The sequence below is a fragment of the Dermacentor andersoni genome, chromosome 11 (assembly GCF_023375885.2).
Source record: "Dermacentor andersoni chromosome 11, qqDerAnde1_hic_scaffold, whole genome shotgun sequence".
NCBI classification, from domain to species: domain Eukaryota; kingdom Metazoa; phylum Arthropoda; class Arachnida; order Ixodida; family Ixodidae; genus Dermacentor; species Dermacentor andersoni.
Window position 1 is genome coordinate 34,995,463 of NC_092824.1, and position 72,089 is coordinate 35,067,551.

The following is a 72,089-nucleotide window of genomic DNA, read 5'->3' on the forward strand; positions in this document are numbered from 1 at the left end:
AACAAAATCCCAATAAAGAAAGGCGTCAGGCAGGGAGATACGATCTCTCCGATGCTATTCACAGCGTGTTTGCAGGAGGTATTCAGAGACCTGGATTGGGAAGAATTGGGAATAAGAGTTAATGGAGAATTCCTTAGTAACTTGCGATTCGCTGATGATATTGCCTTGCTTAGTAACTCAGGGGACCAACTGCAATGCGTGCTCACTGACCTGGAGAGGCAAAGCCGAAGGGTGGGTCTAAAAATTAATATGCAGAAAACTAAAGTAATATTTAACAGTCTCGGAAGGGAACAGCAGTTTACAATAGGTAGTGAGGCACTGGAAGTGGTAAGGGAATACATCTACTTAGGACAGGTAGTGACTGCGGATCCGGATCATAAGACTGAAATAATCAGAAGAATAAGAATGGGCTGGGGTGCGTTTGGCAGGCATTCCCAGATCATGAACAGCAGGTTGCCATTATCCCTCAAGAGAAAAGTTTATAACAGCTGTGTCTTACCAGTACTCACGTACGGGGCAGAAACCTGTAGGCTTACGAAAAGGGTTCTACTTAAATTGAGGACGATGCAACTAGCTATGGAAAGAAGAATGATGGGTGTAACGTTAAGGGATAAGAAAAGAGCAGATTGGGTGAGGGAACAAACGCGAGTTAATGACATGTTAGTTGAAATCAAGAAAAAGAAATGGGCATGGGCAGGGCATGTAATGAGGAAGGAAGATAACTGATGGCCATTAAGGCTTACGGACTGGATTCCAAGATAAGGGAAGCGTAGCGAGGGGGCGGCAGAAAGTTAGGTGGGCGGATGAGATTAAGAAGTTTGCAGGGACAACATGGCCACAATGACCGGGGTAGTTGGAAAAGTATGGGAGAGGCCTTTGCCCTGCAGTGGGCGTAGCCAGGCTGATGATGATGATGACTATAGGGTAACGCCAGCGATATCAATTTTCTAAAGACACTACAGCGATAGGCGACAGCGACTGGGTTCTTGTAAAGATAGTAGCTTAGTGAAGTCACAAGCAGCGGTAGTGGTCGCTGGTACTTCAAGGCTGCAGAACGGTAGCAGAAAGGAAGACAAGGTATTGAAGAATGCTATCGGATTTACTTCTTACCAAACCAGTTGATAGCCCCTCATTTTTCCTTTCAGTTTAGTTACTTCCTAATGTCTTACCTCATATAAATACTTGTTTCGAAAAACCTTTGGATGAATACAAAATATGCATTAGGCAATTATTTATTAATTTCAGTGTGAGATGTCAATCTTACGCTAGAAACAACATAACAGCGCAATATGTGCATAAATAAAGACGTTTTAAAGCTTTTAGGCTGTCGTCACCTAAAAACTTTCCAGCTTTTTTGTGCGCAACTGAACCTTCTGATTGGTCGAGAGGAATAGCGCCGCAAAAATGGAAAATTCCAAGGACCCCAAAAATATTGAGGTTGGTCCGACCTCCTAATCCACCTTAACTGGCCCGCTAATTACTCTGATCTAAATTAAGCAACACGCCAATCCGACTAATTCACGTTATCTCAACCACTAAGCTCACAAATCCACCGCAGCCTACCCGCTAATCTGCAATAATCGACTTTAATCCATGCGCCCCTTAATGTCAAGGTTGAGCAGATTCAAGATGATATGAAAATGCTGTCGCATCTACTTTAAAAGTGAAGTTAAGAATAGAGAGTTTTAGAATAGGGGCCCCAAACGTTTTGGGGCCCCAAAGAAATAGCGTCGAAGCAACTGCGCATGCGCGAGACGCAAACTGCGTTTGGGTTTTGCGTTGGGAACGCTATTTCACCGATTTAGCGGGAGCTCAAATAGCGTTCCCAAAAGCTTTGCGTCAACAAACATGGCGGAACCCATCGAAGCGACGGCTCTAATCTAGCACCAAACTGGGTGCGATTCGCGGTAATGCGAGAAGTTCGCAAGCTAGGAGAAGTGACTGCAGTTATCGCTTTCTCTCAACTAGCGTGTGTTATGAAGATTGATTCATTAGACGCCGCTGATTCCGAATTCGAGTGTGGATTTTATGGCTCGTAGGCCTAACACGGCTAAGCTTGGCTGGTGAAGGCACGTAAAGTTGGTTTTGTTGCTCCAAACTAAGCACAACTAATTGTTTGCTGCTTGAAGAATAACCTCTAAATTGTAATTAAACGCGAATACACGCAAGTCAAAATTACTATTCATATCATCAGATGGTATATTTTATTTAATTATTTTTAATCGTTTTTCTTAGACGCCGTAGTGGCGCTGTCAGCGCAAGACGCTATCTGCAAACGGAAAGCCCTATTCTAAAACTCTTCACTCCTGCGTGCCCCAACGCTAACACCCGCAAAGCTCTTTGGGGCCCCAAAATATTGGGGCTCCTATTCTAAAACTCTCTAATGTCCCAAAGTTTTTTCTTATTCAATTCTCATGCTTCCTTACAGCAGTAAACTAAGGACACAATGTCACTGCACAAGAAGTGCCGGTGACGTAGAGGACTGCGAGTGTTTGCGTCTCACTTCTGTTTGTATATATACAAACGGCTTATTCAATCAGAATAAGTGGAAGCTATGGACTTATTGTTGATGTCCCTGGAGGCCTTCACAAGGGGGCGGGGATGCATTCAACTTCACAACACATTGAAAACGTTACACGATATTAAACAGTAAGCACATAGAAACCATGAAAAATGAGCAATGATACATTGCCTCAGAATATACGTTCTAACTTATTTAAATGGAAAGGAATATTGTAGAGATGGGCCGTATCTAACGCAAACTGATAGTTTATACAGACAACTGTACATTAAATTGAGGTTAATAATAACAAGAGAACCTAATGGGTTGTGGAACTAGACTATGCATAGTACAGTAAAACCTCGTTATAACGAAGTTGAAGGGGGGGGGGGGGCGTCGTAATTACTTTGGTATAACCATTAATTCGTTATAGCCACTATCCATTTCTATTCACAATAGCAAGCAAGAGAGGATGTACTCACCACCAAATCTCACAGCAGCCCGCCATAGAAGAACACGGCCGTCGCACGGAAACAAACAAGCAAAAAAACGAACAGCAAGGCAGTAAGGATTTGCTACTTTATTCACGCCAAACGGCTCATCACTGATCGATCAACAGCACACCAGCTGGCGGCTCACTTCGCACACTTCGCTGACAAAAAGTCCTTGATAGATTTTGCCGCGTCTTCTTCAGGCGAATGATGGCTGTTTCAGCTGCAGGATTTCGAGTCCATCCTCGCCCTCATCGTGAGCGCCGAAGAAACGGCGCAGCAGGTCTGCCGCATCCAGTGCTTGTGCGGACGTCGAGTTAGGCTCCGGGCTGGCGTCGAAACATTCGTCACTGTAGTCATTAGGCACCCCCGTCACCGCGCGCACAATTCCCGCCTCTGCTAGCTCTTCCGTCGTCACCGCATCGGCATCGGTACTGACGTACGTGCAGAAGGTGTCGCAGACAGGCACAACGCCGGCGCCAAGGAGAGCGTCCCACGACGCTAGGGCTTGGTCGCCCACAGCACCCTCATTGGCGTCAGCACCGAGATCTTCGCTGTAACGGCCGCTCATCATCACCATCATCAGCCTGGTTACGCCCACTGCAGGGCAAAGGCCTCTTCCATACTTCTCCAACCACCCCGGTCATGTACTAATTGTGGCCAAGTCGTCCCTGCAAACTTCTTAATCTCATCTACCCACCTAACTTTCTGTCGCCCCCTGCTACGCTTTCCTTCCCTCGGAATCCAGTCCGTAACCCTTAATGACCATCGGTTATCTTCCCTCCTCATTACATGTCCTGCCAATGCCCATTTCTTTTTCTTGATTTCAACTAAGATGTCATTAACTCGCGTTTGTTCCCTCACCCAATCTGCTCTTTTCTTATCCCTTAACGTTACACCAATCATTCTTTTTTCCATAGCTCGTTGTGTCGTCCTCAATTTAAGTAGAACCCTTTTCGTAAGCCTCCAGGTTTCTCCCCCGTAGGTGAGTACTGGTAAGGCACAGCTATTATACACTTTTCTCTTGAGGGATACTGGCGACCTGCTGTTCATGATCTGAGAATGCCTGCCAAACGCACCCCAGCCCATTCTTATCCTTTTGATTATTTCCGTCTCATGATCCGGATCCGCCGTCACTACCTGCCCTAAGTAGATCTATTCCCTTACCACTTCCAGTGCCTCGCTACCTATTGTAAATTGCTGTTCTCTTCCGAGACTGTTAAACATTACTTTAGTTTTCTGCAGATTAATTTTTAGACCCACCCTTCTGCTTTGCCTCTCCAGGTCAGTGAGCATGCCTTGCAATTGGTCCCCTGAGTTACTAAGCAAGGCAATATCATCAGCGAATCGCAAGTTACTAAAATATTCTCCATTAATTTTTATCCTCAATTCTTCCCAATCCAGGTCTCTAAATACCTCCTGTAAACACGCTGTGAATAGCATTGGAGAGATGCCTGACGCCTTTCTTTATTGGGATTTTGTCGCTTTCTTTATGGAGGCTGTGGAGCCGCTATAGATATCTCAGTATTTTTACATACGGCTCGTCTACACCCTGATTCCGTAATGCCTCCATGACTGCTGAGGTTTCTACAGAATCAAACGCTTTCTCGTAATCAATGAAAGCTATATATAAGGGTTGGTTATATTCCGCACATTTCTCTATCACCTGATTGATAGTGTGAATATGGTCTACTGTTGAGTAGCCTTTACGGAATCATGCCTGGTCCTTTGCTTGACAGAAGTCTAAGGTGTTCCTGATTCTATTTGCGATTACCATATTAAATACATTGTAGGCTACAGACAGTAAGCTGATCGGTCTATAATATTTCAAGTCTTTGGCGTCCCCTTCCTTATGGATTAGGATTATGTTAGCGTTCTTCCGAGATTCCGGTACGCTCGAGGTCACGAGGCATTGGGTATACAGGGGTGGCCAGTTTCTCTAGAACAATCTGCCCACTATCCTTCAACAAATCTGCCGTTACCTGGTCCTCCCCAGCTGCGTTCCCCCTTTGCATAGCTCCCAAGGCTTTCTTTACTTCTTCCGGCGTTACCTGTGGGATTTCGAATTCCTCTAGACTATTCTCTCTTCCATTATTGTCGTGGGTGCCACTGGTACCGTATACATCTCTATAGAACTCCCCAGCCACTTGGACTAACGGCCGCTGCTGGCGCCAAATGAGGCATGCCAAGAGCAATCGGCGATCGTGCTTGCCGGTACAGCCATCCAAGCAGCCTGTAGCATCTCGATTGCCATGTACAAGTCGATTATGGACTCGCGCTTCATGATCATACTGAGCAGAATCCGGTCGATCACACGCTTGTGGAAGCCCGACTCGAAGTTCATTATAACTCCTTGGTCGAGGGCAGTGGCGTAGCTAGGTCGTCTGGCACCCGGGGCCCATTGGTCTTCTGTCACCCCCCCCCCCCCTGATGTAGTCGAGGAAGGCGAGGATATCGACAATTTCCGCTTTCAGCACCAGTACAGCCGCCTTGGATACCGCGCACGTTCCCCGGGTCCCCCTCTCCTTCGCTTTCTTTCCCCGAGATCGCGAATGCAGCAAATATAGACGCTGTTTTTCCTGCGCCAAATAACACAGGGTGCTGCACTGATAACGTGTGATAAGCCCATGTGTACATCTTCTGTCAGACTGTAAGGCTTGGCAGCCAATACAAATGCGGCATCGTGAAAAATATGGCTCACGTCACAAGTAACAAAAAATATCTTTATATTAAAGTTTTAATTACGAATTTTAGCGGTAATATTGCATTTGCAAAATTGAAGCCCGACATTCATATCTCGCCCAACAACAACTTCACAAAAATCGTCGTAGGTACTATGGCACGCAGTATTTTGTCTGTGGGCAGCCCTGAACGAAAACGAAAATTAAATTGTTTGTCAGTGACGCTGATCTCCCCACCCTATTAGACAATGCTACCGGCTTCCCCGCTGCGGGGGTGCCAATGCTATGCCAATTACGAGTTCTCTTCATTCTGATCAATAAAGCCTTGTTTTCATTTGCTGCTATATGGACAAACGTGATTATACCAGCTGCGGTACCACCGCAAGATTGGGAACAGAATAGAGCACGCTTCGCGTCGATTCTTGGCGTCACCATCAAAAAAAAAGAAAGAAAAGGCCGCGATGAAGCGCGCCCTAGCGAAAGCTTGCACTACTGTTGGTCTACACTCGCAATGGAGAGGACTAATGGACCAACGTCACTGGCGATCCGGAGCGAAGAACTCGCTCCCCAACTCTGGGCCGTCCAGCAGGTCCACGACGCCGCCAGGAAACTCAACCTCCCGGTTCCGTCGTGGGAAACGCCCACTCCATGAGAGCCCAAAGCTCTCGTGGCCTGCAGGACCTGAATAAAGTTGATTTCCTTCCTTCCTTCCTTCATATTTCTTTCGCTGCTGCCATATACTGGGCGCCGCCCGCAGTGCCAAAGTACTGTAGGTTGTAGCACCCAAAACGATTTTGTTTAAGAAGTTTTTGTTGAATTAATAATATGACTTTGAGTCCTCAATTCTCGAATCGAAGTGTTTCCTCTATAAGTACTAATTACGGGATTATTAAGGATATAGTTATTACTTACTGCCATATTTTTCGTGCTACCGAGTTCCTAGTAATCACAAAAACTTCATAGAATCTCGATCGGGAAATATCCTTACAAAATTCACCTTTTTTTGTTATAAAATTCTGTGCAGCTGATACAGACACTGTACTTGTGACATGAAGACCCACAACAACAACAGTTTTCTAAACTTCCGAGGGTAAGAAGGAAAGCGTGAAACATAACGGCAGGTTTTGCAGCGGCTTCTCGGAGCGAGCGGGAGAGGGGAAGCAAAAGCGAGCCGGACATCGCGGCGGGCCCGCGACTACAGCCTGTCGAGTCATACGCCACCAAACTCTTCGGCCGAACGGAGTCTGAAGACGATCCAGAGAATCCCATTCGCGACGTTTGACGGCCCCACTTATGCAACGTCGCTCTCATCGAACGCTTCACCGCTGGTTGAACGCCCTCTTGCTGATGTCTTTGTTCGTCTTCGCTGCGCGTTCTGAATGGAAGTGGGACCCAAGAGCCCCAACGCCTTACAACGCCTCACTGTATGTTTAGCGACTGCTGCTCCCAGCATGAACTCATAGCACGAGCGCACCCCACATGAAACGTTCCGCTAAGGCGCCTAGTTTAGCGACCATTTCGCGAATTAAATATTTAGCCCGCACATTCGTGCAATTATTTCGTGGGCTGTTGCTAGAGTTGCAGCCGACAATTCTGCGGCGCAACGCATCGAGAGCATGAGCTCAGGCTACTGGATACCGGAGCATTCTTTGCAATTTGCGCCCAGTCAAGCCGGCGGAAAGAAGGGTGTCTTCAGGCGTATATGACACCCCCCCCCCGCTGGCCCCTTGCACCCGGGGCCCACGGCCCCCCGGCCCCCCCTGTTGCTACGCCACTGGTCGAGGGGTTGCACAACTGCAGTGCAGTTTGGCGGCAAGAAGCATAGCTCGATGTTCTTGAGCACAGCGGCAGTGTGGTGGGCCACACAGTTGTCCTGTAGGAGGCATATCTTCCGGTTTTGCTTGCCCAGCCGCTCGTCCCACTCCCGCAGCCATAAGGCGAAAATTTATCTCGTCATCCAAGCCTTACGGTTGGACACACAACTCGCTTGGAGCTTTCGTTCGCCTTTAAAGCATCGCGGTGATGCACTTTTGCCGACCACGAGGGCCGGCATCTTTTCTGACCCATCCATGTTGGCACAAAGCAACACGGTCACGTGGACCCTGCTCTGCTCACCGCCCTGGCAGCGTTCACCTTTGAGGGCCAAGGTTTTTTGCGGCAGCATCTGGTAGAAGAGGGCGGTCTCATCCGCGTTGAACAAATCCTTGGCACTGTATTTTTCTAGCAGCTGTCCAACGTTTGTCTCCACCCATGCCACTGCAGCTTCGCGGTCGACAGACTGCGCTTCCCCGCTGACAGCGCTGCCGACGATGTCGTGGCGCTCCTTGAAACGCTGCAGCCAGCCAACACTCGCCACAAAGTTGTCGTGCCCCATGATGCACGCGAAGTCTCTCACATTGCGCTGCAACAGTGCCCCACTCACAGGAGTGCCGCTTGCTCTTGCGTCCAAATGACCTGAAAACTACCTTTTCTACAGCTTCGAAAGCGGGGGCTCGCAGCTTCTTTCTGTCGCCTTTTACGCCATGTGCGACAGCACCAGTGACAGGTTCTTTACTGCTCAGAATCGTCGACAGTGTGCTCAACGTTATTCCTAAATCTTCGGCACCTTTTTTCTTCTTCACGCCGGCCTCGACGGCTTTCAGCATAGCCACCTTGTTCTCGATTGATATTCTTTTATGCTTCCATTTGCCGTTGCCGTCGTCCATCTCCTCTCTGGCGGCAGCAATTCGCACGAACGAACCGATAGAAACACTGATATCCTTGATGCGCCCGCAGGCAACGACAAGCAAAACCGCAGTCGGGGCTGCCCCACACGCATAGCGGATGAGCCGGCGGGTCCACCAGTTCAACGGGAAGGGCAGGCCGGGAGACGCGCACGTCGCGCTCTATGAGACATTGGCCTGACGGGTACCAAAAGGGCCAGTAAATGCTCGTTGTGGAAGAAAAAAGGTTCGTTCTATCCACTGCGATGTAATTTTAGCTTCGTTAAAACGAGGCTTTCAATACATGGGCATCTATTGCAATTTCAAGGGGAATTACGATTGCTTTGTTATATCCAATAGTTCGTTATATCCCGTTTCGTTATAACGAGGTTTTACTGTATTTGGTGGTGCTGTCGAGCGAGTGGTAAAAATATCTTCAGACACAAGGTACAGCACAATAATAAACTAGGCATTCGTTTTGAAGAGCCTCTAACTGCTTACCTAAGCACAAGAATAAAGCAGCTGGGAAACCTGGGATATAAAAGCAAACGGCGCAATTCAGTATTGACACTCGTGCTGCATTTTATCCATATTCAGCGATCTTAAAGCTCTCTTAGGGAGAGTAAACTACCCCAGTTAGCCAAATGGAAGGGCTTCAACAAAATGTATTCGTATGCTCACTGAGTGCTTTAGCTTTATCATTTGTGTGCATTTCTTCTACTTCAAGTGGGCATGTTGCATATCTTTTGCATATTTTAATGGGTATTTCTTGCAGTAGAAATTTCCTGCAGAATTTTATCGGATGTGCGGCATAATTATCTTGCGGGTATTGCCGTATTTGCCCGAATGTAACGCGACCCCAGTTGTAACGCTAGGGTCGACTTTGCGAGGGCGAAACCGGGAAAAAAAAAGAACACGACTGTAACGAGAGGGTCGACTTTGCGAACGCGCAAGATCAAAGACGCAAAAACGCATACGTAACGCGAGAAACCGAAACTACAGAACACGAATGTAACGCAGGAAACAAACTATGGGAAAAGTCGAGAGCAGCTTTATTGAAGTACCTGCAAACTATGCCTAATCTTCATCCTCGCCACTGATGTCGCCGTCGCTGGACACCTCTTTGTCACTAGTTTCCCACAGCAGATCGTCCTCACTTCCGTCGAGGGCATTTGAAATAGAACATTTCTTAAATGCGCGGTAGGCTGTTTCATGGGACAGCCCGTACCTATAAGGCGCGTCCATTTTGCGCGCCAAGGGGTGCTCGTCGGTCCCTCCAAGGCGACTCGTCGCTGGCGCGCTCTCGTTGGTGTCGTTTGCTCTACCTTTTTCGCGTTTGCACCGCATTCGCGACTCGCCCTGGCCGTGGTTCGCGTATTGGTTGACCGCTGAATTTGAAGCGCGCGACTTTGAAGGTGCAGGTCAATCGACACGCACGTAAATGCGGCACATTAAGCGAGCTTAATAAAGAGTTTGGTGCCTTTCTTAGCATCTTTATACCTAGTATTCGAATGTAACGCGGGGGGGTGACTTATCACTTCTAGTTATGGTAAAAAAAAAGCTCGCGTTACGTTCGGGTAAATGCGGTAGCTTTTTCAGTTTTATTCTGTACCGATATTTTCAAGCTCTAAGAACAATCTTCCAATGCATCTTCTCCCATGACGACTCTTAAATTAGAGTGCAGTTTAATTGTATGATTACCAGTAAGCTATAATGTGACACCCTTTCCACTTCCAAACGTTTTTTTATGTGCTCAGTCAATGCTGCACATTTTATTTGGCAGAATAAAAAGCGCAGGAAGAGTACATCGTGAAGGGTTCTTGGATTCAACCTCGTGCGATGGCTAGGCAGGATGTGCTTAAGCCCTGAAAATGCCCTCTGAACGCTAACTTGTGTGGCCTGCCGCGCTTGCGGTGCTGGTTCTATCAGGATGTGCAGAGTGTGGACGGACGGTGCTGCCGCATTATCTCCCGGCAGCGTCTCCCGTTTTTCTTACCAATGCTTCGAGCAAATAAAGTTCTCTCTTTACCAGACCACTCTGCTCGAAACCTCCATCCCCGGAACTGGTTTGGAATGGTTCCTTCAATTCGTTCTGGTTTCCAAAATGGCGGAAGTATACATGGGTTCGGTTCTGGTTCGACACCCTGATTCGTGGTGCATACTATTCTTGGGTACCGCAACTGGTTCTTAGAATTAATGACATCGTAAATTAATTACACCTCTCCGACACGTGTCAGCATCTTTCTAGGGCTTAAGGGTGAAATAAGCAGACAAATGTCAGTACTCCTCTAACACAATGACACTGCGTCTTGACCTTCTGTATTTGCTCATTGGCAGGCCATGCTGACATTTTTCACAAAGTGAGCCAAGAAGAGCTACAGAAACTGATAGTCAAGTCATGGACTAAAGGAGTCCGATTCTCACAATGCAGGATGTTTTATTTTTTGACGACACTATGAATGCACTTCCACCAAGGTGATGCCACATGTACACAATGGGTCGTCTATGGTGACGAGTACCATCTCAAAGGTGAGGTCACAAAAATAAACAGAAGGCAAAAAGGCAGCCCTTTTGAAATGGTTTGCAGTGGCCAAGTTCTCGGAATGCAAGATGTTTTATGCTTCTATGCTATGAATGCCTTTCAATGGGGTGATACCATGTGGATAATGGGTTGTCTACCCATTATGCACAATGAATCTACGGTGCTACATACCAGTGGTGCCGCAAACACAGTCAACTTCCATAATTTGACATTGACGGTATCAGCGAAAGTGACTCAATTCTCCACCGGCTCAAGTTAAAAGCAGAATGTTCAATCATACCACTGCTCCATTTCGCAGTACATTATTTACCTAACTCTATTGTCCTTCCTAATGTAATGTGCACAAGCTATTATAATGGACACACAAACTAGCTGCATGCCTCCAGTTCTGGCAACTAGAATAGGGACAAAACCTGTAACGTTAACCTCCACAGACCAAAAATTCGTATACACGTAATCACCATCGTTGTCAATCTCACATTCTTTCATCACTGCCTACGGGCCACAACATGCTGTCCTCATTCTGGTGCATTGCATTTGATATTTCAATTTTTTTTAATGACTCCACTACAATCGCAAATGCAATGGTAGATGGCCAATGCCTTGACTAATATTGCCAGTTTGTCCAGCGAAACTTTCAAGTGTCTGGAGTGCCAAAAACGGGACACAACTGTCGATACCAGCTCAGCACATAAAAAGACTTATCTTCTGAATGAGTTTTCATATAGAAAGCCTGCGAGTGACAAGCCATCGTCACCATTCTTTGCAAAAAAACTCCTTCTGTCGCCATGTTCTGATGACAATGACGATGATGGTACACTGCTGCTGACACTGAAACACAGTTCCGTATGGGATTGTAACGTGCAGGCTATTTCCAGGCCAATCGGAAAAAAGGCACGCATTAGAATTGGGTAAATATGATAACTCCCTGGTGAGCTGCATTAACACGTCAAAATCTCCCGAAGGCAGGCAGAAAGTCGACGATTTCCCCTGGTGATAATTTCCCTTCAATGCATTCACTGTCCCCTAGCACCGGCAAGACAGACGATGCACCCACTGCGGTCATGAATGAAGCCGCTAATGAGTTCAGGTGCATGCTTGATGGCCAGACAAATGAAAATTATCCACTGCAGGTCAATTTCAGGATCAATGTAACGAAACAGATATGTATGTGCGCCAGCTGAAACTTTAAATTGGGATCGACTTAACCACCGCTAGAACCATGTTAGTCACACAAGAATGTAAATGTATAAACAAAACACACAAAAGCAGATGTCCAGATGATATCAATCGTCACTGCCCTAGGGCTTCGGCACACTGCAATTCAATGAAATCTTGTCAATAAGGACAAATGCCAACAAACGGCATCACACAGTCTGTAAATGAGACACTGAATGGCATAAAGCATCATAAAGACATGTTGATGGGTGCCAATACATCCACCACACTCTACTTGACTGGTGTTGATGTCAAACTCTCAACGCAGTCAGTCTATCACGGCCCACCAGTGACCGGGTTATCCCATACATTGCAGCGCCCTTCGTGAGATACAGCGCCATCGTCACAGATACTGGCACGGCGCTGTGTCCAGGAACGGCACACAGAACAAAGTCCAACGTCCTGCGTGCCTTTATAGTTCGTCAAAAATGAACTCCACACACGCACGTTTCCCTACCACCGCACAAAAACCCAATGTCCACAGATATTCAGCACTTCTACACAGATCACACGACTGTCCAATGCATCTTTCAATGTTCACTGATACAAGACCCCAGCAAATGCTTGGGCCCTCATGCTAGCCGTCCAATTCAGTGTTCCGAGTCACTGGGAGATCCGCCACATGATCCAGCACTTGCACATTGGGCACTGCCTCCATGGTACAAAGAATGTTTATTGAAAAAAGGTGACTTCCGTGGAGATTTCAAGGTGCTGAGCCACATCTCCGTGAGAACAGAATGTCATGAAAATTTGCTTTGGTGAACAGGTTTTAATGATCGCCAAGGTTCTAGCTTGACCGCACTACTTTATTATGACTGTTACCCTGCACAGAGACATGACAAGAGATTTGCTCTCGCATCGACCTCAAGTCATGAATGAGACGACTTAAATGTTGCCAGATGAAGGACCCACTGCAATACTTTAACATGAAGGGCTGTACACAGAAAAAAAAAAAAAAAGCATCGGTAAGTGCTGTCATCGCACTCACATGTCGGCAAGTAATGATGCGAGAAAGCCTTCATAGAGACACTAGAAAAAAAAAAATAGGCTAGCTCATCTGGCTATGTTACGCTCGATTTGTATAGAGGCTTTTGACAATTGCAGTACTTTACCAATGCTTGCATACTATGGTGAAACTGAAACTAAGTGTGCCTGCGTGGACGCCCTCAGCCGACATGGCGTCAAACGATGAGCCGTGTGCCTTGAGGGAAAGACCCTCGAGATTTGCCGTGAATGCAATGGCAAAAGAAAAAGAGAAAGAAAATTTGCCAGTCATCTTGGCCTTCAAGTGTTTGCTGCCCATGCACCACTTTTAAAACACGGTTGCTCGCACACAATGGCAGCCAGACACCAGCTCCAAAACATACAATAAAACCCAAGCTATACTCGACAGGGGTCATGAGCTATGTAAAATGACCAAGTGTACTGTTGTACTTAGATATTTTGTCTAATGAACCCTTGCATTAAATGACCACACCATTAAAACAAACAAACAGATGGTGCTAGGAAACAGGCTGTACTTACATAGTTTCACATTGCATAACTTAGCGGTAGGCTACTTTGGTTGACAGTAGCGACCAGGCACCACTGCACATATTCTTTACACATTCGCAAGATATGCACAGACTGTTTGAATGCAACAAATGCACATGCGTTTTTTTTACGACTCATGCTTTTTGTGCTCAATTACACTTGTCTGCTGCATCTGAAATGTCCAAGAGCCTACCGTGCAATAAAAAGGAATTTCAATGTCTAAAAGTCTAAAAGCTAAATAAAATGTAAAAAATGACCACATGGTCTCTTTCCAGACAACACGCTGCTGCAGACAGCAGCTTCATCAATTGGTAAAACACAGAAGACATTGTGTGTTTGATCACACGCCCATGTGGCTTCCTCTGTGTGGCACATGACGATGATGATGGTACAACAGATCAAAGCACAATCACACGCTCGGCACACAAGTTACCATGGGTGGCCTGCAGGAGAGGCCTGCAAGAACGAACGGTCAGTTTGGCACAGCTAACCACTTCACCTCGCATTCAGCTGAAGGCTTCAGCTAAATCACTGGCATGGATGCCTTCTTCCTTGTAGAAGTCAACTGGTTTGTCGCCGCCAACGAAAAGTGACGGCGCATACCTTCTAGTGGATCACCACCTCTTCCTTGGTGTTCAAGTAAACACAAAAAAACATCTTCACCACCAGGTTCAAAGAGTGTGTTTTCTTCGGTGCATGCACTTTTGGTGTCTTTGTGCACACCAGACCACGATGAAAAGCCAACGAAACCTTGATTTTTCCAAGTGTCGTGACTGCACGTCGGTGAGTGCTACCAGGTGACAGTTGAGCCAAACACCGATTAGTAATTTGACACAAAAGGCACGTTCGCACATCCATATTCAGTGTTTGAGTTACCGGGATTCTTCACATTGGCCAGCACTTGTGCACTGAGACGCTGAGATCAGATCAGTCACTGGGCAAAAGCCTGGCCACAGTTTCAGACGCGCAGAATCTCCAGGCAACTGTTGTAGCAGATGGCGATCCAGTCGGGCTGGGTGGACGCCCACTGGATTTGGTTGATCTCGCCCTCAGCTGTGTATGCCAGGATTGGGTCCTCGATGGCCCGCGGCATCTGCTGGATGTCCCAGATCAGGGCCTGGTGGTCGTCCGCTGCAGCACACCAAGAAGCACAGTCGTCAGGCAGTCATTGTTATCATCATTGTGGTCGGATTATATTTACACAATGTTTCACAAACAGCAGGAAAACCTGTGAAGGCTTAGGTAGACTTGCCTCACTGCTTGCACTGGTGACCAGACTATAGCGTGTCGTATGAAAAGATGGAAAAGTCACGTAATTAACAGTACTAAGCTTTAGTTATGCCACGCAACATTAATTGTAATACTTCTAAGAAGTATATTATGATGTAATTATTACATAGAGGACATAGCCAATCTGAGCCTACATTTATACCAGCAAATTTCTGATACCAATGACCACGGTGCACTGCTTGAGCTTGCGACCAAAACATAGTGCGATGCATACTGGAAGCACAAAGGCACAAGAACAATATGTGACTTGACGTAACCTTACACTAACACGCTGTAGTTGTGATGCATCAAGCATTTGATTTGTAGAAGGCACTGCACATCGAACACACAAGCACTACAAAACGAGTGTTGTGAGACCTTGACCAACACGCTGCTTGCTCAACTACTGCAGCTTTGACTCTAAGCATGAGAAATGGGGTCTGCAAATCAGTGGCAACATAAGATTTAGGTATGAGCTTTGGCCACAAAACAACACTACCCCTGTCATCCATGCCCCCAATCTCCAATACATATAGTAAACCCTCATTATAACAAAGTGAATGCAACAGCGAAAAAATTCGATACTAGTGACAATTCGATAAAAGGGACTACCCCTTAAAAGCTAAGAAAGCAGTGCTAAAATAGCCCAACAACTCTGCGGAAGCCAAATACGGGTTAAATTACATCCCAGATCGGGATGTAATTTCTCGGTTACAGTTACAGCCCCTTTGCGCAGGATATGGGAGGGACACAATCACAGTCAATAATTTTGATACAAATCGTGATTGAAAGTGGTGGTGTGACACTGGTATAAGTGTGAGATATTCAATGATGCAAGCTTTTATTAAGTTGCAAAAAAGGCAGTCAGTTCGGTCTGCTCGGTGTTTCTGCCGGGCACGAGTAATGCTTGCTTCAGTTTGTTTAAACACTGGATGAGGTTGTGGTCGCCACCCACGTATTAAACTTTGTTTCACAGCAGCCAGAGGCTTTCCTGCGTCTGCTCGACTGTTGATGTATCACGAGGCTGTTCGTCCATTTGCTCTTCGTCCTCATCGGGGCCACCAAGAAGCAAGTCTACTATTTCAGCCGCTATATCTGGGACGATGACAGGAACATCACTCAGCCAGAATGAGTCAAAGTTGCCTTTCACCTCTTCGCCAACGATCCTGTGTGCGCGTCCATAGAGATTGTTCTAAACCTGGTGATCGTCGTCAGGCTCGCCTAAGTGCAGCTGGGAAAAGCCGGCATGCACAAAACACTTTGCAGTTGCCAACTCTTTCCAAACATAGTTTAACAAATGTATGGAACCAAGCAGGTCAATGTTGTAGCCCTTGTTAGCATCATATGCAATGAGTATGTGTTGAAAAAGACTCTTGCAGTGTAGATTTCACATTTTCTCAATAATGCCCTGATCCATATGCTGCAATATCGTGGTTGTATTCACTGGCAGAAACTCTAATGTGATCGCTTTGAGATTTTCAATCTTCCCATGACTGGGATAGTCGTCAATAACGAAAAGCATATGGCAGTACTCTGCCTTGAACTTGCAATCGAGGAAGCGCACATATGCCTCGTAAACAGCTGCAGTCATTCAAGCTAGTTTATTGCTTTTATATATGCAGTCTTTAGGCATCATTGTGTTAATTTATTTATTTCATTGTATCCTCAAAACTGAGGTATTACAGAGGTGAGTGGGTAAAAGCATACACATAAGTAGATAACAAAGCAGCAAAAAGTGTTTATTAATACAGCAAAATTGATTAGTTAATTGAATCTGGAAGCGATGATATCTGACCTGGCCAAACAAAACTTTGAGTTGTCATTTATTGCCACAACTGTGCCGAGAAGGTGGTTCCATTCCTGAGAGCTCCTGCGAATAAGTCATCTATGACAGGTTTTGGTGTGGCATTGAATTATTCCAACCTTATAGCTATGATCAATGCGAGAGGAAATGTATAGAGATGATATATGGTGGAATTGTGGAAATATAGTTTATGACATAAAGCAACGTTAAAGCACTTTTATTTATTCATGTTACCCCTAACGGCCCTCACGGGGAGAGTATTACACAGGGGGGGATACAATCATTAATAATGCTGTACATATCAGGAAAAGCAACAATACATACAGCAATAATAAAGAACAACAATGATAATGTAAAGCATAATACGAAAGGAAAAGATGAACAAAAGAACAATGAACAAAATATTATTACACATTTCCATCACAGCGAAGTAAATCTTGGAATTTTTTTGTCAGTTTCTGTGGCGATGTGCGATGGCAAATTGCTCCACTGAATGATCGTGCGAGGAATGAATGAGTTGGCATGAGAGCATGAATGGCACATTATGGGCTTAACTTTGAAAGAATGATCGTATCGTTGAAAGATGGCATGGGGTGACTGAAAGAAATCGTTGTGAAGAGATGGATGGTGATAAAGCTTATGGAAAAGTGTTAAATGAGCAAGTTTACGGCAATAGGATAGGTCTTACAGCTGGGCACACTTTTTTAGTTCTGAGCCGCCTGTATAGGATGAGTACTCTGAAAAAATAAAACAAAGTGCATGGCTCTGCAAGGATTCGATGTTACAGATAACGTAGCCTTGATTGAGGCCCCAAATCGACGCAGCATATTAAATTTTAGGGCATATTAGAGCAACATAAGCAAGCAAGCTTTTTTTACTTGGATAGGAGCATGTTTGAGGTTACATTTAAGAAGACCAAGGGTGCGATCTTGTATGCATTCCAAAATCGAATGGAGGCGGTTCGTTCTATACGTCACGAAATACGAAATAGGCAGACTGTTACGTTGCGTTCGTCCAATAGCAGACGACACGGAATGATTGACAGCAGCAATCACGTCACAACTGACGTCATGGCGTTCGTCACGGTTCAAATTGACCAATCGTGTGTGGCTCGGTGGAACGAACCGCCTCTGTTCTATTTTGAAATGCGTACAAGATCACACCCCGAGTGAACGGTTAGCAGATGCAAGGGTGAAGTCGATATAGTGATGCCATGTTAAGTCACACTGAAGGTGCACCCCAAGGTACTTATAAGTTGTTGTTAGTTCTACAGCACTGCTATTACGGATGTGAAACATCCGTAATGTATGTGTTTCACGATAAGTGAAACATATATGTTTTGTTTCAGAAACGTTAAGGGTCATTAACCAGGATGAGCACCATGTGCTTACTGCATCGAGGTCAGTTTGTAGGCATTGGCAGTCAGTGTCATTGGTAATGTTACGGTAAATTACACGATCATCAGCAAAGAGTTGAACTCTGGCCCCTACACAGTCAAGCAAATCGTTAAAGGGACACTAAAGGTAAATACTAAGTCGGTGTGGACTGTTTAAAGCCCTTCCAGAAACATTGCAATGCTTGTTTCGTGCCAAGAAAAGACTTAGTTTACGAAAAAATTGCATCTGAAGAGTCCGAATTCCTTTTTCGAAATTCAAATCTCCCGCCATCCAACCGGGACAGTGGTAACATTGCATACGCCATCACCACCCTTTGCTGCTGTCGATGAGTAAAACAGCGCCCGACAGATGGAGGTACCGAGCCAAGAGAGAGTGGTGGATTCACTGCTGCAGCTGCTTTTTGGTTAAGTGGCGTGGAATGTTCGAGCATCCTGCAACATCACATGGAAGTTGAATTCGACATCACATGGAAGTTTGTGCGAGTTTTGCGAGCCAGCAAAACCAGCGCAGCCCTACGTAATCAGCAAAGTAGTGAAAAGCGAAAGCCTGGGCGGCGCAGGGTCAAGTGAAAACAAAACATGTCGTCCACCTGCGTCGTTGTCAACAGTAAATTGAATGAGTTTTATTTCATCCTATAATACAATACAAGGATGCTTTTTCAACGAGTAGTTGAGTACTAGTGACAGAATTTAACTGAGGAGTACTTTCGTCATCGGACAAGTGCTTGAGTGTCCCGGGGAGTCTCTTATCATGTCCTGCATTTACCTCAATTTCTCGTTTAGTAAGGCTCCGTTCACGATAATACTGACACCTTAGAGATTCTCGAGCCCTAATCTATCACTTTAGCTTGACTTAGTATTTCCCTTTAGTGTCCCTTTAATATAGATTAGAAACAGTAGAGGACTGAGTACGCTTCCTTGGGGTACACCAGATGCCACATGAGCAGAAGACAAGTAAGAATTTTTAACAGGAGTGAATTGAGTTCTTGACGACAGAAAGTCTTTAATCCAGGCGAGCATATTAGGGTGGATGCTAAGCTGTGCTAATTTCGGTAGAAGACTCGTGTGAGGGACCTGATCAAAAGCCTTTGAAAAATCCAGAATACTGCGTCGACCTGAAAGCCTGCGTCAAGTGACAAATGCAAGTTGTTAACAAGGCCAGCAAGCTGACTGTCACATGAAAAGCCCTTGCGGAAGCTGTGCTGATATTTGAAAATAATGTTATAACCTTCGTGGTAGGTAATTACTTGGCGATGAATGACATGCTCAATAAGTTTACAAATGGTGCTGGTTAGTGAGATGGGTCAATGGTTAAGCGGGGAAGAACGCTCTCCTGACTTGAATACAGTCACCGACCAATTTTTTTTTACTCCCAAAACTCGGACATGCTCAATTATTCGGTCTGCTTAGCGGCACCGCCATTCTCCCCATAGACCATAATGCATAACAGCTGCCGAAAGTTCGGACATCTTGCAACCTCTCGTCTGATTTTTCGGACACTCCTTGAGCCAACTAGATCGAGAGCACCATGCACCGACTCTCACCGGTGCACGGTTCGACTTGCTGAACGCCATTTTTGTTTTGAACGGAGCCTCCTTGCTGACCCACGAAGTGGCGCTACTGCTAATCCCTGCTCATCATCATCATTTCTGCCTGGTTCGTGGCCACAGCAGTTCCGGTCTCAGCTTAGTAAGCCATGTCAAGACAATCCAGCAGCTAATTTGTTTCTTTCTTCGTGCACAACTCTGCGAGTAGGCCACATTTTTCGTTTATGCGACTGGTGTCAGCGTGACGGCAAGGTGGTGTTTGCTTTGTGTGATGTGTCAAGTTGCGGTGATCCAACGCGGCATATGGAAACATTGCGTCGTCTAATGGCGCCGACAGTGCCCGCACAGACTCCGCTGGGGAATGCCGGCAAGCGGGTGCCGAGAGGCCTAGGATTTGTCACCTTCCGATGTGCTCCCTACTGACGCCGAAAATTCTCTGCCGAGACCTGCGCAGTGGTTTCATTGCGATTCCTTACACCATCTCATTTGACAGTTTCACAGGTGCTGACACTGCTGTACGGACATGCGCTGAACTCGACGACAGCGAGATCATTTGTCAGGTCTCTGCTGCACCGTCGGACGATGACTCCGAGTTGGAAGATGGCACACCATGTGCTATGCTGCCGTTGCATGTACAAGCAGTGACTGTGCTTTCAGCCGCCTATAGTGACTGTACGACCCTTTCCGAGATTCAGGCTTATTTGACTGCACGTAAACGGAACAGTGTGCAACGGCGCATTCACGATTTCTTCACGCCTACTGCCGAGCCCGAATAAATGCGTGGAAATAAAGGATTTCCTTTTTTTTTCTTAATCTGCTTTTTCTGACATCTGTTTATTCGGACATTTCCACAGTATCCGTGAGGTCAGAATAAACGCTCGGCGACTGTATAGGTATTACTCTGGCTACGCGCCAGTCATTGGGAATTTGCCCATTTGATAATGATTGTGAAAACAGACAGGACACAAGACCGAAGAAATGCTTTGTGATGTACTCTTAAGGATCTTATTGTTAAAGCCAAGGTCGTCCGAACTACTAGTAATATTAACATTGTTTAAGAAAGCCAAGATACCAGCTTCATTAATACCTATTTGAGGCATGCAAATGTCATCAAATATATTTCATTCGGGAGATGAACTAATATCCTCGTTGGTAAAAACTAATGAGAAGGTTTCATTAAAAATCTGAGCACATTCTGAGCCGTTACTGTTGGTAAGCAAAATGTCAGGATGAAAGCTAGGGTTTATGATAGTCTAGCTGAAAGCGGACGAAGTAGCAAGGAGTTTTTCGTGGAAGTTATGCTTGATATGGCGGCTATAACTGAAATGCGCAGCATTCAAGTGGTTGAATAAGGGTTTTGAGGTGCAGGTCCCAGATGAATGAGGCATACTCAATTTTACTCCTAATAAATATTTTGCACAAGATTAACTTTATTGATGTTGGAGCAGAAGAAAAATTTTGGCAAATATAAGCTAGCATGCAGTTAGTATTGTTAATTACCTCATCCATGTGAAATGGCTAGGAATATGTTCAGGTTTTGTGGGTGCCTAAATATTTATAGGAGGTTACGACTTCTAGGGAAGTAGCATTAAGGTAATAGTTTGGCAGAAGAATACTGCTGCGAGTTACATGGATACATTTACATTTAGTTACGTTAGAGGGCCCCTCACCAGGCCCCACAGCAAATTTTGGTTATACACTGGAAGTTATTATGTGTCCTCTAGGGAGCATTCTGCCACAAAAATGTTCCAAGTCGGCTCATTAATAACCGAGATAGAAATATTGCAGTTCTGTGAACCCATGATTTCAGAAGGTGGGCTCCACTGCCAAGCAAGACGCTCTATCCACTCGCCCTGTCTAGCCCTCGCAAGCGAAATTCCTTCCCTGCGTTCTCCCATACCAGACCTCGAAGATCATGTGACGCATACGTCACAGGCCCTGGCAATATTTCTTTTTTGTCCTCGCTTTTTTTTATCCGGCTCTACGCATTTTTGCTGACGGCATCGCACGCGAGCTGTTGTCTCATTCACGCAGCTCACGATTTTGCGTGCTGTGGATAAGGAAACATGATTAGCAGTATAATTCAGTGCTATACGAATACTGTGGCAGAAGAAGTGGATCACGTGCTGTAGCACGGTAGAAAATGGCATAGTTTCGGTACCTACGCACGTGACCGCACGACCGTGGGAACAAGCAGACGAAGCAGAAGTAAATCTCTATTGCTTCAATGCGACGTAAAACGAAAAACACGCAAACATTCAGTTTGAGTTTTATTATTTCTCTAAACTTCAATTCATCAATTCAAGCAACAGATCACACAGATAACAGATGTCTTGAATAATTCTCGAAGTCATGTGTCACCACAAGCGATATCACACTGCGGACATGACTACGTAGCCGCAGGCACATGAGTACGTCATCCTCTGGTTTGGAGCGAGGCGGCCGCGAGGAGAAGGAAAAACGGCGTTCGGTTTGAAATTTCAGATCTTTCCGCGGTGCGCAGCGATGTACTTTGCAGACACAATCGTTATCACTCAATGTATGCTCTGTGCTTGTAAGCTCAACATGGTCAGACATGATGAGGGGCCCTTTAAGTTGCATTAAGTAAATGTCACACCAGTTAGAGATAGCGTTAATATCGTATTGTAGGAATTTGTTATCAGATTTGTCCAAGATTTCACGGAGGATAACACAGTCATCTGCGAAAAGGTAAATGTTCGAAAAAACGTCACTGGGTAAATCATTAATGTAAATTAGAAAAAGAAGAGGGCCTAGAACTTATCCATATGACACACCAGTCTATTAGGTTAAATGGGGACATATAGTTATTAGTGTTGTGGAAGCATCGATGCTTCTCCACGTTCCCCATTATCAACAAAGGAAGCATTTCCTCACCAGTCCCATTTGCACCGAGAAGCACAGTAAATGCTCCTTGCTTAATTTGCCTCTCGATGGGGGTCCACCTGGTGTACGTAAATGTATGTGTGCTTCAGTAACAATTTTTTGTAAAAGAATGCAGCCTTGTCTAAATGTCTTTCTCTTCATGGTGCTGAAGTAGTGAGCTCAGCCGATGCTTGCATCATCCCTCATCAGCGTCACGGTCTACGGTGCGAGGATGCACGACTCTCACGTGTCCCCTGATATGTTGTTTTCTCGCCTAGCTCCCGTCTCCTGTAATCCGGCTTCGCCGCACGGCTTTACTCGCAGTCAGTATGCTTGCAGGGTAGTACGAGAAATGGTGCAAGTGTTGCTCTGCTAACACCACCTAACGACGGGGTTACTTGGGCGCGAAAAGGAGAAGGCTCTTTGGCTTGGGGTTGGCAAGCGGCGCGGACGATCTTCGCGTGCGCTGATCCATGCTTCTGTGAGACCGTCACGTGAGGCCTACCCCGGGATGGACGAACACGATCGTTCGAATGCGTCACCATTCGTGTGACCGTATGCACGAACGACCAGGTGTTGGTGTCCAGCATGGGGCGAACACATTCGCTCGTTATCCAGTCGCGGTGAGTCGGACTTCTGCGATTTGTCGTGCGCCCATCGGCATGTTTTGTGGATAGCAACTCGGCTAGCAGGCATTCGTCTATGAAAGGTGCAATAAATTCCCTTGTGATTGTTTGCACTACTGTGTTGTCATTCCTTTGTCCCAAGAGCATGGATGAGAACCCCACATCTGGCTGCCCAACGTGGACTTCTTGGGGCATCAGATGATACCTTTAACAGTTTTGCTTCGTTCGAGACCTTTGTTTGAACTGAAGCGTAGGGCTAGCGTGGATTTTGATCGCTAGCGTTGGCAACGTGCTTTCTTGAGCGAGGTGACGGTGGCTTTAGTGTGTTTGAACTTTGCAATATGCTAAGCCTTTTCCCAAATGATTTTTTTTAAAATGACATTCGCCGGTACGAGAGCCACGTGTCCACATTCCTGAAAGAGCGAGGCTTAGCGCCCGCAGAGCATTGGAAAGCCTGAAGCGAGTGAATACGGAAGCCTCGTGGGTGGTCCGAATTTCTTCTGTAAATAGCTTCTTCTCGCTCCTTGACTCTGATGAAGTCACGGCTCTGGGAGCCAGGTGGCTGCAGGCCACGGGTGCCGCTACGGGCTGACTGGTATTGCGGCCTGGCACCGGCCGCTCCGACAACGTCTGGGACGGTGGGTGCCGTCAACTCGGATGCTGTGTGCACCGAGCGGAGTAGGACCACCTCACACCTAACGTTGCCTCATGGCTGCCTGTTTTGCGCCCATTTTGGGTGTTGTTTTTTGGATTCCGGTTGTTGTCAGGGTACCGACACTTTAGGCCTAAGGCTTTACGAAGCTGCCTGTCGCTGTGGAGGGACACAACCTGGTGGACCGTGGCGTTGAGGTGTTGCACTTTGCTTCCCTCATTCTGGTTAGCCTTGCACGAATTGAAATTACTCGTTCAACTCAAGGAAGCGAGCTTCGTTCATGGAAACTTAGCAATTGAGTAGCCACCTGATCTTTTGCTAGCCGAATTGACCATTGTACCACGTGGGTGATGCGCATGCAGAATTACTTTCCCCTGCACTACTATAGTGTTTGCTGAGTACGTTGAGTGTAAGCAGCGTGAGTGGAGTCGCCCCTCGTTTGCTGTCACCTGCACATCATCTGTGCTGCTGCCCCGGACTACAATCGAGCCACCCTGAGGCCACTTCGGTGGCTGCCAGTATCCAGCTCACAACCCTCGGCGGCTGAGAAAGGAGCCGGCGGTCACCAACAGCTACTGCAGCTCTCGCCAGCAGGGCGCGAGCGACGCTTGCTCGTACCGACTACTGCGTAACCATTTCCGGAGTCCTGGCCTGGAATCGTGGCGTCGACTCTGCAGAGCTGCTGTTGTGACCAGCGGACGCCAGCAGTGTACCCCAAGGACAATGTCGGCTCGCATGTTATGGGCAGCGTGTGGACATTTCCTCAGCGCGGCCACTGTTGCATGTACTTCCTTGTTCGCGAAGCACGCATTGATGTTAGACCGTGTGCCATGTTTCGCCGGAATATGTAGTGATTTAAGGTTGGGGGGATGTGGGGATGCGCGACTCTCACGCGTCCTGTGATATGTTGTTTTCTCGCAAAGCTCCCATCTCCTGTAATCTGGCTTCACCGCGTGACTTTACTAGGCCGTCGGTATGCTTACAGGGTAGTACGAGAGATGGCGGGAGTGTTGCTCTGCTAACGCCCCCTAACGGCGGGGTTACTTGGGTGCAGAAAGGAGAAGGCTCTTCCTCTTTGGCTCGGGATCGGCAAGTGGCGCGGACGTTGTGCGCGTGTGCCTATCGATGCTTCTGCGAGACCGTCTCGCAAGGCCTACCCTGGAACGGACGAACACGATTATTCAAACGCGCCAACGTTTAAGTGACCATACGCACGAACGACCAGGCGTTGGTGTCCAGCATAGGGCAAACATATTCACTCGTTATCCGGTCGCAGTGAGTCGGACTGCCGCGACTTGTCATGCGCCCATCGGCATGTTTTGTGGATAGCAATTCGGCTAGCAGGAATTAGTCTATGAAAGGTGAAATAAATGCCCTTGTGATTGTTTGCACTACTGTATTGCCGTTCCTTTGTCCCAAGAGCACGGATGAGAACCCCACACCGGCTGCAATGTTCATCAACAATTGGTCTTGAGGACTTGCCATGCCGTCAGTTGAATCGTTCAAGCAAGCTGTTGCTGCATTTAAAATCTTGCTTGCCCATTTGGAAGGCTAGAGCTTCTGCTTTTGCGGTAAGTGCAGGTCCATTCACGGGGAGGTTCGCTCTTTTGGTATTCAGTTACTCAAGAAAGCACTCTTCCCTTCAGGATACTTGGAATCACGGTTACGCTTTTGAATGACTGAGAAGCTCTTCTCGAAGCCGTCTGGTACAGCTTCCTTGTTCTTCAGCACAGTCGTCCGAGTTGAACACGGAACGCTGAATTGCTTTGAGTATTCACACTTCTGCAGGTCACCCTTTTCCATCTCACGTATCAAAGGAACTTTTCATTCTAAGGTCAGGCACTTTCATAAGGGGACTGGCGGTGCCATTTCCAACTAAAGACCACAAAAGCCCACGTGAGACAGACGTACTAAAGCAATGCAGAAACCATGCATTCACAAAGTCTGCACTGGCTGATTCCCACGCACATGCAAGCACAGAGAAAGTAAAAGTGGAAGGCAGCATGAAGTAACATTTGTCTGTTCCATTGTGCACTTTGCATACTACATTTGAACCCGGCTATATCGAACTCGCAAAATAACACCTATCAGTTCGATATAGAGAATAATTCGATATAAGCCTTCTAAAGAATTGGATGTCATAAAAGCACATACAATTTATGAAATCACTTTATTGACGAAACAGCTTAGTTTCGCATGAAATAGTCCTGTATTTTCTCCTGCTTGGGCAGTTTCGCTGCGTGCGACGCACGCACTTCTTCACATTGTTTAAGGAGTCGGAGCAGCTGACGCCGCAACCTTTCATATTCGCGCAGAAGCACCGGACTAGTGCGAGTGCACCAATCACCTCAGAGGACATGGGCAAAGAGCCGTGGTTGCTTGCCTCATTGTGCCCACTTTCATTTGTGCTTAGTACGATGTCGGCAATGTAGTCTTCATTTTCGGGCTCTCCTGTGGTCGCGACGCCATCATCTGCACTCACAAACTCGTAGACTGTCGATTCGTCAACGGCTTCTGAAAATTCTGACAGCTCGGTCCAAGCTTCAGCAACACCAGCAGAGGCTTCGTTGCACTCATCAGAATTTACAGACATCACCAGACACGTGGAAGCCAGCACGTCTGAAACAATTTCGGACGAACCAGTTGTACACGGCCATGCGTACGCGTCGGGTGCCACGGGCACCCGGTCACGAGTTTGTCCGCTTTAGCTCTAATCTCCCCTTTATTCTTCAAGATCATGCTGAGAGTGCTCCTCGGAATCTTGCATACTGTGGGGCATCCGACTTCTCACTGCGTTCAACCCAATTTATGATTTCGAGCTTCAAAGCAAAAGATGAATTCTGCTGCTTCATCACGGCAACAGTGCGGGAGAAGGCCCACAAGGCGCAAACACATGAACCCGAAAAGCAGCGAGACAACTCGCACTTGTGCCATCTTGCACGACAAGGGCCCAAGAGCCTCTGATTAGCTGCCTGAGCAAGTGCTGCGGACGGGCCAAGATCTTGTTTTGCAGGGGGTGTCGACGGCTCGCTCAATGCAGCGCAGTCAGGGTAGGAAGAGCGATTGGATAGAGCCGCGCCCCGGGTTTCCCCGCCACCACGAGGGAAAGCCAACTTCTGGGGGCATTTTCCCGCAGCTTGACGTTCGATATATCGGGAGTCACTGCTATTTTTGTTCGATGTAAGCGTAACTTTTGCTATGTATACTTATTGTAACTATACCGTGTCCAGAAATTGTTCGATATAGAAAATAATTTGATGTAAACTGGTTCAATATAGTCGGGTTTGACAGTACTTCCACAGTGCTGTAGCTGTGGCACCATGGTGCGCTCGTTGCCACTGATAACACGTGGAAAGCTTTGCTTTCTACGCCGAAGACATGTGGCTCCAAAGACATGCGTGTGCCTTTGATGCCAGTTCAAAAGTCCCCAGCAAGTGGGAAAAAACAACATAAGAAACAAAAGTTTAGTTGTCCTACTATATGTCAGATGGTGCAGCGTGTTCGTGAACAGCACTGAAGGTCTTGATAATGGCATGTGAAATCATCGTTAGGAGGCTGACGATGCCCTATGGGCATGGTAAGGTAAGACTTAGGAATGCAAGTGGATGTTGTCAAGCTTTCTTGCGGTCTATACAAGACTCTTCTGGAAACACAAGGTGTTGCAGGCACAGACATGGAAGGTCCCTCCTTCATTTACAGATTCTCAAGAAGAACAGTGCCTTCGTCACTGTAGCTGGCACAACCAGAGAAGGCGTTCAATGTCTCCTGTCTCGTTCCACGAACTACAGAGCGTAAAATCGGCATGGGCATGGTCATGGACAGAGCTTGACTGGATGCACTGGGCATTAGCAACTACAGTTGCTGACAGATAATTCGGACACTGACAATTTGGACGTGCTTGATTATTCGCACAGTGCCACGGCACTACCACTAGCCTCATCGACTTAACGTTTAAGGATGGCCAAAATTTCAGACACCTTAGAGCGTGTCATGCGATAATTTGGACTCCAACTGCATGGCCGTGTGCTAATTTGATCACCAAGTTGAGCTCAAATACTGATATTTTTGTTTTGATATGTTGCTGGCATAGTCACCAGGCATGACACTGCCACCTCAATGCCGAAACTAGCGAAGCCTACTCTATGTAGTAGTCAGTGACCGCACCCAAACCAATGGAAATGCCAAGTTGTAAAGGCTGCATTTGTGATTTTTGGAGTTGTCGGGCAAGTTCCGTTCAGTTCTTATCATCCACCGTTCATGGATGGCTGATCCCACTGATAACGCGGGCAAAGCGTTGCTCTGATCACTGATGAAGCGTGAAAAGGAATACAGGGTGTCTACCAAGTTGACATCTCCAAATTCCCTGAGTTTTCCAGGTTTTCCCTGAGTGTCATTGCAAAATTCCCTGAGTGATGAAGAAGTATGTTTTATGTCAAGATGGGATGAAACCATATCGCCTGATGCTATCACTCTCTAGTAAGCATATGAAAAAAATAATTTAAAAGAACAACCTAATGCAATCTGAATACTAAGGAGTAGTGTTTATGTTAATCAAAAAGAGAATAGATGGGGGGAAGGGGGGTGGGGGGGTTAGCAAGACGCACAGCAAATAAAATGTCTTAAAAAAAATTGCAAATGGAGTCGGACATTTTCAAATACGAATAAAAAGGAGATGCATACAGAAGCAAATATTTTCGAATATGAAATATTTATATCAAATGATAGCAAGCTCAGTGGTATGAGGCCCGAACTTTGTCACAATTGAGATTGTCCCTCAACAGCTCGTAAGGCAACCTCAACTGTCCTGACATATATGTAAGGACAGTTGAGGTATACTCTTAGCCCGCGCACACCACCTCAGTGTTGTGTTTCACTGTTTTAAAGAGCTCATTTTGGTTTGAATGAGGGACACCTGCATGTCGGCATCAGCTAACACTTTGTTTTTTGAGCTCAAGCTCCTTCAAAACGGCAGCAGCACGCTTCCTTTCCCGTTAATTCCTGAATGCGTAGGTCCTTTCTGTTCTTGTCATCCTTCCGCCCCTCGTTCGCCCCACTGACCATTTAAATCATCTTCTTGATCAGTTGCACAGCCCACGGCCAATTTTTCAAGCTCCCTAGGGGCTGTGAAAATGTTCGGAAAATCGGCCAGTTGGAAAGAATAAAGGCATGTCATATACTGCCCTTAGGGGCTCAAACCGCCACAGGCACATTGAGTCTGTGCCTGTGGTGGTTTGTCAGCACACGTATTAGGCATATCGGTGCGCGTACTGTGACAGGCAATACCGGGTGCATGCGTGTATAATTAAGGAATACATACTGTGACCCGTGCAACAGCCCCTTCCCATGCGTGTTATGCTTCACTGCAATACTCTTGCGTATGGTTCACCAAGTAACATTTCTGTACAAAGGCGAAGCTGACATTCAGGAACCGCCATTATGCAACACACCGTGCTTTCCAAGCTTCTCAGTCAATCGCGAGGACCACATAGGCGGAGTCCATGCCATTGCTGACAGTAGCGAATTCTTTTGATAAAAAACACAGCACCCAACGGGAAGGAGCTTCATAGCGAACATCGAAGCAGCCAGGCCTTGTGTTGCCACAGTGGTGGCTACGGCTGCCAGTGGATCTGTGTGCTAGAGCGCCGGTTCGAGGCGGCGAGATAATCAAAATGGCAGCAGTGGTGGCTTGATTAGTGCCGTTTCTGACCTGCGGTCATGGCAAAACGTCCGGAAAGTTGGACGGCGAAGAGCTCTTGTGTCCAAAATTTCAGACGTTCTCATACATTGACTCTATGGGGTACGTGGTGGTGCCGCGAAGCCGTCCAAATTATCGGGAATCCAGGAAGTTGGTCGTTGACTCTCCACTGGCAACTCCTCCAGCCGACGACAGGGCGTCAAAGACGATTCATTGCGATTCCTGTCTGTTACTCGAGCCAGCATTACCGCGACTTTCAACCCTTTCAATAAAATTACACCTAATTTTCCTTGATAGAGGCACAAATTCCCTGAGTTTTCCCTCAGTTTTTCCAGACTACTCAAAATCCCTGAGAATTCCCAGTTTTTTCGGTTGGTAGACACCCTGGGAATAGCATAAAAGGTATGCATCACTAGAAAATCGCAGCCACAAGGTGTCTAAGTCAAAAGCAAGCGTATGTGCACATAGCACGACACTGACAAACTTGGGCCGTATTCTTCAACAAACACTTTCAAAGATGCTTTCATTTTTGCTTAAAGGGACACTAAAGAGAAAAATGATTTCTTCTGCATCAGTAAATTACCTCTCTAAGACACCAAAAACACCACTCTTATTACAATAAGACGCTAGGTAAGCTAGAAAAAGCGCAAGAACGAAAGACGGTGGTGACGCCTCCTTGAAGTTCCCGCTCCTGGTCGCTGTGACGTCATGGATTTTGATGGCATCTTCTAGGGTCTACTTAATTATATAGCGGTACAGATTGACTAAATTGTGTTCTAAAGGAACCAAATATTAAACATGGCAAGTTTCGGGAACCTTTACTCAGCCAACGTGGCCCAAACGCGAAAACATACTTTGGGATCCCTGACGTCACACTGACGTAGCAGCGTAGGGGTTTCGGCGCGAAATTCAAATACTGATACTTCAACGTTCATTTTCTCATCTAATAATCAAAGTACTATTTTGAAATGACTGCCTGCAGTGTTCTCAAACAATGTTTTATTACTCTAAACTGATTTATTGTTTCGCTTTAGTGTCCCTTTAACTAGCACTGGATGCACCAACGGGGGCAGCTTTCCACACTGTGATAAGATAGCATACTGGACAATGTGCCAAGAATGTTGTCGCTTGTAGATAACAATGTGTTTTCTGTCAGTAACGTGAAATTGCAGGTATTCTTGAAAGTGACAATCTGGGAATAAGGCACACCATTTATGGCCACTTGTGGAATAAAGACACTTATTTTAGGCGAATTTCATATATTCGACTCCTGATTATTTGGACCTTTTGGTGGTCCTCGTTGAGTCCAAATTATGGGTTGACGACTGTAATGATACAGGCGTTTCTGTTATCATTCAAGACATTCCATCATTTTTAAGGTCGCCCTACTGGATGGTGTTGCCATGTTTTAGTTGCACACTAAAACAGTCGTAGTGTCTCCCAGCCAGCACTGGTTCCCTAAAGGCTCTCTTAGAGTAACAAACGCCAATTTCAGAGGCTATGCTTTTCTGTACTGCAAGCGCCAGAAGCTATAGTAGGAACCAGAAACGCATTATGACCACCATGTTTGGACACTACAATCGACTTCCGTTAATTCGACCCTCACAAGACCAATAAAAGTGGTCGAATGAAACGAGGCTGAAAAAATACCATAACACGTCTTCAACACATCATCGATTCAAATGCGCACTCACATTTTATGGGTTCAAAGTGGAAAACTAATGTAAGAATGACATTAGAGCTCCAAAACAAAGCAGAAATTGAACGCGCATCCAATTTCTTTAGCAAAAAAAATGTAGCCTGCCTCTGAGTCTGGTAATAAGGAAATGACGAAACCAGTAAGCTTTACCTCCACAGAATGAAAATTTATTTACTCAATGTCCATTGTAATCACTCTCAGACAGCACTTCATCGCTGTCTATGAAGAAGTACAACATATCATTTGCTGTCAAATCTGTAGCATGTTCGATAATAATTTGCATTTATCAAACGACCCTGCAACAATCGCAAACGGTATAGTGGCCCACACATAGACTAACAAATGCACTAGTTCGTCCTGTGACACATGCAATTCTCAATAACGACCCGAACATGTGACACAATACTTGCCGCTAGCGTGTAAAATATCTTATTGTTTGAATGTCTTTTTGTAATGAGAATGAAAGTGATATGTCATCGTTGTTATGCTATGTGAGAACTTACTGTATCGCCAACTGTAGTTGCCATCTTGTAATTGCAGTGGAAATGAAGTTGGCTATGGTTACTTTGATGGTAGTCTTTTGGGAACAAATTTTCGTTTTGGTTTCATAGCTGACTGCACCGCTGAAGCAATCATTAGACACATGTTTTGGGGAAAAAAAACTGTGCGTTAGAATCAGAAAATACTTCAATACATTCACTGTTAACTACCGTTGTCGCTTTAACATCTTCCTGGAGCAAGCCAGAAACAGGTGTTTTCAACAGGAGAAGAGGCGTGTTCGGTGCATTCACCGTACCGGAACTGCCACTAGGACCCACGTAGGCGCTATTGGAGTTGCCACTGTGGCCACCATTGGGCCAGCCAAGTTCGAATTATCTGGCAAAGGCTAATGTCAGGAACAAAATAACGAAAGTTTAGTCCCATAGAAATGTATGGATGCTGCCCACGACATTTGGTTGGGATAGAATTAACCGAAAAATACTTTATCTTTAGGCAGATCCTGTCCTCGTCTGATGCAGCAGCGAGGGCCCCCTTTGCTTTCAAGGAATTCATTTTCTCGAGTCAAGTTTCAGGGTTGAGTGGGGGGGAGGGCACTTCAGAAAGCAATGTGCTAACGTGCCCATGAAAATCATACCTGTTAGTTAGCGCTAACACGGTTGTGGTCTCTTTGACCACAATAGTACAGAAGAGCGTCGCACGCTTCGCAGAAGACACGGTTGTAGCACTACTCACCAGCTGTACAGATGTGGCACGACGAGTGGGGAGCCCAGGCGATTCCGTTGACGCATGCTCGGTGGTTGTTTAGCCGCGCCACAGGTGTGCACGGCACTCGCACGTCGAGGATTATCACCTGAGTGGTACGTGCAACAGTTGTATCATGCACGAGTCTGCGCAGCTGAATTAAATGTATCGGTGGACAAGAGTTGCCTAATTTTGCGGAGGTACGCTGGATTACACAGCAGGAAATGCACGACGTAAAGCTATGGCAATCTTTATCATGAAAAAAAATAAATAAATAAATAAAATTCTTAAAAGATATGTGCTAAACTGTCAGAACTAAAAAATCAGTGTCAGACGGGACACTTAGCGTCAATATTAAGCCCAGCTAAAGATAAATCAGTGCTCTAAGGTGTCATTGTTCTACCTCTTGAACTTTATACTTCTTTCTGGCCGAAGCAACATTGAAAACATAACTTTATAGCTTTCGGCATGCCCCCATGACGGATGCTGCAGTTGTAACAGCAAGACCTTTGCAAAATGATGGGATGCCATCATACTTTCTGTTTCCAGCCAACTATAATGCTTTGCTATTGTCCACAGAATCCACTAATGTTCTGCTGATAATAAAATAGTATATCAGTTGCGAAATGGTAGGTGATGGGAACCAGCCGGGTGCCGTTTTAAAAGAGCTGGTGTGCGTTTTTAAGAGGAACTTGGAGCAAGATGCGGGAAAGTGCTGGCAACAAAAATGAAGCTACTGAAAATCCGACTGTCGGACCAAAATCCAACTATCAGACCAAAGTGGTGTCGAATCACAACTCAAACGGCAACTTCAGTGCCGTCATTTTTTGCGCGACTTCAATGGTGAGTTCACATATATCAAACTACTGATACAATGACTACTTTTTGTAGAACGATCGAGTTCTTTATAAATGGGTTTGACTGCATTCATTATACACAAATACCATATTTACTCGCATAATGATCGCACTCGCGTAATGATCACACCCCTGAATTTTTTTGTCAAAATTTGATTTTATTATCGCACCCCGAACTTGCCGCAGCAATATGTCGTGTGCCAAGTCTAGCTAATATTGATTGCGCTTACTATCTGTCGAATGCTACGCGAACGACTCTTCAAGACAAATCAAGCGGTCTGCATGCACCTAACATTCTTAAGTAGATGCCTCATTTCATTACTTTCATCACTTTCTGCACTTCCATGACCAAAAAAAAAGCTGCACCCAAACTTGCCTTTATTATGTGTAGGCTTTATAATGGTTGTGGTCAACAACAAAAAAGGCGCCTTTCGATTTTTCTCATCTGCACTTGTGGCTACGCAACAAATCGCGAGCGGCAATGATAATAGCCACGTTTACACTGCTACGTTAAAGGTGCACCCTATTCATACGCCGACACTTGTAACACAGCTAAGGTATTCGCTCACCCTTAGCGGCAATGTGCCGTATTAGGATAGTAGTGAAGACAGATGCCGCAGTTTCCGCAGCATGCCGGCCATGTGTTTCTATGTCACTGGCAGCTAAGCGCGCCCATCTGTTTCTGTCCCCTCAAAGGGGACATGGCTATGTTATTGCCGCAAACTTGCCGATATTAACAATATTATTCATTACTGATACGGAAGAAACTGTTTCAATGCACGTAATGTACTCACGAGAAGAAAAAGAATATAGCGTTCGGCTTGCTCCACCGGCTGCCATTGTTGTTTTGCTGTCCCGCAGCAAACGCGGGACGAACAAATGTTTTTTCTTTTTGCGGGAAATTTAACTTGCGTAATGATCACACCTCTGATATTGCATCAATTTTTCTGACAAAAAAGTGCGATCATTATGCGAGTAAATAAGGTACAATACATTGACATCTGCTGTACAAACAATTTTAATACCTAAAAGCTTCCTTCAAGTAAGACTTTTTCGATTGATTTCAGACTGAGAATGTGCTTTAGCATTTGGTGCACTGAGCTCCAGGATCTCATAATAAGATCAGCAACACTGACCGAATAGTGCTCGAGTACAGAACACTAAATTGTTGGTTTGATAACCACTTATGGTGGTTGCATTCCATACGAGACGGAATGCAAAAATGGCTGCATACGTAGACTTAGGTGTGCATTAATGAACCCTAGATAGCCACAATCAATCCAGGTTCCAACACTAAGATGACTCTCATTGTAACAGTGTAACTTCAGGATGATAAGTTACACAAACAAATCAATCAACCCCATAACAGAGGTCCAGACTTAGAATGTGAAAACTTACACAGCTAACTACATTCCAACAGGTATGCAATCAATACAAAAGCCACCATTAACCAAGATTTCGACGAATAAAAAGCGTCCAGCAGTTCATGTTTTTCTGCAACTTTCCGTTACCCGCATTTCCTACAGCGGGAGTGCGGTTCTATAAGTAAGTCAACCAATTCACCTCACAAGCATCCATAGCAAAAGTGGCCAGGTAGTTGGGATCCTGCTTGTTCCAGGCCAGACGCAGTAATGGCTGGTGCTGTGGGTCCTCGTAGATGATGGTGGAGTGCTCCAGGTGGCGCAGGTCGAACATTCGCACCGACCCGTCTGCACCCACGCTGGCAAACATGTCGCGGCCGCCGCCCGCTCGAGAGAATGCAATGTCGTACACCTCCTTGTCGTGGGCAATCAGTTGCGTCTTGACGTGTCCTGACACAGCGCCCCCACCTGCCATCGCACGGCCCACCACCTGGCCCGTCTGCAGAAACAAAAGAAGTAGATGATGATCAGAGTTCGTCGATAATATCAGTTGCACAACTCCCTGCAGCCACCACGCTTTAAAACCAAAACAACCCTTCCTTGAGGTGTGGCTTCACGGCAGCGCGACACGAGCTGCCATGAAGCCAGACCTCAAGAAAAGGTTCTCCGCCATGGAAAGTTTCGTGATCTCCTAGAGAACCCAACCTCCTCCGCACCCCTGCTGTTGAAGCTCCCTTCTCCTCTCTTTCATGGTCGCCCGTTCTCCCCCGCTTTATGGGTCACTATTTTGCATTTAGTAGTTAGCGAATAGTGCATGCCACGCTGGCAAACTCATAAGTCACCCGTTTCCGCGGCACTTTCGCAGTCTGCGTGAAGTGCTTCCCGATACAGCGGCGAGCCATAGCACGATTGGCATTTCTGGCTCGGTCGTGTTTGCTCCGTTGTCATTGGCGATGCAAGGGCTTTTCCATTCGCGCTGTCATCTGTTGTCGTGCGTGTGCTAGCTGCGAAGTGATCCGATTTACATCCGATATCATGTGATTGATTCGTCCGAAATAACGTCCAGTGTGTGAATCCAGCTTTATCAGCATCACTGAAGAATGGGAGAACAGAGCCGCTGGCCGAAGAAACAACGCAGACGAGTCGTGCATTCACGAATGGAGACTGCTTTGCTAATATTTGGGTAGTGTTGTACGTAGTTACTTCTGCAGATTATACGCGGGAATATTTTTTTTTCCGGGCTGTTGCAGTTGGGGTGCTGATTGTACACGCAAAAATACGGTAATTCGATCTTGACCAATAGTTTCAGCCGGCACCCATGCACTTTTATAGGCCTAAACATTCCTCATTTGGATCCTAAAATTGGCCTTCGCCAGATAATTCAAACTTGACCAGTAAGCAAGCATGCGCCTGAGCCCTATGGTGACCCCATTACCAGCCACATTAGTGACAGTTTCTGTCCCAGCAGAGCTTAGTGGACGGTGAATGTGTGAAACACAAGTCATGTCTCATTGAAGACGCCTATTTTCGGCCTGCCCTAAGAATAGTTTCAAGCATTAACCGTAGGTTACCAATGTATGATTATGGTATTTACCTTATTCTGATGCGCGCCGATTGTTCTTTTGTTACAAATGGGCAGAAAATAGCGTGCACTATGCAATCAGATAAGAAATAAAAGCCGCCATTGCGGCGTTTGTATGCTTTACCGCATAACACAATTGTATTGCGGCGAAGATAACTTCAGGAAACCGGTCGCCATTATGAAATGCTTTTCTTGCTAAAGAATTGGGTGCGCGTTAGATATACTTATTTTAAGAACATTAACGTAATTCCTATGTTAGCCTTCTACTTTAGACAAATAGAAAGTGGTCGCCATTTGATTAGGGTGCGGTTGTTAAATTCGACCCACCCGATGAGTCGATCAACTTTGTTAGTGCCGTCAGGGTCGAATCAATAGAATTCGACTGTATTACGGTGTTCCAAAAAATGCTTCCATTATGTAGAATTTACTCTTCAGTATTAGCGACAATTTTAGTGACATTAGAGTAAGATTTCGAGAAAATTTAGTGACCGCTTTGTCTGAGTTCAGCGACACACTTGAAAAAGACACCTGAAAAACTTGGCAGAACTGACTGGTGCATGGTCATCAGCAAAGACTTCACTTGATATTCAAGAACAAACACAGACTCGTGACTTTCTAGGGCAATGGAAAGGAAGTGGGGATGCAATTGAAGTCTCGAAGGCCTTGCTGTTATACTTATGCCAGTCAGGACTGATAGACATTCTCTGAATTTTTGTCGGTCATCTTGACTGTTAGTTTATTCAGTTCTTTCCTTTTTTTCTTATTTATCTTGTGTAGTTAGTGTACATTCAAAATCTCGTCTGAAGAAGCAAGCCCAGTGTATAGCATGGTTGCCCCCCCCCCCCCCCCCCCATCTTAAGCTTTCATTACTCTCTCTCTCTCTCTCTCACATGAACGATGAAGTCAAAAGACGCCCAGGCACATTCTCTCCCAAAGCATTGGTGAAGTTGCAAAGGAACCCATGGTCCAAACCACGATGCTGACAGTGGCTATAGTACCTCAAGGCCCCAGATGGTACAGGTGGTGTCTATGCTGGACGTCCCGAGCAGGTTGGGGTCCACCTCGTTCCAGTCGAAGGAGGTCAGGGGTGCGCAGAAATCGGAGTTCTTGTTGTTGTTCAGCAGGCACTCCAGGCGTGTCTCGTCGCCCGCACGCCACACCCGCAAGTAGTCCCCACTCGTCGCCAGCAAGTCGGGAAACACACCCTGGAACAATCAGAGAAGACGAGGAAGGAAAAGTTAATAGTCGTCTGCTCTCTAAATCAAAGTAAAAAATGCTGTAGCAGAGTTGAATCACGTGAGAGTTGCGTCCTCCACTAGGCAGCTGTCACAAGCTGGGTTTGCCATGTGCAAGCTCATTTCCACAATATGAATTGTGAGTGTATAACTGAGATTATATTGCACTGTCTTGTGATTGCGCAAAGCCACCAACGTATTTCTGCAAACATAACCTTTTCCTTGCTCTGCCATTCAGTGAATCCTGCTAATATTCTGAAAAGTGCTCGTGAAAGAGTGTTCAGTCATGTGCCTCAACAAATGGCACATCAAGTTACCATTATTTCCTTTTTTAGAAGCAGCAACATTAAAAAATGAAAAGCAATGAAAAAACAGCCATGAAGTTAAATAAAGTTACTCAAGTCTGTCAGACCCAACTTACCTTAGTGTCAGGAATCCACATTATTTTTGTTGTCGGGTATGGATGGTCGAAGGTACTCTTGGCCAGGAACTCTGAAGTGTCTTCATCCAAGGACACCAGTTGCACCTGCAACCAGGTACAACATAATCAGCCAATGCACCAGGCCACAATTAACACAAAGGGGTCACAATACAGGTCCTTACTACTACCTACTACTTTTATCCGGAAGAGTTTCTCAATGACCTGAATAAGAAAACTAATTGTTGAAATAGTTCACCTCTGGTAATTGCCTGGCTTACCAAACCTCTGTTGGGGGTAGAAGAGATCTAGTACTACTTGCTACTTATTTTACGAAATTAATAGACCAATCCCAGCTTGGCATTATAGATACAGTGATACACATATTGGGTCTTTCTTTGTCATTTCACTAATCATTCGGTTTGAATTTAAAGTTCAATTATGGCACTGAGCTGGCACGTTTCTGGAACAATGTTAAAATACTTTGGTTTTTGGGCTGCCTACTTGCACCCCATCCTGATAACGTGCTTTGCTAAGACAGAGTTTCATAAGACACCAGCTGAGAACAGCTAGTGGTTCAACACGGTCAAGCACCGAGACATGTCCTCTATTGTGCAAATCCAGCTACCCAAATCACATTGTGCTGGGCTGGCTGGTACCTGCTGTGGTTACTTAGTGACTATGGTGTTGGGCTGCTGAGCACGACGTCGCAGGATCAAATTGCGGCCACGCCGGCTGCATTTCCATGGGGGTGAAATGCAAAAACACACGTGTACTTAGATTTAGATGCACGTTAAATAACCCCAGGTGGTCAAAATTTCCGGAGTCCCCCACTACGACATGTCTCATAACCAGATTGTGGTTTGGCACATAAAACACCAAAACTTAATTTAAAATTTCTTGGGCTGGTTGGTGATGTTCATAACGGAACATGTTCAGTGTCGATGAGACAACACAAGTTAGGACAACAGGGCACTCCAATTGGTGCTGTACACTGTCTAGAGGTAAACTTCATGCTTGCACTAGATTTCCTTGCTCTCGTGATGCCTGCCGGTGGTTGCAGCCTCTACTGCATGCTTCAGTTTCTCCATTAGCTGTCTCTCTCTTGTCTACTACCACACACAGAATGCAAATAAACATGTTATTGCTGCCTCTCCTCCTGCTCAAGCTCTGCCTTCAGTGCCATGGTGGCTTCCTCAGGAATCAAGGCACAAGGCGCAGAAGATGATGCAAGCTGTAGGTCTTCTGAAGGATAGGCTTCCAGCTGGACCAATGCTGGAACTCTATATCTAACAGTTCAGAAATTATTCTTTAGTTGGCAGTATGAAGGTGTAGCAAAATACCCCTGAATTAGAAAAAAGCACTTTATTATTGTCGACTTTAATATAGAGAACTTCTAATTATCCATCACATGTTGACTAATGTTCTCGCCTGATAAGCCAGAGGGCTATGAGAGATGCTGTAGTGGAGAGCTCCAGATTAACTTTGACCACCTTCGATTCTTTAATACGAACTTAAGTCTAAGCACATGAGCATTTTTGTTTTGTTGCTCCACTGTAATGTCACCACCACAGCCAAAATCAAACCCACGATCCTCATGTTCACCAGCAGAACGCCATAGCCACTACGCCATCGCGGCAGGTCACAAAGCAGACGTCACGCTAAAGCTCATGTCCAAAGACAACTTAAGGACCATATTGGAGCAAGGACACAAACACAAGACGGCGCACATACTTTTGTGCGCTAAATCAACTAGCCCATTCCGTCAAATTCTCCAGACATCATGGCTTTTTATGTTTACCACTCTGTTTTCAACGGCTGTAAAGCAGACGGCAGAAGTGAGCATGGTGCCAGCTTGCCTTGTTGTTGTACTCCTCGATGAAACTGCCAAGGGCGAGCCGGAAGCGCCGGTCAGGTCGTACGCTCCAGTTCATGCTGTACACCGTCCAGGGCGCCTCGTACTTGTAGATCTCCTTGCGCTTGGCACCCCCGGCGGCCGCCGCAGCTGCCACTGCGTGCACCGCCATCTTGGCGCCTTCTCCAAGTCACTGAGTACCTGCAGTACTCCTGGAGAGAAAGTAGAAGTGTTTGCTCAGTAAGTGCCTTGTTTTAGCGCTTTCATCACTGGAATGAGGCCAACAGCGATGAAATTTCACTTTGGCTAAACTGTTTATAAATGTGTAGCATGTATACTTTGAAGTAATGCTTGCAAAGCTGCAGGGCTGGTATTAGTTTTGTTACTTGTTAACAGCCTTTAAATGGTTCATAGGCAGACAATGCACACACTTGGTGGTATGAAGTGAATTTCGGCCCACTATCTCCGTTTCTCAGCATGCCACATAATCTGGGAGGTTGTACAAAATGAGCTGTGTCGATTCTCAACAATCTTGGTTGTGTGCCATTTCCGGCACGCAGTAATGATGGAATTCTTTCTCAGTATTAATATGAAAAATGTTAAATTCTGCTGGCTTTTTGTGACGTATCCACTTGTATTTCAAAAGTAAAGTACTGCATGAACGAGGTTTCATATATATGCTATGTCAAACTATGCTTCTCACGCTGTCCAAGATATTGTTGTAGTTGTTCTTCAAGGGTCCCACAGCATTTTGTGAACATCATGAGCAAACGCCCTTATTAACGAGACAATCTTTCAATGAAAATATGAGCCGAATGCCTTTTCCGGACAGTAGGCCACAAACGTTTGTAGGATACTTGTTCCAACATAAATGTGAATTTCTGTTTGTTCTGTCAAGGCATACTGCTTCTGATCTATTGGACAACTGTGTAAGTTTCGAAAACTATTGGAGAGTGCATTTGCAGGTTCGAGGCCTTGTGTTCAGGCTTTGCAAGAACTTCTATTTAGCAAATTATATGCCCTGTAAATTTTTGTGGCCAACTGTACATGCATAACAGGGTGTGCAAGTAAGCTTCGATGATAACAAGGCCCCCTTCCTTCAATTTGAAATCTCCATCACAGAGCCAGTGGCTGGATCTCATGGCTTCGAAATGCTGCAGGCAGGAGCAAAAACATATGTCAGGGGACACTAAGGCAAGAACACCGCTCCATCTTTGTGAGCGACAACTTTAACCGGTGGCTCTAAGCTGTGAATGAGTACTGGCCAACTTGCACACCTTTCACAGTGGTAGCACAGTACAAAACATAATGGATGTTGAAATTACGTCCTATCCAAGTATTTAAACAATCTATCATCTTTTGCAACTATGCCACTATCATAAAGCATGAACGCATTGGGAAATGTCTGTGCACCAGTAAAAGAAGAAGAGTAGCTACAAGTTTCGAACAACGATCACACAAGTTGTGGCTATTGATATGAAAAGGAACAATCTAGAGATGCTCACATCCGTAAGTTGCTCTAACACATGCTCCTGCCACAATAGATAGCACAGTCAATATTTTAGCAAATTTGAAAGTGGCATTATTTGCATGAAATAAAATTAGCTGACAATATGTAACTCTGTCCTTGCAACTAATTCATTAAAGGGGTCCTGAACCATCCCTCGAGCTCGGTGAAAAAACACAGTCCGCGGACAACATATGCTGCTGCGAACATCACAGCCAAATTTTGCACTCATGCACGGTGCATGGAGCTCGCAAGTGGAGCCAAGGTCACCTTTTTTTTATGGCTCTCTTTTCAACAGAAGCCTGCTCCTCACTCTTCTTGGGCTGCTTTATTTTGTAATATAGAAGATTCCCATATGTGGCTGCTATTGGCCAATAGCTGACATCAAACAAGAATGGCGTTTGGATCAGTGCACTTCTTCCCACTGTTACCATGTATATTTATTGACGCGGTTTAATAAACAGGCTGACGTAAGTGAAAATCTGTTTTTGAACTGCGATAAAATGATGTACTTTCGGAAGAAGCTGACTATTACCTGCTCATGCTTGACCATCAGCGTAGGAATTAAAACTATGGCCACCCTGCTTATCGGCATCTTAGCCGTTGGGTCCACTAATTTCGAATAGTTTTGAACACTGAACTAGCCTTGAACCACATGAAACTTAAGGTCAGACCCCATGCACCCTTGCCAGAGCATGCTCACCCCTGGCCACTTTTGGTAGACTTCCTGGACGCCTTGGCAACTTCACTTCGTATTGAGCTATTGATAGTGCTTCAAAATGCTCAAGTTGGATGTGGCTAGTACTATCCGTCAATCAGGCTGGTGGAAGACAAAGCCGGTCCATACCACGTAGCATGGCTAGGCTGGAGCATCATGAGTGTGAGCCTGCACTCAAGCCCTGTCATGACAAAGCATATGCTGTGCACACACGCTACAGTTACGTGTAGCTGCGGTCTGCTACGTAGTGTGCATACCGCGGCCGTGGCGAGTCCACTGACTGCGAGCACTGCAGCTCGTGGAGGACAACTGTGCTTGGCATGTCGCAGGTGACAAAATCTAAGTAGTGGCACCTATGTGAACATTCAAAATCAAATTTGAACTGCGTGCCACGGTGACGTTCAGTAAGTGGAGCGTCGTGGGCATGCCCCGCTCCACAGTAGCCTTTGCAGTGCAAGGCATTGAAAGAGTAGGAGCACCGCGAATGGGATCATAGATGACCTTTGGTTTTCAATAACTCTGCTTTTGCTGAATGCATTGAAGTACTTTATGCAGCAAAGTATTTCTGAAATAGTCTGTTTTAACTTCAAATGCATTTCTCGACTTCAGTAAAGAGTGGGTCAGGGCTCTTTTAAAGAAAAGTTTCACTAAGACCGACAGCTTAGTGAACTCTACAAATATCTTCTCAGGCTCCAAGTGTTCAAACACTCACGGCGACCGCTGCTTTAGTTAAATTCTTTGCCAAAAACATTAATGAAAAGCGTTAACACTGCAGGACTTGGGTAAAACTGAAATGTTGCGCTACGACTGCAAGCTTGACGAGTCAGTTGATGCCATTCCACTGAGCAATAATGAAGTCATGAGTGGGACATACAGACAAGTACAGTCAAACCACAACATAACAATAACGAGTATGACGATTACAGAATTTTTCAAACTAATAATCCACATGTAACGAACATATGCTTATAGAAAATACCGCATATGAAGAAGATATTTGTGTTAGATGCGACCTGTTTATAACGAGGTTAGAGTATTACTGCGCCATGCAGCCGAAAGCACTACTTGTACTGCACCTAACGACTGTCATGTCAGCTGAAAATTTCGACAATCTGTGCATGGCTTAGCTCTTCATTGTTTAACGTTCATGGTTGCTCTTTCCTGCGTTTCCAGACTTTTACGCCATGCTACAGTATCATGTGATTAAGACGCTGCAAACTGATCGCCAGTATATTGGTTCAGGTCATTGATGTGTTGATTACCACGTTCACAATGGATAGTGCCAGCTCTAATATTGCGAAAGAAAATAAAGCTGATCTTGCAACACGTAATGATGCGACCGATTCACTCGTCATCAGGAATGAACAACGTTGGAGCAAACTACCATCAGTCGAATGACGTTCAGATTAAAAAGAAAATACACGTCTAATTACAGTATATGCTGCTATTAGCCGCAAAAGCCAATATCACGGCTCCGAAAACTTCAACGCCGAATTGTGAATGCACGCCAATTTTACGATATGCACGTACGCCGAACGGCGTTTTTCCCACGCAGCCTGCATGTGCGAATGTCTACATCACGTCCTGCTTTCAACGACTCTTCGAATGCCGAGGATAGCAAGCAAGTCGAATCGAGAAGCCAGTTTCGTTTAGTGGTCCTCTCCAGGGGCGAGACTCGTTGCCAGGCACACTACGGAGTACCTACCGGCCAAACCTCCCGTATCGCCACCGAGTTCCCGTCTTCAGCACGCTTTCGCTGGGCCAACGGATCACAGCAGCAGCTTGGTTGAACGAAAGGGCCGCAGGCAGGCGTCGACGGGTGCCGTTGTGCCTCGGGAAGACGCGTAGTCTACTTCAACAGGAGATCGGCGGCCGGCGACGGCGCTCATCGTAGGGGGGGACGTGCCACGGCACTGCCTGGCAACACGGCGGTCGAACCCGGTGGAACAGACGACGAGCGATGCCGAGTCGCCATGGGCGACGCTACGCGCTCGCTGAGCACGGTCTCGGCCACGATCACAACGACAGATAGACACACACAGCCCTTCTCCGCGTTGCAAAATCACTCGCTCACTCCGCCACGTTGTCACAGCGTGCGCACCGAAAGACACAAAACGAGGAGACGCGACGAGTCAACGGCGGGTGGTGTAATCGACCGTCGGCACAACGGGCGCGATCCTTCGCCAGCGCTTTTGCCCGCAGCTGCCCGCGAACACTAGAGTGCACACATTGGTGTAGTGGGTCAAACGGCAAGCGCGGAGCGTGCTTTCGGATGGGGTGCACACAATGCTGTGGCGGCGCTGCGATCGAAATGGTATGATGCGCGCCGCTGATAACTTCCAGCTGTCGCCTTCAGCTGATATTATTTCGAGCTTATATTTATGATTACTGCTGTAGTGCAATACTTTGTTGTCATATATCGAATAATACATTTTGGGATTTGCCAATAAACACCGAAAAAGAGCTGCAAGAAGAGAACAGATTCTATGAATTTTTCATGACTGCAGCTTGCATGCATGCATTTTCGCTTCAGTGAACTTTTGACTTTCGTTTCTTTGAATCACTTTCATAAATCAACCTAAATTTTCTTGTCGGCACAGTGTGCATGTCTTCTCTATTCTTGAGTGCAGTTAAGCTGTTTACTGCAAAAGATAGCTAAATGTGCATGCTCTCAAATGAAAGAACACGACTGTAGCGCCAATGGCCAGAGCAGCCTGCCGAGCGCTGGCGAAACTTACTAATTCATTGGTTAAGTAAATAAAGATTTGCTATAGTTAGGATGCTATTTATACTACAAATTGAAATTACATTCTAAAGATATATCGATGTCTACAGCAGTCTAAAGTAAACATTTTTTTATTATAGACAGGTAAAAGATGGCGCAAAAATCGTTTGGTACTTAACTAAAGTGCTAAATGTTTACAATACTTTAAGAGCTTGTCACAGCAAGCGTGTAAACTATACGTTTTATAAACTCATGACGTAAATTGCCACACCACCCGTGAAACGAACACACCCACTGTTTACACGGCGCGACATCGCAGGGAGAGGGGCTTGTCTGGCAAAATTTTGTTGCTGTTAGGTGGTCAGTTTGCGCTGCGCTTCGGGCTGTAGACGCCGCGCTCGGTTATATCTCCGCGACTAGTAAGCACCGTACGCGCGCCTTTGAAACATCATGGGAGTTATTCGAAACGGAGCGAATGGGAAGGACCCCTTCAACGGGACGGCGGCCAGTTACGATGTCCTTGACGGGTGAGTAGCGTCGTTGGCCGCGCGGATACTTGCTTGGCCCGCGGAGATCGCTTTGCTACAGCTGTTACTAGGGCTCGCAGGGTGCGCGACTGGAAAGTGATTACGCTCTGAAGCACCTCCCTGCCGCTTTCGACACAAGCGCTCGTTTTCAGCCGATCGTTTACCTGCTATGGAGGTAAAGGTCAGGGGAGCCTGACTGTACGGAATGCATTTGTCGCGCACTCAAAAAGCATTAATCTACGTACATGGAACGCTGATTAAAATTACAAGGACTCTACAGAGCAGTGATGCAATGAAGCTACTGCATCTAACTTGCTGTAGGTTCGCGATATATTTTCTGCGCTGCGCTGCTGCTTTTCTGATGTGTTGTCGAGGGAATATGCATGTGCTGGGGACGTATTCTCGTATGATCACTTTCGGCGATGCTATCACTTTTTCTACACGGCGCGTCGTACGATTCGAGCGGGTTTCCTCAACTAGCCAATCAGCGCCCACTGAAACTTGCCTCCGAAAGCGACCGTCCGAGAATACGTCCCCCATGGTAACGACAGGGTTATTATTGGAGGAAAGTTTCGATCAGATAGACTCACAGTAATATCAGCTTATCGGCCCTGGTTGCTGCACAGTATTGCAAACTTAACACTGTTACCAACGGAGATGACAGGATTAATTGAATCCTCCAAGGAAAAAAAAAAATGAACTGGCTCGCGACATTGATTTTGCCAACTAGTAAGCACAGCTTATGCGGAGACTGCAGTACCCTGGAATCACTATTCCCTGATTGGTAACGAAGTTTGTAGAATGGCTACTCTTTATAACACGGCTGCTGGTTGGGAAGTCGTAGTTGCTGTTGGTGTGAGCTGTCCTGTTTAATGACTTATATTTGTGTTGCATCCTTTGCACAAGTTAACTTGAGCATTTTCCCATAAGCAGGCGCCAAGGTCTAACCTTGTTAAAACAGCTGCATCACAGTGCCATGCAATTAATGATTCAATAAGTAAACGCACATGTTGCATGCAGACTTGTGGTACAAGTACAAGAACAACGTCTGACACTTCCTTCCGAAGAGTTTCCCGTGTTTGGCTGCTCTTGATTGTCATGACATCTTCAACTCGTCTTTTTTATTCTTTTGCATTGGGTGAACAAACAAACATGCTAAACCTTAGAAAGAATACTGGCAAGGAATACCTTACATAATTTATTATAATACTTGTCTCCACAAACCAGTTTTATGTTTGATACACCGGAGATGGTTACGTCATGACGCCGCTATGCAGTTGCTTGCTTCATTTCTGTGATGGCTTCGGTTACCACACGCAAGCTCAATCGTAGGAAACATATGCAGTGCTCCTCTTTTTTTTCTCTTTTCACTACAAAATTATGCCTAGCCCTAATGCTGTTGAAGCCAGGGAATTTCACTCTGTGTTCTGACGTTACGGTAATGTCAATCACTCCCAAGTGCAGCATTTCGACACAAACTTCAGTGCAAAATTATAAGTATTTCCCAGCTTTCGTATTTGTTAAATTGTGATCCTTGGACATGTGAAAAGCTTGAGTCTCTACAACTTTTAAAATATTGGTCAGCACTCCTTTAACCTCTTCTACAGCTGGTTGTTACGATTTTGCTGCACATAACATCTGAATTTCTAAATTGGAACTAGAGGCGTCTGCATACTAGTATTTTTTGTAGTTTCCAAATGTCACTACATCATCTCAGAAAATGAAGGCCCCTGTGAACATTCCCAACTAGGTTTAACCCTTGTCTGTATCAGTTCATTCAGTCAGGTCCACAAATTGCAACTACCATGCTTCCGCTATCAGCCATTTTACAAGCTTCAGTAGGATGCGAGATTATGACATAAAGCTGATGTAAAGGTATCATTTTATGCCAAAAGCCAGTTTCAGTTTCCCGTAACAAGTTCACAAATTTCACCCTGTACCAGTGACTTTTGTGAAAGTAACATTGCACTTTCTAGACACACATAACAGACACAATTAAGTGCAGCTGAAATATTTTCAGCTGAGAAGCGCTATGTGGTACAAGGTTAAGCCAATAAAATGCAGTATTCAGGGTTCCTACACCTCTTTGACATTCTTGAAAACCCTTGAATTCGGGAAAAGAGATCCAAGGATCCTTAAAACGTTGAAAATATATGCACTCCTTGATTTCTTTGAAAGCTTTAGGTTATAAATATTCAAAGTAATAAACTGCGTTGGTGCTGTGCCATGGACACCGTCTATCTGGAAACAGTCCTGTATATTCTGTTTTGAGAATATCGTTAGGTGATTGCAGTCTGACTTGTCCATAGCCACTGACAACAGGCTCGTTTAAATGGAATTGCCATCATGGTGCTCAACAAACCCAGGTCAACGACTGAGCCGGACTATTGTTTTTTGTTTGTTTTATCATGGCTTCATCTTTAAGGCCAGGAGTGGTATTCTCGGGAGATCACTTTCAACAATATGTACTTTCTCTTTTCCGAGATTTTTGTGAGGCTAGTGCCAGATGTGTCCGCATCTACGGGCCACAGCGTTCTTGGCTGAGTGCCAAGTCGCGACCAGTTTGGAGTTTGTGTCTGGCATTTGAACACCTGACTCATGCTCCAGACTGGCCGTGGTCAAGGGCGTAGTTGCAATACAGTGGCAGGAACGCAGTCACCAAAAGACGCCGATACGCTGACACTAGTCTCACTAAAGCGAAAGTATCAATTCAAAAGTGATCGCCCAAAATACCACCTCTGGGCTCTAGAAATGCCTGCAGGAAAAAGTTTCAGCCATTTGTCTTTGATGTGAAGTGTATCTTTGGTGAAGCCACGATCACTACCAATCTTCATCTAGTGAAGTATGCCATGTGCCACAGTGTGATTGACATCATTACAATGGGAAAGTTGAGTTTGAGAAGCCAGCTGAAGAGCTTGAAGCACGTCTGCAATTGTGGCTGCTTATCTGTAAAAAATTGTGGTCTGGAAGAAGGAGATTTGAATGTTTTTTTTAGTTTGTGTGTGACCGAAGTTTGTTTCAACCTCCTTAAATTTTGGCATTCAGCAACCTGGAGATCCTTGAACTGACCTTGAATTTTGTGTCGGGTGTCCTGTACAAACCCTGAGACATGTCATCTTGCATTAATTAGAACTTTAAGAGACCCAAGATCTTCATTTGAGCTCTGCAAAGTTTGAATTATCCCATGCTAAATAAAACGGGGCCTAAAGAAGAATTATGAGGCTCTATGTGAACAACTGTATACAGATGACAGCGTGTGCAATATAATGGAAAAGTGCCTTTTCACAAGCACATCCTGAGTGATGAACGAACATTTTAAGCAGCCTGCAGGTTCTAAAGAAGCAACACAGGACGAATGCTGTCTACCAACTGAAGGTTTATTTAGAAAAACATGCTAAGGTATGATAGTTTTGATATAAAATGCTTTAAGATCGCATGAACAAACAAATTATTATAAATGCCTTTAACAAAAGCTATTTGTTCCCGCAATAGCAATACCAACCAGTAACAATACTTAATCGTTGTATAAGAATTTGTTTAAGAGAACATGCCAATTTTCTGCAAAAATGTACCAGATTCTAATTTTTCGTGTCGCTGGTCACCAGGTGGCTGCATGCTGTCCTTTGTAGTAGTATAATAATATACTATTATAAATATAATAGGCCAACCAAAATTTCGGGGTTTCTTCAAAATGGCCATAGAATTACTACCGTGAACTGACTGGCATTATCACTTTCCAATTTCATTGTAAATTAAGCGGAGGATTTAGCTCAGGGCCAATTCCTATTTCCGTATTAAGATGCTCGGGAAATGCAAAAAAGATTTGAATGGAGTTTGTAGAATTTAAGAGAGAAAGCGGGGGGGGGGGACTGTAATGGTTGTTTGAAGCAGAGTTTTGATTTTAGGCCCACATAGGTTTTACAGAAATTGGCGGAAATTGGCAGTTAAAAAAAAAAGTTGAGGCATGAAGTTTGTAACTATGCAACAAAGACAGATATTGCAGTTCTGTAAACTGTGTTGCATAACCTAAAGTGAACAATTGTGCGGTGTGTGAGTTTGCAGCTTGTACGAAACTTAATATGTTTACAAGGGCTTTGCAAAAGTCCTACTTAGAAGTTATTGGCAAACTTCAGAGCAGTGCTTAATTCTGAGTGGTACAGCAATGTTGTCCACTTTTTAAATGTCTCAGTAGATGCGGTTTATAGAACTGTGATATCGTTCTTTATTGCTGGGTTACAGTCATATGTTTGGCTCCTCAGTTTCTTGCTGAGAATATTGTGCTGCATTTTTGTCAAAGAAAACTGATGCTCTAAATAAAAGAAACTTGTTCCCGATAGCTAGTAGATATTATTTTGTTTAAATGCAACAAATCGCTCCAAATTTAGTACAGTGGTTACTGAGCAAAATACATTTTCTGTTCCCATTTTTTAGGTAGGAGCTAGTGATGTAATAGCTTCCTTTTAAGGCACATGCAACAAAGGGTCATCCCACTTCTCTGTTTGTTGCCTGACGTTTGAAGCAGGTGATACACTGAATGGACATCGCTGATGTGTGCAAAAGTAAGACTCAAGTGGGGACCACATTCTTATCATTGGCTGAAGAGTGGTGTTAGCAGGAGAGACCGTCCACTGCTGATGTGCGCTTGAAGCTCTTGCTGTCAGCAGCCAGATAAGGCAATGCAACTAGGAGGTTTCTGTTTCCTTGTTTACATGACTTGTTGGTCTCTGCCCACCTAGTACTTGTGAACCGGTGGGAATGCTTGTACCACGCGAGTTTTAACTCTGAACGTAAACAACTTTTGCTTTGTTTCTTTTTTCAACAAATACAGTAGCGAAATTTGCTCTCAAGAAGAACGACCACAGGAGCACTGACAGTGGCTTTTTCTGCACCACTGCGTAAATTCTGCATTTGAGTGCTGTATTAAAGTAATTTCTAGTTTGCATTTCTGTTTTTGAGGTGGTGAAATGATGGATCACAAGGCGCGCTGCTTGGCTTCTGAGCTGAGCTGTTTGCTTCAAAGGACTATCTCCACCTCGTGTATCGCAAAAATTATTTATCTTGTTATAATCAACGCCAGCATTCAACTAGTGCTCAGGCTTTCTTTTTTTTTTTCTTCCAAACTGGCATTTGTGTTGCTGAGGTGTTGATATAATGGCGCACATGGCTGTTTGTCACGTCAGTATCCAGTTTTCTTTTTTTTTTTTTTTTTGCTTCAGCTGACTGTTTTCACCTTTTGTGTTCTTCATAAAAATTATTTCTCTTTTCTTATAACTAACGTTGAGAAGTCGCCACATAGCTCACTGGCTGTAGAAAGCTGTTTAGCATGAGCTCATTGGATTGAATCCAGGCCACAGTGGCCACATTTTGATACGGGCAGAAAGCAAAGACTACTGTATTTCATGTATTGACTGTATTATACTTCTGTATTGTCTTTTGACCTTAGTGGTCAAAATTCACCTGCACAACTCAATGACGGAGTTCTTTGTAGTGAACTTTGTAGCTTTAAAGTATTGAAGGAAATGTTAAGTGCAGCTAAGTGACAGATTAGCTCGAAAACACCTAGAGTGTTACTTACTGAGAACAAACGAGAAGAAAGGGGGTTAACCGAGGGGCCCGATTTTTATTAGTCATATCATGAGAAGCCAACAAACACTGACACCAAGGACAGCATAGGGGAAATTACTTGTGCTTAATAAATGAAGTAAAGAAACGATACAATAATGGAAATTGAAGTGTATAAAAAAACAACTCGCCGCGGGTGGGCACCGAACCCACAATGCGAAGGTTGTGGGTTCGGTTCCCACCTGCGGCGAGTTGTTTTTTCATTCACTTCAATTTCCATTAATGTATCGTTTCTTTACTTCATTTATTAAGCACAAGTAATTTCCCCTATGCTGTCCTTGGTGTCAGTGTTTGTTGGCTTCTCATGATATTACTGAGAACAGATATTTTCTGAACAGATAATGGCAGCAAAACGAAACAGTGCTTATTAGGTCGCATATTAATATGAAAGAAATTAAAATTTGGCTCTTTCCCCTGTACTTTCCCTCACAAGAACTTGTATTGGCAGTTTCTGTTTCTGCTCTATTTTTCCTCATTCTAGGCTTTGTCTACCGAAAGTATGTGCTTATATGGTGTTTGTGTACCGGTGTAAATGAGCCCGCCTATGCCAATAACTCTTGCTGTTAGTCTGAGTCCACTTCAGCCTTCTCCTGTTCTTGTGGTTGAATTAGCCTACAATGTCAGAGAACTCACTGCTGCTGTTATTTATCACTGCTCTGTAGACATTTTCTATGCGTGCATGCATGTGTGTGTGTGTTTGTGTGTGTGGAGCCCTGTGACTCACTTCACACTGTTGTGCCCTTCAGTGTATGACCTCTAAGATTGTCAGTGCCACCACATAGGAGACCCTGTTTGTTGCAGACAGTTTGAATTGTACTAGAATTGTTTGTCTTCTTCAATTGCAATTTCCTCTGTAAGTAGTGATCTCCTTGCATAAAAGAAATGCCGCAGATTGTTTAAAGAGAATTAATTTAAGACTGATTAAATTTTTGCGGTTTGAGCTTTGGTGTATTAGTGCGATGTCACTGATTTCAAAGCACCTTCTCATATTTCTGTGTGTGTTGTCATACTTCTTGAAGCATTTCAAGATGAGTCAGTGGTTCTCTTATAATGCGGTGTAGTCCTTTCCCAAGACGCCAAGCAGACACTGTCGAAATCTATGACCTCGCAGCAAGCTGATTGTTGAAGCATCAGGCTCGTGTTGACACCTGGCTTTAGTTTTTCCTTCTTGTCTGGAATACTGAGCGACTTCTTATTGTAAGGATAGCCATTTCGATATTGCAGGAACATAGTTTACTACAAATCCCAATATGCCTCTTTTTATGTCACAGCTTTTTAAAAAGGTAGTCAATCAGTCAACCTTCGAAATTACCATGTTGGGCCTCTTGTTAACATTCCTTCCTTCATGAGCGGGTGTGATGGCTGTTACAAATGACGATTGTGTTAACCTTCCTGTAGGTTTAATAGTCATGATGAAGGCGAGGAGCCCGTGGAACTGGTTGTCCATGTTCATCACTCATCGCTTCTGGAGCCGCGACGGCGCGCTGCGCGCCGGTCAATGCCTGCCTGTGGCGACGTCTTGGGGCTGAGCTCTCGCGGGAAGCACCGTTCTACCAGAAAAGTACGGCGCCTCGACAACGGTATGCTTAGTTCACAAAATGGCTTGCAGTGCTGCTGTGTAACCATCGTCAAATCATATATTTTCGGACAAAAATTACTAGAGGAAACTCTGGTGCCCTAGTGTCTGTGGAAGCTGCAAACTTGGTAATGACTGGCAGCAGTATATTGATTTGCCTTAACTTTGAGTTTTTGCCTTTAAACAGCTTTGTGATCTTACAAGTTGATGATTTTCGATGAAATATTGCATTATAAATGCTACAAATCGCAATGATTGGACATGTGGCCAGAGACACTGTGAGTGCTTGGAAACTTGGAGTAGATAATAACAAGCAATGTCGTAAGAATGTTTGAAGCCACAGGGAAGAAGATTAGCAAATCCAAGTAATAACCATAATTTGCTTGCTAGCTGAACGATTGCAGCACCAGGCCATCCTCTAGTAATCTTTGTAGCAATCTCTGTGGGTCAGATCACCTTCTACGCTAAGCAAACCTGTTTCAGCAGTTTCGTGCAGCAGAGCCAAGGCTACGCTTGTGCTGATTCTTGTGCAGCGAGATGTAGGGCTACAGTTCAGAACCTGTTGGGCTACTCAATATCCTTGACAAAGGGGTCTTGTCGGCAGGTGTTTACTTGGAAGCTCCTGTTGGTTGCAGGGCAGTTTATTGCATGATTTTGCTTCATTCTTTAATAAAATATTTGTTGAGGCTCTGTGATACTGAAAATAGAGTTCTTCGCTTGTTCGAATGAAAACATGAAGTGAACAAAATTAATGTAGTGCTGGCATACAGACATTAATTTGCATTTTAGAAAGTGCAAACGATTTGACATTGGCTAAATTCATTCGTCTAATTGGCACATCACAAAATTGTGGAGGACCCCCTCCTGGCTAGTGCTTCATTGAACTCTTTGTGCATGACTGACCGTCATCCTGCTGTTTTGCCAACTGTAACGGGTTTGGGACCTCGTTAAGCTGCTCACGCGTTTAGTCCCGTACTCCTTCTGTCCAAAGGAAATAAAGTTGATTGATTGATTGTTTGTTCGTTTGCAAGAATTGTGTCCGCAGACTTGCTTGTGTGGTATCATTCCAAGCTGCTCTTTTAGACGAAAGGAACAAATAAGTTAGGAGCAAATAAGTTTGCATTGAAATGCTTGGAACAGTGTGGAAAGAGTGCGGTAACGTGCACAAATTCTATTTAAGAAAACAGCTGCACTTATGAATGTCAGCGAGCAGACAGTGTACAAGTGGATGTTACAAGAGGATTCATGAGACGGTGCCACCATCCTGTGTGGCATGCCTGGCTGAGTGTCCCTTCTGCACCCTCTTCTCTTGCCTTCTGCACAACCATCCTTCTCCTCTTTATCTCAAAGTATCTTGGGAAAGCAGTCCTTTCTGGTGTCAGGGCAGATATGGAACAAATTTTCTACCACTGCTATCACAACAGCTTACCTCGCTGCGCAGTTGCAGTCTTAGTAGCTGCTCCCGTCACTTGTGCTGCCGCACTTGCCGCTAGCAGACGACAGGGCACCTTTAAAGGTGTGTTCACCCCTAGATTGGTCACAGAAGCGTGTAGCTTCCACTGTGCTGCACGGAACTACTGAAGCAGAGTACTGAAGCAGAGTACTGAAGCAGGGTATATATTCTCAATCTCACCGACTATGCCTAAATTTAAGAGTAAATGTGGGATCAAGCAATGTTCTTTATCTTTTGTAATATGTTTCCAAAACAAAAACTAATAATACAGTTAAACCATGATGTAAGATATTGTCGCATATAATGAAGTGAATCTAAACTGCTTCCTGTAATTATCAGAATGTAATGAATAATGCTTAAATGAATATTGTATATAACGAAGGTAGCTTTGTGTTGGATGCAGCTTTATTATAGCAAAGCTCGAGTGTAATAATTTGGGTATATTTTCATTTTTTGTATGAAAGCTGCCTCTGGAGCTATGCCTAACTGGAGTCATGGGCATTCTGCCCGTTGGTTTACCCAATCAGCACGCTGGTTTATCCAATCACTGTTCTCTGAAAGTGAAACCTCCAAAAGGGGTCAATTCAGAGAATGGTCGCGGTTCATTGAGGGTCAAGGTCTCTGAGAAGAGCTGGAAATTTGGCAAGTTGATTTAGATTCATGGTTGGGGCCTGCACAAGAAACGGAGACAAAGGCAATACAACAATCACAGTTCAAATTTGTTTGTGATTGTGTTGTGTTTTGTCGTGTAGCATTATGAAAATGAACACAAAGTGATGCACTGAACATGGCACATTATGACAAACACAACATGACAAACAAATTTGTGCCGTGTTTTTCATGTGTTTTCTCTGTCACTGTTTCTTGTGCTTTGCCCGTCCACCAAAAGAGCCTTCTTTACTTCAATCTCACTGTCAATGCCAACATGTTTTTTTTTTTTTTGCAAGATAAGACACAGCTTTTTTGTTGAACCAGTGTAATGATGACTACTAGGACAAAGAACTTGTGTTCTTTTAGTTGGGTTCCTGTGACTGGAATGCCACCTTGGACCAGTAGATGCTTGACAGCGTTCCTACCAGGCACTGAATTGTTAAATTTGTGCCAAAGGCAGTTGCATTGGCTCCTTCGTGACGAGATGAAATGAGCGTGCATGTGAATGCAGAGCGCTTCCTGCACACCCTTGCGGAGGAAGATGAGGACGCTGCAGGACAATTGAGCATCGACGACTTCGTGCACCAGTCGGTCTCTGCCTTCTCCCGGTTGCTCGCTGACCTGGACAACCACGAGGTGTGTGCAGTCATCTGCCGCTCAGCTCTTCTCATTAGCCTGCATTGTTCCGCAACTGCAGACAGACTTTGGGCAGAAGGCAGTGATGTGGCATGCAAGACAATATGTGTGATGCTGTTGCTGCAGTGTTGTGAATATATTCGCAGTGGGAGAACCAAACGGTACTATGCGTGCCCAGTTCCTGTGCTACATGCATTCGATACTGATTGTGACACCAGCTTGGGGCTCTTGGCTCGTGCATTATGCTAATTGTTTGGCCAGTACTTTACCCTGTTTGCTCATAACTAGCATTCATCCAGAGTTGGACAGATTGTGAGCCCTCTGCCCTGGCGCTCTGCAAAAGCCATGATTCCGGCAAGTGAATGGCATCACGGTGGTTGGGTACAAATGCTGGTGGCATTTTGTATGCATCGCCCGCCGTGGTTGCTCAGTAGCTGGGTGTTTTTCTGGCGAGCACAATGCCATGAGTTCATTTTCCTGACTGCAGTGACCAGATTCACTTTGGGATAAGATTCAAAAATGCTCATGCAGCATACTTCAGGTATGCAATTAAGAACTTCGGGTCGTCAAAATTAGTCTGAAACCCTTCACTGAGGCATCTATTTTTTCCTGCTGTCTGGCTTTAGGCTGTTAATCCCCACAATTTAATTAATTTGTTTCATCCACATTTCTGCCACAAAATGGGTCTGTCACGAGTGGATGTGGGAATTCTGGATCCAGCACATTATTGAAGTGCAGTGACATCATGAAAGAAGCGATCTTCTTGTGGACTTGTCCTGAACTGTACCCATTGAGGCGCCGCTACACATCAAAAGTGGAGCTACACCCAAGACAGCGATCGGACTGCCATCTATGGATCCATAGTCCACACCATGTATCACTGCTGAGCTTCATCGGACAAAACCAATTATACATGTGTAGATAACATGCTTCACATGTCTTATGCCACAGGGAAATCTTTCAAATTAAGAAGAACCACTCTGAGTTTCAAGGGGTAAGATGAGAATCCATGTTTAGATTAGCTGGTTCATGTGTTACACTGAATTTGAAATGTGTGCAGCAGGATGAGGACATTGTAGAGGCACAGTTGGTAGAGTTGGTGCCTACAATTGGTCCACGTGTGTCAAGTTGTCCTATAATATGTGTGAGTAAGACACAATGTGCTGAAGGCCGAGTGCAGTGCTTGCAAATTAGGCCAGCAAATAGGATGCATTTGGCAGCAGTGAGGAGGACAGCCCAGAGGAGGGGGGGGGGGGGTATACCTGGTCCATCGCATGGGTAAGCAGTCAAAAAGCGTTGAGTGACAAGCCGCATGCTGCCGTTGGCAGTAAAATTAGAAAAAGAAAAATCAAACGAACAGTAGTAATAAATTGCAATTTTCACACAATGACTTGTCACTTGTAAAGGAGAGTCACAACTTCAAGGAACACTTATTAGAAAGATTAGAATAGAAAATAAAGGTCAAAGTTATTGCATGAATTTTGCACCATAACTAACCTGTGCTGGTACGTTGGTGTGATGTCACTGATTCCAAGATACTTTTTTATATTCGGGCTGTTGGGGCTTAGTAAAAGTTCAGTCTAGTCCATCTTTACCAATAAAAATTTATCTAGGCCCTTGGAGACACGGTCAAAATTGACGATGCCATGGTGAGCGGGTGCGAAAACTTTAAGCCAGCATTGACACCCGTCTTTTGTTTTTTGCATTTTTTCTAGCTTACCAGGCCTCTTCTCACAGTAAGAGCAGCTGTTCTGGTATTGTAGAATGATACATCACTAATATAGCAAAAAGTATTTTTTTCTTTAGTGTCCTTTAAAGAAACTTGTTTTCAGCTATGGCTAGGCATGGTAGGGTACAGATGGCCCAGATGTATTCATGAAGCTAAATTCTGCATTACGCCAAGTGAAGGGATTGAAAAAAAAATAAACTACAGGGTACATTTTTTTGAGCTAATAATTCAACATTTCCAATTTACCTAGTTAATGTTTGGCTACATCTACATTCTTGTGGCCGTGTCTCTGCAAGTTTAAAAGCAGGAATATATTAATGTAGTCATCACAGCTGTGCTCGATACATCAATGCTTTTGGTGCACTAGCATTCAGTGCATTAATGCATAGACATTAGTGTATTGAAGCCATATATTTTTGACTACATCCTCTGTTATTGCATTATGTGCCTGTGCTAGTATGTGCTGAAACATGCTAATGTGCAGGCATGCGCTCCTGCATAAAGAAACTGCCATTTTATTTGAAGAACTCCATTGATACATTCTTTTGGGGGACCGTGGAAAAATAATGTGTGAGCTACGAAAACCCACAACCATTAACAACTGCTCCACTGATGAGACAAAAAGGTACTCTTACACAATACATTATTTGAAGTTAAATTGGAAGCCTAAGAGAAAAGCTATTTGAAACCTGCTCAGTAATGCTTGCTATCATTCATTGCCTGACAGTTAGATTAAACATAAAAATTTTTCAAGCACTCATAGTAACTGTGAATCACCCTAATGAAGCTTGTATTTTTCATCTGGTGCTTGGGTCGAATTTTTTGGTAATACATGTAGCAGCCTTTTTAACCCTTCGAGGGTCAATTTTTTTAGCCATATGCGACCGACCAGGGTAGATTTTTTTTATTGCAGATTCCAATTCTTCTTAGGGACTTATTTCGAAAAAAATTTACCGTAACTCTAGGGTGACCGTAAAGTGAGAAAAAAATATTTTGCATTGGTATATATGTACTCTTCATTCATGAATAACGGCAATAAAAAATGTAATAAACTTATAAGAATTAAATATTTGATGTATTGTTATACACGTAGTTCAAGGCTTTGAAAATGCACACACGAGAACATTTCACAAGATTCCAATGTTCCTGCTCTTACACTAATATGTACATCCATAGCGTAATCGAACTGCATAGGTGCGTGCACTCAAGGAAACTGTGCGGTTGTGTGCCCGTCAAAAAAGCAAAATGTGTAACAAACTTCTGTTAATCTTCATCTTATCACCAAACAGAGGCAATTAGTTTTCGCAAGTCTCAAAAAAAAAGAAAACGGGAAGCATGCACGGCGGCATCCTTCCTATGCGTAGCCCTGTGAGCACTAAACAAGTGAGAAACAAGCAGTCGCCCTTTGAGCGATTGGTAACGAGATAGCCATCAGTTTCGCAACCACAAGAAGCTGAAACCGCCCGCAGAACAAAACCCAAACTGCCGCCCGCGTGCGCGAGCTGTAGTGTATAGACGTGTGGAAGCAAACTAGCTCTAATACAAACCGTGCAATGAAAACTGAGAGGCAGAGGCGCGAGAAAAAAATTCCCCGTATTCCCACATAGTGGCAGCACATGACAGAAAAGAAAAAGTTAGGAAGTAGGTGCACTTTTTAAACGTACAGACAGTGCCATAAATATATGGCATTGACCATTTTGAACTTGTTCGCGGCGCAGTATATTTACGTCATTGACCCTGAAAGGGTTAAGCACTCACATCCCCTTTTCAGTTTCCGTGAAGCCTTATAGCATGATCGAAGCGACTGCACAAGGTAGCGAAGGTCACGAGACAGCTTCTGCAAACATGGATGTGGAGTGACTCCTTGTGCTTTGGCCCACCTTCTCCTGGCTTTCATCTTCATGAGCCATGTTTAGGTTACCGACAAGTGATGATCTGGACACAGGTTTGATACTCCTTCTGTGCTACATGACAAGTTTTGTGACGTGACCGTTCTCAACGATGAGATGCGGTGGTTATAATAGGTGCCACTGCTGGACGATGCAGCCGCGGTGGTGTGCTGTAGCAGCTTTTGGACATAACCAGGGAGAAAATTCTTAGAAATGGGGAGCGAATACACATGGCCCTGTGGAAACAATATAGTATTGGTGCTTCAGAATGTAAAATCTGTGAAAATGTAACAGATAGGAATGTAACGCATCCAAGTGATTCTCCTTTATTTCGTCACCACTATTCACCTTTGCTTCTTTTTCTTTGTTTAAAGTATTGATGGAACCACACTTATGTCACGCAGGTCTGGGATGAAGTGCTCAACTCCAAAGGACAGGCGCAGCCTCTGGTTGAGGACCATGAGCCCGATAAAATTGCCGACGAAGTGACCAGTAGTCTTCCCACCTCTGGTGGCTGCTTCCAGAGGCTGGACGCAGCACTACGGAGCCTGTTGAGGAAGCAGCGCGTCCCCCTAGTGAGTACTCGCAGCAGCATTGGGTGTGACAGGCACAAGACGGTGAAGTTGCTGCCTATGCGCAATTGGTGTGGCAGTCTTCAAATGTTTTCATTTTTAGTCACCCCCGCCAGCTTTCAGCTGAAAGGAACATTTGAAAAAGTTTTGTACACTTGTCCCTCAGCATATGTGTGCAGTGAATACGCATTCATTGTACCAAACAGTCGCTCCAAGGCCGTTGCATGGGGCAGAAATGAAAATGTTGCCTTTATTAGTTGTCTGATTCCCTTCAAATGAAGCATGGTGTTATGGTATACTCTAGGTCAACCTTAAGTGACTCACTCAAGTCATTCTTAGGTTGCGCCAAAGCTAGATTGGATGCTTTCTTGTAGTATTTTATGCTATGCTAAATGAATCACTCACTCAATAAATAAATAAATAAATAAATAATAAATAAATCACGAATTGGGTTCATTATGTGATGAGACTCCTGTGACTGCAGTTCTTGGTTACAGGGGACCCCCGAGCACTCTCGTCATCTCTTTCCCGTACCTTTCTTTCACTCCCTTTCCTCGTTCAGTTTCTACAGCTGCATCACAGAAGATGGAATGTCACCAGCTGCTTCATTTCTTGAAAGCAGAAGACGCCTTGTCACGAGCACATCGGCAGAGAAAGAAAGAAAAGGTTCAGCCCGGTGATGGGTGGCTGCCCGACTTCTGTGGGCATTATGCATGGTGCACAGGGCCACTGTGTCATCCGAGCGCCAGTGCATTAACAATGATCCGAGGGACAAAGAAAAAAGCACCGCAGTGATGAAGGAAACGCACCTCCAGCGAGGGGTGTGTCAGACATCCATTTAGAAATCAGCAATCCAGCCCTTCTGCCTCAGCTGGATTCAAGCTGCTGTTACTAACACGTGTCTGTATGAGTGTTTCTTGTCAACTCTTACCCAGTCCTGCTGGTACTGATCACTTTGTGGTGGTTCCATCCCAACCTTTCTCACACGCCTGCACAAATGTGAAAGGGTTTTAACTGAGTGCTCTTAGAGACCTACTCTATTCTACATTCACTTTAAATAACTGCAGGTAGTTACTTGCCCCCCCAGTATGCCATGCCACTCATTCATAGGTCCATGTGTCGCTCCGTAGCATGTAACTGCACCAGCCAAGCAATTGGCTTGCTCTCTTGGGCATTGACACTCTTCTTTCCATGTAACAGTGTGCAGGATTTACGTTTCAAATATATGTGCAACACAAAGATCTTACCAGGGTAGAATTTATCTAACCTTGAAATGTGAAGAGGCTCTTAGCATAGGACTCAGAGTTGTGCTTACATATCTGAATCTGAGAAGTGGAGTGGAAGTTTCAGTTTTGTGGGTTGCTCCCAGTTGAGTTTAGCAGATGCACGTCGGGGCATCATCACTTAAGTGTGGAATATAGCATGGCCGTTCAATGCACTCACTTAAAACACACCATGTTTAATGACTTTGTACGCCCTTTAGAGTGTAATTTTGCCACATAATAATACGTGTCAACCTTGCTTTTGTTCCCCCTGTTTAACCCTTTGAGGGTCAATGACGTATATATACGGCGCTGCGAAGAAGTCCAAAAATGGCCGATGCTGTATATTTGCGGCGCCGTCTGTACATTTAAAAAGCGCGCCAATTTCCTAACTTTTTCTTTTCTGTCATGTGCTCCCACTATGTGGGAATGCAGGGAATTTTTTTCTCGCGCCTCCCTCTCTCGGTTTTCGTTGCACGGTTTGTATTAGAGCTAGTTTGCTTCCGCACATCTATACACTACCGCTCGCGTATTGGCGCGCGCACGGGTGCGCCACGGTTTGGGTTTTGTTCTTGTGGGCCATTTCGGCTTCTTGCTCGTTACCATCTCGTTACCAATTGCTCAAAGGGTGACCACTTGTTTCTCACTCATTTAGTGCTCGCAGGGGTGCGCATAGCAAGGATGCCACCGGGCATGCGTTTTCGTTGCTTTTTTTTTTTTTTTTTTTGAGGCTTGCGAAAGCTAGTTGTCTCTGGTTGGCGATAAGATGAAGATTAGTGGAAGTTTTTTACACGTTTTGTTTTTTTGATGGGCACACAAGCGCACAATTTTCTCGAGTGCACGCACTTACGCAGTTGCATTATGCTATAGATGTACATATTAGTGTAAGAGCAGGAACATTTCAATCTTGCGAAATATTCTCGTGTGCGCATTTTCAAAGCCTTAAGCTCTAACAAAGCATCAAATTTTTTATTCTTATAAGTTTATTTCCTTTCTTATTGTTGTTATTCATGAATGAAGAGTAGATATATAGCAACGCAAAATATTTTTTTCTCGCTTTACGGTCACCCTAGAAAAATTACGCTGAATATTTTTTTTTTAATTAAGTCCCTAAGAAGAATTGGAATCTGGAGTAAAAGAAAATCGACCCTGAGCGGTCGCGTGTGGTGAAAAAAATAGACCTTCAAAGGGTTAACTTTATCGCCGGGCATCTTCTTATTGGAACACTGTATGTTTCTCAGCTTCTCACTACCATAGGAAAACAACAGACTACGAATGCAAGGAAAGCATGTAGGGGAAATTACCGGTCTCCTTGATTGAAATGTAGAATTATAATTACAAATGAGGGTTAAATTGCTGATAAGGTTCACATTCTTAATAGAGGAAAAAAGCTAAATAACAGGAGAAGAAAATGCATCTCGCATTTGGTCGGAGCCAAGCCCACAACCTCCTGCAACAACCCATATTCTTGGCTTCACAAATACCCAATAAACGGATGGAGGGATGGCTACTGCTCTGGCTCAAATTGTAGAGCGTCACAAATGTCATGCGGAGGTCCTGGGTCTACACTTCAATTAAGGAAGCAGTCTCCGTATGCTTACCTTGGCCTCATTTATTTATATTTAAGGCGTAAGTCTTAGGTGTCTATGTTGGCAGTGACCTTGGCCAAACTGCGCCGTGACGAAAAATGGCCGACGCTGCGAAGCGTGAAGTCACGTCAACAGATGCTCATATTGACATCACATTTCTCAGGGAGGTTCCTGTAAACAAAGTGAATTAGTGGCTTTGAAAAGAAAATTCGGCACATTTCGGTCTGGGTGGGAATTGAACCCATGTCTCGGGGGTGCGATACGAGCACGCTTCCCTGAAGCCATGGCTTCTCCACGGTTCTGGCTTACTAAAGGTGTGCCTATGCATGCCTGATCACACACGTCACGTGGTCACAGAGACATGTGCGTGCCACTGCTTGCGCGTTTGACAGCTCGCTCCGCCGCCGCTCATCTTGCCAGTGTTTTCATCAGGCTTTTGCCTTAATGTTTTACAAACATGTAACACTTGCTTAATTTTAATTAATTTATTTATTTTACCATCAGGGTCACCAGACATTACAGAGAAGGGGTTAATAATGATACAGAACAGGATAATGAATTTAATAAAGCCTTTAGAGTGTTCCTAATTAAACAATATCTGCTAGAACAAAACAAAAGCACAACAGACAATGTTAGAAAATATTGTCTGACAATACAATATTATATAAGAAACAGAAGCATGACAAAGAAACGTTACAAAATATTGGTTAACACATTCACAAATTTGTCATGGTTTAGGATTGTTGCTAGTGGTGCAGGTAGGTAGTTCCAATCATTAGATTTTCACAGTATGATGAATTGGTCTTGCATACTGGGATGCCAACCTTACGAGCATGGTCTACACGATGTGAAATGTAATGGGGAGCATGGACAAAAAGATTGCATAGACAAGGATAATAATATACATAGTTTGTGAAAGGGGCTTAGGCAGAACATCACATGGCATGAAGCAAGGGAAGGTAGTTGAAGGTTAGCTTTCATTAATGCTGTGCCTGCGGTTCTCTTGTAGTTCGACGGCACAAAATGAACCAAGTCATTTTGTACCATTTCTAAAGATTGTATTAAAGGGTCCCTCACCAGGCCCCATAGCAAATTTTGGTTATACGCTGGAAGTTATGTGTCATCTAGGGAGCATTCTGCTGCAAACATTTTTCAAATTGGCTCATTACTAGCCGAGATAGAAATATTTCAGTGCCGTGAACCCATGATTTCAGCAGGCAGGCTCCACTGCCAAGCTAGACGCTCTGTCCACTCGCCCCGTCTAGCCTCTGCAAGCGAAATTCCTTCCCTGCATTCTCCCATACCGGACCTCGAGGATCGCATGATGCATACGTCACAGGCCCGCCTTCGTTTTTTTCTTTTCTTTTTTTTTTGCTCCTCGCTTTTATTTTTTTTTCTGCACTAGGCACGTCTTTTGATGACGTTGGGCGCGAGCCTGTTGTCTCATTCGTGCAGCGCACGATTTTGCGCTCTGTGCACAAGGAAACATGACCAGCGGTGTAACTCAGTGCTGCACGAATACTGAGGCAGAACAAGCGGATCGCAGAGCGTGATCACGCTGGAACATGGTAGAAAATGGCATAGTTTCGGTACCTGCGCACGTGAGCACACAACCGTGGAAACAAGCAGACGAATCGGAATTACATCTCTGTTGCTTCGATGCTAAGTAAAACAAAGACCACATAGAAATTCTATTTGTGTGTTTTGTTATTTCTCTAAACTTCAATTCGTCAATTCAAGCAACAGATCGCACAGATAACAAATGTTGTCTTGAATAATTCTCAAAGTCACGTGTCATCACGGGTGACGTCACGCTGTGGACACGGTTGCGTAGGCGCAGGGGCACGATTACGTCACCCGTCCGGCTTGGAGCGTGGCAGCCGCGAGTGAAGAGGGAAACGGCGTTCGGATTGAAATTTTGGATCTTTCCGCGGCGCGTAGCGATGTAATACTTTGCAGACACAATTGTTATTGCGCAATGAGCTGACAGCTGTGCTTGTCAGCTCAAAATGGCCAGACCGGGCGAGGGGCCCTTAAGTTACTTTGATACGGATCCCAAGTTGGCGCCACATATTCAAGTTTAGTGCAGTTGAGTACTCATTATTTGTCGGCTTCATAAGGTTCTTACTAAAATCAAGCGCCCACATTCCCCTGAGTCTCCTCACTCAGTTTCTTGTGGTGTACCTGACAGTAAAGTATGCAAGGCACATTCAAGAAACGAAAAATTGTCCAGGAATCATCGAAGATGATCGCTGATATAAAGCAAAGCTTCTTGTCATTCGAGTGTCTTGGCCACCATCGCAGTTCTTGTCTTTTGGCTGAAGTAGCTTTACATGCTGACAAGAGTGACGATGTGGGCTTGTTGTTGCATCTTGACCAAAGTTGGTTGAGCACAGAGAAACACGAGGACAAAAGCCGTCCAGTGTGTCTTCGTTTGTGTTCATGGTTCCCTGCGCTCAACCACCTTTGGTTTGCATGCTCCATCGCTCTTCACTGATTGATGGGCCACTCCATTTGAAGCCATCTCTTTAGTGTTGTACAACGCACCATTTCAGCGCACCGGGGTATTACAGTACACCGAGACGCGTCCGTTCTTCACTGACTGCAGTGTTGCATTCGCAGTGGCATGGACGATGTCATCGCTGACATAACCAGTCTATTCGCAGCATGGCCTTCTCACACCAGCGCCTCTCGAATACTGCTCTCTGGAATCGTCTCCACAATAGCCCTCTCCCGAATCGAACCACTGCGGCACCAAAACCTGTCCTGCTACGCCTTAAATGCAGTTTGATGACCGTTATTTTCGTGTGGCAGAATTGCATCATGAAGAGTGTACAGTTTTTCTACATTGGTGAACGCCCCGGGGCCACCGGCACTGAGTGGCCGACCGTGTCTGTGCGTGCAGGGCACGCTGTGCCTGCTGGAGTCTGAGCTGTGCCTGAGCTTTGAGCGCGAGCCCCGTGGGGAGCAGCGCTACCAGCTGGCCAGCAGCTTCGAGCGCCTTCTGCTGCATGCCCTGTGCCAGTACATGAGTCTGCTCGCACACAGTGAGTCCTTCTTTGGGCTCTTAACTGTGCGTCCACCGTGCTCTTGCACGAGGAGCCACCACACGTGCACTGGGCTTCGTGAAGTCACTTCTGGATGCCTAAATGAAAAGAAAATTGGAGCATTGCATTATATTTCAAGGATTTTCTTGCACTGTGACATAGAACTTGACCTGCGTCTGTGGCCTAATCCCATGGTGTCCTGCAGTTAAGCACGAGATCCCATGTTCCATTCCTGGCCATGACTGCTGCATTTTCATGGAATTAAAATGTAACATCCCTAACTTAATTAGATTTAAGTGCAAATTAGGGAACCTCAGGCGTACAGAGTTCATCCGGAGCCATCCATTATGGCGTGTCTCACAGCCATAGCGTTACTTTGTATTAGACCCAATAAATAATTAAATAAATAAATAAGTCATTTAACAAATCAATAAATGTAGTACTTAAGGGCTTTTCAAACAAAAAAAAAGGACACAAACAAAGAAAAGAGCGTCTAGCAGCTGATTTCATTTGATCATGTGACATTCAATATAAGCCCATAACAGAAGGGGAAACAATAATATGCATGAAAAGAAGCTAGACTGAATAAAGTACACGAAAAAGCACTAAACTGCAAAACGGGACTCGCATAATTTTGTTTACCTTCCCTCGTGGCGATATATTTATTGCGACATCATGAAGTAAAATCAGACTTTTGTTTACCTTCCCTTGTGGCCATATATATTTATTGTAACAACATGAAATAAAATTAGCACTTAGAAATACTTTTGTCTGTTGGTGTCATTTGCATAGTCCACTACTGTAACGGGAATAGCAGTCGGCCATTAAAGTGTGCCACTTCACTTGAAATGAAATGAACTGAGCAATGTTAGGAGATGGCATTTGCGAGTTCTTCGTAGGCAAATGATATTAAATTTTCCAAGCTACTTTTCATTACATGTTCAAATGGAGCACATGTTGCTGTATATTATCAATTACTTATTTTTCCTAACAACTATCAGTTAGTGTGACTTTCGTAGCCTGGTTGTTTGTTTCCAATCTTGCGGTGCCACTTCTTTCTACTAATGTTGAAACATTTTTTTCAATTGTGAAAGTTGTGCTCTTGGCAACAATGTTGCAATAACTTTTACGAGGCACTGCTGCTAGTTTCATTATGTTAGCTTACAATGACCTAGTATTAGTAGCATGGTTTATATGACTTTGGTGGTAAGGCCTGGAGTTTAGTGTATTCGGGTGGTACACAGCAGGTTTAGGGCAGAACCTGTGGTGTGGTGAGTTTTTTAATGGCACTGCCTATCCCATGGATCTAGAACGGGTCTTCAAGCTCCGTGGCTTGTTTGCTTGTCTTTATTCAATAATGCCATTAGAAATTAGAAATTTTATCTCTGTGGGGGATACATTCTCATGACATTTCAGCTGTGAACCAGGTGGACTAACCCTGGGCACTTCTATTGAAGTGACAGAATATTGAGAGTATGTTTTGGCAGCTGGACACACAAATGGCTAGGCAATAGAACATATCCCTTTGCATATCCATTGAAAAGCAGTGAAATGGCTACTGCGACAAGGTGAACCACTTTGCACACACTTCGCTGAAGACTAAGAGCCTTCTGTAGCAAGCACTGTAGTGCTGTGCGTGATTGAAAAGGCCAGTTTCTCTGTATGTGCTGCTATATTTCTCGCATGATGAATGAAAAAGCCGGAACACTCGTCAGAGTGAATTAAGTGGCTGAGATGATCTACAGATGATCTTGGTGTCAACAGATAGTAAATGACAAGTGCATTGCTAATGCTTGTTTAAATGCATACGGCAGCAAAAATGTGGGTCCTATCACCATGATATCTTGTTTGCATTCAGAAGTAAGGGGTCTTTGTAGTTTTCTCTATTCAGGCTGGCACCTCGTAAGGGTTGTGCTCAATGTTTTATCTCACTGTAAATCACAGAAGATCCTGTAACAGCTGTCACTGTTAAACATTTTCAACTAACGTGCCTCACATACGGTGGTCGCAGGCTACGACATGGAGGGCAAGCGCTGGACGAGGGTGCGAAACGGCAGGACCGAGTTCTGTCGGCCCCCTGAGTCCCTCTCCGCTTACCTCGAGCGCCACTGGGCCGCCCGCAGTGGCTGCTGACCACATCAAAAAGACCTGCGTGGTCATCAGCGTTGTTTATTGTGCAACCCACCTGTTACATTAGCTGAACCCACCTCGTCCTGACACTTGCCGTCACCTTTGCTTGTTTGCAGCTAGTAATGGCTAGATGGGCTAATTTGTGAGAACAGTAAAAGCAGCCTAGATGAAGGTGAAGATTGGGTCTAGTTGGTTTGAAATTTCGTGAAACAGCAGTGCTGAAAGACAGGAGGAACAAAAGATGCAGACGACAGGAGCACTTGTGTCGTCTGCATCGTTTCCTTGTCCAGTTTTTCACCGCTGCCGTTCCATGGGAATCGCCATAGGTGTGGCCAAACTGCCAGCCATTTCTGAAAAAGTGGTTTTGCACTTGCCTTCAAAGCGCACACTTACTTGGATTTTATGAGCATGGCTGTCGAAAACCAGATGTCTTTTGAGCAAGTGGTGCACGCGAGGTTATGGCTGTTGCTTTGTCACATGCTCATCTACTTGTAAGGACATTGCTTTCGAAATTCAAATGGACTAATAGGGGTGATACGCTAGAATGTGTGATTGGCTGAGTTGCTAACTTCAGCAAATATGCGTAATGAATGTTGCTTGTTTTGTGGGAGGTTGGGGTGCATTTTATCCTTTCTTGTGAGCTGTGAAAAAAGAAAGAAAAAATGGTATGCGATGTACTAGCATCAAATTTAATTCTTTCACCTACACATCAAACTTGTTCTCTATAGACATTTTGGAGTGTTTTATTGCCCCTTTTTTCGCACAGTAGTTTTACTGCACCATTCTCTTCAAAAATGTGCAGGCATTACTTAGACATTGTTATCAACAGTTGCTGCAGTCAGCAGAAAAACATGACCCACAGCTTTTGAGCTGGAAGTGCAAACTCATTCAGCACTTAAAGTGCCCCAGTGTTGCCATCATGACTCATTTGCTTGGTTCAGGGTGTTGAAGTCCAAATGCACGCATCGTTCATAATATGTCATTCACAATGTTTAGCGTAGTTAGTCGTGGGAAAAATATGGTGCAGAGCTCTTGTGTACGCACTGAAAACTTATTCAGCCACTTAAAGTACTCCGTCTTTCCATCATGACACCTCTTTAGTTTCATTCACAGTGTTCACTCCAATTTATTGCACGCATTTCGCAGACATCGTTCACAATGTTTGCTCAATATGGTAACGAAAACGTGGTGCACAGCTTTTGTGCAGATGCTGCAGACATGCACAATGCTCTGTGTTGTCATCATGAACTGCTTTGTTTGGTTTGCGTGATTGCTTGAAGCGCATCCAACTGTGCATCCAGCACTTAAAGCACTCGATGCTGCCGTCATGGCACCTGTATAAGCCGATTGAGTGCATTGCTGACATTCTCAACATTCATGGTAGTTACTGGAAAAATGTGGCACACAGCTTTTGTGCACACAGTGCAAGCTTATTCAGCACTGAAGGCAGTGAGCATTGCATCATGAGTTAATGAGAATTGGTACAATGAGGGCATGTGACTCCGTTTCAAAAATGCGTCTTTCACATGGTAACTAGGCAAACCAGAGTGATGCAGTTGGGTGTTTCCATAACTGTTCTATAATTGGTAAAAGAAGGATATACCATGTTGCCTGGTGTCACATAATGAGTAGGGTAAGGTAATGCTTTCATAATTGCATGTCAAACTTCTGTTTGTTGGCAAAGGAAGTTTTACCAGGCTAGTCATTACAGAGTCAAGAAAAAGAAACTGTGTGCTCACAAATGAGGCAAGGTTGAAGTTCTGCACTGGCAAAAGCTCTTTCGTTGTGGTCTCGCAGTAAACGGAAAGAGTAGAAAAAAAAGCGGGTGAAAGCCTCAAGTCTTATTTTTTTTTAATGGTTGAATGCATGCTCAAACAAGGTTTTTGAGTAATTTCTTTTGCTGTCATCAGCTGATGCTGGTTATCTAGCAGACTTCAGTCTCTGTGGGAAAAACAAGTGTGTTAACTGTGGCTCCGTTGTGACCTGCTGCTCTGTGCTTTTCTTCTGTGTATCCGGCTACCTTCACTCTAATGCCAGCCTAGAATGCACAATTCTTAGTCAGGTAAAATTTCCTGTCACAAATTTCTGTCTTGAAAGCGAATGTTTGTTTTTAGCACTGAAAGCACTGCTGTCAGACTAATTTACTGAGTCGTCTCTATGGAAGTGAGGCTACCCGATTGCCATTAATGATACTTTGCAAAGCTTTACACTTAGACAGGTTTAACATTAGTCACTTACCATGCACTTAGGGCGTAGGTTTTATCACTTTTATATCACTTTTATACCGCTCTTATCACTTTTTCGACAGTGTGCATTATGAAGTGAGCTCTTTTGCAGCTTGAGGCCTTTTACTGTCGGCAACAGTGAAATCATTGCAATGCCAGAATATGTATGCCAATTAAAAGGACAACAGAAGGAAGCACTGATTCAGCCTTGGTTGTAGACTACTTTTCCAATATTGTCTCAACATCATTTTGGTTGGGGAAATGTTGTTTATTACTAGATAAAACAAAACCTCAACTTTCCCCATTGCATTTGGTGTCCACCCCACAGCAACGACAACCTGATGTCATGGATTTCTGTAGATTATCACATATCTTGAATATTATGTATGGATGACTGTTACATAGACACACGAAAAGTCCACAAGACTTGCCAGATTATGTTTTCATCTTTTATTGCAGTGTAATTTAATATATTTTCTCTTCTGTGTCCATTTAAGAAAGATTGTTTTGCAGAAACAACACTTTTATTGCTAATTTCATAATATGGATCATGTGTCATGTAAAAATTTAAGATTTTTATGCGATTCTTGAATTCTTTCTTCTCATTCACAGCAATGCCAGTTGCTTGGGAATGCCATTTAAATTCAGACTTGAGAAGTTAAGATTTTTAGAACTGTAGATAAAAAGTAAAGAAGAATGTGTGAAACAAGGTAAATAGATGACTGCAATATTTTTTGCTTTATTGTTTATTGTTATGATTTTTAACATAGTTTTGCTGATCAATTATATAATTTGTGTCAACGCAAAGTACTAGAGACAACAGACATAGTTAAAGGCAACTGACGTTTCTATAGCTTGGGCCTTACTTTGTTATATTGTGTTTGTTTTATATATATGTATATTGCACATTGTTTTTAGAGTGGTGCTTGCTTACATTTGCCATTATGTTCACCTGCATTGTGCATTAGAAATAATGTTTTGCAGTCCATCATCGATCATAGCCTGACGATCCAGAGAAGTGTGCTTACATCTGTGATCTGTTGATTTTTGCAGTTTACTTGTGTTTATTCAAACTTCCAGGCACACAAAATTTTTGTTTAGACTATACCTGAACTTTGAATTGGTTGAAGTCTAATAAGACATGGTTACTAAACCTTGTTGATACGTTTTTCAGGGGACTGTAGGAAATAAACATAACAGCCAGGAAAACATAACAGTGAGAAAGGCCCAAATCGACCACATAAATGTCAGAAACAGCTCCGAACGGCCGCCAGTACAGTTATTAAATGCCTCAGCACTCGTACTGTGATGAGAGATGGCGCTTGCACACGTAGGACGCATACTATATTCAGCGACCGTGGCCCCGTTTCACTCCCAATATCCTTCACTACGTAGCATGGCTGTATGTGGAGAAGCTTACTTAAGGAAACCTGTGAGAACCACAACTGTGCTGAGGCAGTCATATCAGGACTGACGATCGCATACTTTCAGCATTTCATGGCAGTCTTAACCACGGGCATATCTTATTCGTCTTCGTAGTGATGTACAAGACCAAATTTGCCTCTGCACCACTAAATTTGCCTGACCGCCACATTCAAACGTAGCGTAAGATGCGGGAACATTACAGAATAGCGACACATGAAACGGGAACATAATACACGAGCTTCAATGGGCTTTAGGTTGGGACTGTGAAAATTCTACATGGCAGTCAGGAAAACCCAACAGCGAAGAACGTATCAACGAGGTTCCACTCTATATGTATAGGCACAAAACCTTTTTATTTCTGTATTGTGTGGTCATTGCCAGGTTCCATAGAGAAACGGGGAAAGTGTGCCTGTGCAGTCATGAAAGCTGCGAATACACGCAGGAGTCATAGGTTCCGTTCTTGCTATCACATCATAGCAGCAAAAATGCTTGAATTTTCTGAAAGTCTGGTTTGAATTTGGGAGCTTCAAAATGCCTTGAAGGCATAATGGGAAACGAGTCTTCAGGTTGGTGTAATTAACTAGGATGTTAAATTAGTTGAGTCAGAATTCGCACACTTCGACTGTGCTCATAGTGATAACAAATCCAGATGGCGTCATTTGGTTGCCTTGCAGTGTCTGTACTTCTTGCTTCTCAGACGTCAACAGAGAATTGCTTCTCTGTTGAACCATATTTAAATGACAGCACCAGGCCAGACCTGGCTTAAGATGATGCGTGCTTTGCATACACATGACAGCTCGTTGTGCTGTACTCTATGCTGTCATTGTGAGCATTAAAATCATTGCTGAAGAATGTGGATAGATGTGAGTTGTCTAAATGTACATTTTGGCACAATGCTGCATTTTTTTTGCCACTGCGGTGTCCTTTCTGTGGTGGTATGTAAAGTGCCGAACTCTGCACATTAGAAGCAAATTTTAATGTTGCTGCAAGCTGTAAGTTCTCTGTACTTGCCGCAAGT

At 44.6% G+C, this 72,089-nt stretch overlaps 2 protein-coding genes across 2 annotated transcripts; one reads left to right on the forward strand and one right to left on the reverse strand.

Annotated features, from left to right (window-relative positions):
* Nucleotides 1-10,791: 10,791 nt before the first annotated feature.
* On the reverse strand, nucleotides 10,792-44,218 carry wap (DDB1 and CUL4 associated factor wap). Its single transcript, XM_050167590.3, has 7 exons — nucleotides 43,719-44,218; nucleotides 39,793-40,000; nucleotides 37,937-38,041; nucleotides 37,279-37,485; nucleotides 34,901-35,197; nucleotides 32,472-32,589; nucleotides 10,792-14,798 (listed from the first exon to the last, which is right to left on the reverse strand). Exons 2-7 carry the CDS (start codon nucleotides 39,958-39,960, stop codon nucleotides 14,626-14,628), a joined length of 1,068 nt encoding a protein of 355 aa, XP_050023547.1. The 5' UTR covers nucleotides 39,961-40,000; nucleotides 43,719-44,218; the 3' UTR covers nucleotides 10,792-14,625.
* A 795-nt stretch (nucleotides 44,219-45,013) lies between these two features.
* LOC126517797 (R3H domain-containing protein 4-like) lies at nucleotides 45,014-71,927 on the forward strand. Its single transcript, XM_050167593.3, has 6 exons — nucleotides 45,014-45,265; nucleotides 52,286-52,467; nucleotides 55,079-55,203; nucleotides 59,226-59,396; nucleotides 65,150-65,291; nucleotides 67,303-71,927. The coding sequence occupies exons 1-6, from the start codon at nucleotides 45,189-45,191 to the stop codon at nucleotides 67,422-67,424; spliced, it is 819 nt and encodes a 272-aa protein (XP_050023550.1). The 5' UTR covers nucleotides 45,014-45,188; the 3' UTR covers nucleotides 67,425-71,927.
* The last annotated feature ends 162 nt before the right edge of the window (nucleotides 71,928-72,089 follow it).

What these genes read in the sequence shown, in the direction of transcription:
- LOC126517797 (XM_050167593.3), top strand. Translation starts at nt 45,189, where the DNA reads ATGGGAGTTATTCGAAACGGAGCGAATGGGAAGGACCCCTTCAACGGG. An exon ending in CTGACCTGGACAACCACGAG is followed by an intron (nt 55,204 to 59,225) that starts GTGTGTGCAGTC and finishes TATGTCACGCAG; the next exon opens with GTCTGGGATGAAGTGCTCAA. An exon ending in CATGAGTCTGCTCGCACACA is followed by an intron (nt 65,292 to 67,302) that starts GTGAGTCCTTCT and finishes CGGTGGTCGCAG; the next exon opens with GCTACGACATGGAGGGCAAG.
- wap (XM_050167590.3), bottom strand. Translation starts at nt 39,960, where the DNA reads ATGGCGGTGCACGCAGTGGCAGCTGCGGCGGCCGCCGGGGGTGCCAAG. An exon ending in TTGCTATGGATGCTTGTGAG is followed by an intron (nt 32,590 to 34,900) that starts GTGAATTGGTTG and finishes CGTACCACTCAG; the next exon opens with GTGATAATCCTCGACGTGCG. An exon ending in GTGCCACATCTGTACAGCTG is followed by an intron (nt 14,799 to 32,471) that starts GTGAGTAGTGCT and finishes GGTGTGCTGCAG; the next exon opens with CGGACGACCACCAGGCCCTG.